Source organism: Sceloporus occidentalis, unplaced genomic scaffold (assembly GCF_023333645.1).
Source record: "Sceloporus occidentalis isolate IW3139 unplaced genomic scaffold, rSceOcc1.0.p SCAF_1, whole genome shotgun sequence".
Lineage (NCBI taxonomy): Eukaryota > Metazoa > Chordata > Lepidosauria > Squamata > Phrynosomatidae > Sceloporus > Sceloporus occidentalis.
In genome coordinates, this window is record NW_028316981.1 from 250,967,373 (window position 1) to 251,039,461 (window position 72,089).

Genomic DNA, 72,089 nt, shown 5'->3' on the forward strand with positions numbered 1-72,089 from the left:
CTCCTCAATGTTCTCAAGGAACAAACCCGTGTTCTGAGGGAACTCACAAGCTTTGTAATGACTTCCAATGCAACAGGCAGGACAGGGGCCAGAGTGGTAAAGAGGAAAAGACTAACTAGTCAGCCTGCCATAAATGGGCATCCACTAGTGAGCTTCAAAGCAGCAATGCTGGACCGCCTGTTAATGCAGGGGTTGGCCCTCTAATCCTAGCTCAGTGACTGCTTATAAAAGTTCAACTCCAGGGGCTTATCCTCGGAGAACTCAAGATCATGTTTCAGCTGAACCATAGCAGCAGTCATTCAGCCCCTTGGAGGTTTCCCAGAGCAGACCTGCAAGAAAGATGAAAAAGCCTGTATCTTTGTTCCCTAACATATCAAACTTTGGTTGGAAAGGGTGATGCCAAAAAACAAAAAACAAAAAAAAGACAACATGACAGTTTAACAATACAATAAAAGGTTTATTCTGTACAACAGTGGCGTGGTTCATAAATAAATTGCAATATGAAAACATTGTGCAGATATTAAAAACAACAAAGTTGGCAATGTGCTCCTGCTCAAACAACAACATTGCTAATTAAACAAAAATTAATGTTTCTACTGTTCCACAGATTCCTTCCACCTTTCCAGCCTATCCAATCGCTCGACCACAGTGTTCCCTGAAATACATTACATAAATAGCATAACTATCAAGCATATGGGGGCATGTTGAGATATTCAGGAATTAACACTACCAATATGTAGGTTGCATGGGCTAATTAGCAAACTTACAAAATCCTGGTGGTGGAGCAGCTTCCCTGGCTGCTATAAGGCTCTGCTCCAAACGCTCTAGGCGATCACTGAGCTGGGTCCCTTCATCAAAACAATATATTAACTTAATTAAAAAATGTTTTAATATAATTACCAGAAGTAGTCAACATTACATTTAAACAACTACAGGTATGTGCACTGTGTGACATATGTATAATTTAAGGCATAACATCACCATTAAGTTGGTAGTGGAACGATAACCTACAAAAACCTGAAGGTGGAGCATCTGGATGTTGGGGGGGCAGGTTATCTGCCACAATGTTCTCCAGACGCTCGATTCTTTCACAAACTTCTGACCCTGAAACACAAAACAAAATATGAAAAAATTATATATTTTTCAATCTTTGCTATTACATCAGCAGATGTAATGCAAACCGTTACATGTGTGTATACACTTACAAGTCTCTGGAGGTGCAGCGTCCTGTGTAGGGGGTGCCTGGGTTACATGGACCTGCACCCCAGATGGCCCTGGTTGTTCCTCAGGGTTATCATCTGTGGGAGGAAAGCATAAAATATTAATATGATATTGGTATGTATTTGTATGGATCTAAGTAGGGATTCACAAATTTTTCTTTTAAACTATATATTAAACAGCTTTTAAATAGGGGTGTGTGTGTGTGTACGCACACACGCGCACATGCGCATATAAATACTATTAGATGTTTACTAGCTATACATACACATACATTTATATGTCACACACATATATCTATGGAAATCAAAAGATATAATTATTTGTTTATGTATGTATGTATAGGTGCATGTACTTCCACAAATCCAGAACTGGTGGATGTGTATCTTTTCATACATGAGTCTCTCTCTCTCTCTCTCTCTCTATATATATATATATATATATACACACACACACACACACACACACACACACACACACACACACATTGAAAGATGCATACACACACTCACATATATGTATAAAGTGATGTTTTGGTTTAGATAAATGTGTGTATAAATACAAAAACACACTCACATATGTAAGTACATACACACACACACACACACACCTAAATATATGCACATTGATCCATGTATGCACACACTAACATAAACATGAATCTATATTAGTATATGTGTGTGTATGTGTGCGTGTGTATACATAGATTCATGTATGTTTAGTTACAGATGTTTGTATACACACACACACACACACACACAAATTTCTTAATATTTCTAGTACATGATCTACATTCACTACTTACGTTAAAGGGATTGGTCCCTACCATGTCGAGGGGAAAGAGTGTGTCTTTTGAGAGAACCCTCAGTGGTTTCTTCGTCAGGAGAGCTTGAGGATGAGGAGTCCTCCTCTCTCCTCCTTCTGTCCCTGGTCCCCTGAACTGTAGAAGGAAGAAAAGAGCATTTTATTGCAATTGCTTGTACCTTTTAGAATGTTGCTAACAATAAAACAACAAAAATATGCAAACACACACACAGCCTGAAAATTGCACCCATACCCACACCCACCCACACACACACACACACACAGAGAGAGAGAGAGAGAGAGAGAGAGAGAGAGATTATGTATGCTTCATGTCTCTGTGTGTGTATTTCACACACACGGACGCACAAACATGCATATATATGGATTGAGGCGGGATTACAGCATGATACAAATACAGAAGACACAATAAATCAGTCACATTAATCCCAAAATCCTCCCACCCTTACAAAATTAAAATACAAAGCAATTAAAATAATTACATAATAATAATACAGTCTAAAAATAAGCAGGTGGTATGGACGATACCGGCAGACAGGGTAGCTTCCTTTCTTTGCTTTCTTTCTTTGGGAGGTCAGTCTGGGAAGGCCCGCCAGAAGAGATCCGTCTTGACAGTCTTTTTAAAGGCGTCTAAGGTGGTGATAAGACAGATTTCCTCCAGCAGGTCATTCCACAGTTTCAGAGCGGCAAATAGAAAGGACCTCTGGGAGGTTGCAGCCATATTTTGAACTAATTGAAGCTTCTGAACTTGGCACAAGGGTAGCCCCATGTAGAGCATGTTACAGAAATCAAGATGAGAGGTTACTTGGACATGTATCACTGCTTCTAGGTCTCCCTGATCCAGGTAAGGATGCAGCTGGTGTATCAACCGAAGTTGATAGCAAGCGCTCCTGGCTGTTACATCTATCTGAGATGACAATTGAAAGGAAGAGTCCAGGAGCACTCCTAAGCTGCGCACACTGTTTTTTTAGGGAAGTTTGACCCCATCCAGGACTGGATGGTAAATCTCCGTCCCTGGATTTGGGGTGCCTATAGCGAGTACCTCCATTTTACCTGGATTCAGCCTGAGTCTGGTTTTCCTCATCCAGTCCATTACCTACCTAAGGCAGTCATTCAGAGGATAGATGCCTTCCTTAGTCACTGCAGCAGTCCGAGACACAGAGAAACATATTTGGGTGTTATCAGCGTACTGATAACCCTGTGTCTCCAGATGATCTTATCCAACAGTTTCATGTAAATGTTGAATAGCATGGGAGAGAGAATGGTGCCTTGAAGGATGCCAGATTTTAACTCTCTTTTAGAAGAGCAACTGTGTCCTAGCACTACCATCTGGAATCTGCCTAAGAGAAGAACAGTGCCCCCGATTCCCAACTCCCTCAAGAATTCCAGAAGAATATCATGGCTGATGGTATTGAAGGCCACTGAAAGGTTCAAGAGTACCAACAGGGTCTCACTTCCCCTGTCAATACCCAGACAGAGATCATCAACTAAGGTGACCATGGCAATCTCAACTCTGCATCCCATCCTAAAGCTGGTTTGAAATGGACCTAGATCATCGGTTTCCTCCATGACTGCTTGGAGTTGAATGGCAACCACCCTCTTGATCACCTTATCCACAAATGGGAGCAAGGAAACTGATCTACAGTTATTTCTGTAATGGTTTACCAACAGCTTCTTTCCAGCTGGCTGGAAAATAACCCTCCCTGAGAGATGCATTAATTAAAGATTGAAGAAACTCCTTTGTTGCATCTCCTCCTGGGACGGCCAGCCATGTGGGACAAGATTCAAGTGGGCAGGTTGTCTTTTTCACACTTCCAAGGAGCTTGTCCACTTCATTGGTACTCATAGACTCAAACCGATCCATTTTAACACTGTCCACGAAGCTGCTGGACAGCTCTCTTGTCATTTCTGAAATAATGCCTGCGTCCAAGTCAGCTCTTACCTGAGAGATTTTATCTGCAAAAAAGTCATTAAATGCATCATAGCAGACTTTAGTTGGTTCCAATAAAAGGTTCAGGGTGGAAGGCATCTGAGTTAGATCCTTAACTACCCTGAACAACTCTGCTGGATGAGACTTCGCAGATGCAATACGTGCAGAGAAGAAAGACTGCTTTGTTGCATCTATTGCCATTCCACAGAAATCAAGGAAATCTCTATGGTGTTTCTTGTCAGATAAAAGTTGAGATTTTTGCCAGCAGCACTCTAGGTGTGCAGCCCGCTTCATTTTCCAAATGTATTCTGTGTACCAGGATGTATGATTTGAAGCGGGCTGAAAAGGACGCTTGGGAGTAATTGTGTCTGTGGCCTTGGTAAGATCAGTGTCATTACCAACCACAGAACCCTCTAAGGCTTTTTGGAACCTAGCAGGTTCCATCAGCTTTCAAGGGCAAACCATTCTAATAGGTCCTCCACCCCCAAAGGGTGGGACAGTGGCTTTCAGTCCAAGCTTGACCAGGAAATGATCCATCCATGACAATACAGAGATATTAACTAATTCACCCACAGATATGCTTGTTCCGAACAAAAGACTGCATCAAAGATATGACCTGCACAATGTGTAGGCCCAAGGACTATCTGGGATACGCCCATCTTTGTTATGGAAGCTATGAACTCCCAAGCTGCATGTGTTAGATTTGTTAAACCAGTCTCAAGGGAGATGTTGAGGTCACCCAGGTCTAAAAGCATGCATATATATATTGCGTGCACATGCACACACACACACACGAGAGTTTACCTTGTGGTGGAATAGAAAGGTGTCTGGCAGGGGAACCCCCAGGAATGCCTTCACCTTCCTCATATTCAAATGAGGATTCCTCCTTTCCCCTTCTTCTCGGTCTGGCACCTATAGACGAAGGAAAAAGAAGTACATCACCCTCAGGACAATGGGACCCTCCCCTTATCTGAAATCTAAAAAATCAAACAGGTTAAACTTGCCTGCTGGCCTCCTTTTTTGCCATGATGGTCTCCTGGCAAGCTCCCAAAGTGCCTTCATTCTCAAGAAGAAAGGAGGCTTCTTGGCGGACAGAGGGTTGCCATTGAAATTTTCCATGTGCCTTTCAGGTTTTTGAACTTGGAACGGCACTGCTCTGAGCATAACCTTTAAGGCCCAGGCTGCACAAGGCAACCTCGTAAATATTAATATTTCTCTTGTTGCTGGAATGCATCAGCTTCCTGGCAGCACTGAGCTGTTCGGCAATGTTGCCCACCAGGAGATGACTCTCATGGGTACACCTGTACTCAATTTGGGCAACCCTCTGTCAAGCCATGATGTCCTACTGCTCAAGTATGCATTAAAGTGTACTTTTCAACTGTTCCATTTTTCAAATGCAATAAAAAAATCATTTTGACCAATACACTGCTTCTGTGTGCTTAACAGGTGGGTATCTTGATACACTGTTTCACTTTTAAAGCATGGACACCATGCATTCTAAGGGGAACATCATTGGGCAGTAAGGAGGGAGACAGTGGCCGCATGGAGACAATACAGCGGATTTGCCATGTCTTCCTATCCCGTGGCGTTTTATCAATGGATCAGATTTGCGATATCTTTATATCATTCCTTTCCGCTTTGACAGGCACATTTTAAACAATTGTTATACCTATGATCCATGCAATTCCTATTGCAACACCAGGCACTGTTGTTATGGTTTGTGTCAATGACCCTGGCCTGAAATGCAGATGTATTCCTTAATGTTTCCACAGGGAAGGCCCGTTCTATTTTTTAATCATTTCTTTTAAAAACAATACATGTGGAACCATTCTTCATTTCTCAACTTACATGTGAACTACAAGCAGGCGTTTGCTACAAAAATATAGATTGGGTCTACTGTTTAATTGTTTAATTGTTAGTTAATTATGTAATTGTGTAACTGTTTCATTGTTAACTGTTCGCAAACTGTTAATTCTTTAACCTTAATAGTAGAGTGTCTCCCTAATGTAGAAGGGGAAAGATCAGGCAACCAAAATGCAATTGTGTAATCTGACCTTACTGTCGGGGGGGGGGGCATTTGCCACTGATAACCATTTTTAAACAGTTACATTGTGCACTGGAGCCCATGCAAAAGCATACCAAACAAACAAACAAAAACATTATATATATATATATATATATATATATATATATATATATATAGTACTTCATTACGTCCCGTAGGCTATTAGTGCATGTAAACATGCACATTTATGTACTGTTTTTGTTTGTGTGCGTAAATTTTTTTACTTTAGTTATGTCTGTCACAGCACTTAAAGGGGGATATATAAAATGAAATTTTATATATTAGACATTCACATAAGAGAAGGTAAGAGGAAGCAATGTACATGTGTCTGTTAAGAAATACATATCATAAGTATGTCACCATAGCTTGCAGCAAATCCACATGGAAAATAAATTCTCAGGACTCCAACATTTTTGAGTATGATGTTTATTATCTTCTAGAGAAAAGGGAAGCAGCAAAGGGAGCACTCACAAGTGGAGGCAATGTAGGAGTTTTCTCACTTACCACCACATTGTCCACATGGTGCATAACAATCTGTCTATTATGGTCAAGGGTAATGTAAGGAAACAATGAGATACCAACACATGGAGGCAAGGGTAGACTGTTCAAATTAATGACCTAATTGTATACTTTCAAAAGTTACCTTAGTGAATTTATCAAATTATACTAATATGCACATTTTTGCACAGTAAAGCAGCTAAAGTATCTTATTGTTGCTGCTGTTGGCAAAACTAATCAACAAAGGCTTCCCATATAGCTTTGCTATCCTTTGTTTTCTTAATCTCACTATATGGTGCTCTGTTTGCAGCATTCACTGTGTAGAGTGCTGGTTGAGCTGAGCAACATGTCCGTACCTCACCATCTGTCTCAACTATATTGTGTAATATTACACAAGGAGCTATTATAGAATTCACATTCTCCTCTGCAACTTCTAAGGGGGCTGTCAGGCATCTCCAACTTGCATTTAGCCGTCCAAGTGCCCTCTTAACCACAGTCGTCGTCCTGTTGTGATGCATGTTGCACACTGCCTGGCAAGGATGCAATGCACCTTTGAATGGTGTCATGACCCAAGGCTTTATGGGGTAGGCAGCATCAGCCAACAGCAATGGCCCAACTTGATGGTCAAAGGCTTCATAGACTGGTGAGTGATGGAAGACAAAACTGTCATGGTTGCTCCCTGCCCATCCTGTCACAGGGTCTATGAATCTTCCTGTGTGGTCACATGTGCCGTGAAGCAGCATGGAGTATCTATTTTTCCGGTTAATGAACTGACCACCTTGATGCATTGGAGCAATGATTTGACAGTGGCAGCCGTCCACAGCACTGATCACCTGTGGAAATCCCATTGCCTCAAATCCAGCCATAACCTGTGGGTACATCAGAAATGAAAAAATAGCTATCAGTATTGCACACAGCAAAGTAGACATGTTAAATACATATACAAACACCACAAGAAGCTAGAAATGCTCACCTTTTTGTGGTCCCCAAGATACACTGCCTCCTGCATCAGGACCATCTCCATAGCAATAACAACTTGGATAAATGCTTTACAGACAGTGGGCTTCCCAACACCAAAACATGTTAAGGAAAATGCAACATGGGATATACAGTAGAAGAAATAAAACATGTATGTGAGAGTCACTATGACTAAGCAAAAGCAATTAAGAAGCCACACAGGTGTAAAAGCTAATGTAATTTAGCAGTCCTAAATGCCAAGGACAGAAATGTAGAGTGTATAATTGGAAACACCTGAGAATCGTTAAGTGTACAAGGTGAAATGATGAAATCATTAAGTATGGGTTGAACTATGAAAACCAATCAAAATGAGTGTACACGCCCACTGGGTGGAAACTGACTAAGTGGGTGGTGTTTGACAATGGCTATAATAATTGCTATGTTTGCCAATGTATTTTGTGGGTAGTTGGAGTGTTTTGGGTAGTTGTGGAGTTTTGTGAGTAGTTTGGAGATTGTAGAGATTGTGATTTGTGAGGGCATTAGTATTTGTATATAGTAGAATAAAGTAGATCTTTTATATAAGACTACTGAGTTGTCTGGTGTCTTGAGTGAAGATACAAGAGCCAGCAGGATCCTGGAGAAGTGTGAAGACTTCTGTGGAAGAAGAGTGAGAAGGCTTGGAGAGTTTGTCAGGGTCTTCAGCCTATTCTCTGAAACTCTGCTGCTTTGGAGAAAAGCATTAACCACTGGCCAAAGCTGGTCAGCTCCGGTGCAAAACAAGGTGGTGAGTTAGAGCCAGAGGTGAAGAGCTACAACTCCCATCATCCCTGACAAAACATGTAGTGACGGTGGAATAGGTAGAAACCTTTGTGAGCAAGAATATAAACTACAGGAATTGCCTGACGTAAATGGATGTCCTGTCTTCTAAGATGTGGGTGCAGTTCTTCAACTATCAGATGGAAGACTCTGTTGGACATGTGGTACTCCTGCTTCCACATCTCATTGGACCACACAGTACAGGAAAAAAAAATTCCAAATCTCCATTGATTTTGGGTAAACCCACCATCTTCTTGGAATAGGTTCATAGAAGCGCTGCATAGCAATGGTAAAACTAGCGGCCTCACCAATATATCAGAAAACCATATTCAGCTCCACAATGTGATTGTTAAAGGTGTCTGTTATTGGTGCTGGATCAGATATCTGCATCTCCTCCCCATCATTCTCACCATCCTTATCCACATCCAAGGCTGATAACAAAGCCTCATGCTTACACAGGCGAACACTCCTCATCTAGAGGCACATGAGGACAGTGGATTGCAAGTATGTAAGCATTGCTAGCAAAATGGCAGCTAGGGAGACAGGATCCATGGCGCTCACCAACAGACCACAAGGATAGACAAAAGATGGCTGGAAATGTGACAAGGGATGAGCGGCAATACACCAAAGAATGTTTGTGTTACAGAAATGATGTGTCGCTATGTCATCAGTGATGCGATAATGCAATCATTTGATTTACTTTAAAAAATAACACAACAGATTTGATTACAGTCAATATTTGAATCAATCCTCTTCTAGCACAAACACCAGTGGGAACAACAATCGTGTTAAATAAAACATGAATGCATTGGAAAGAGAAATAATTCACTTGCATAGTGGGAACTACACATTTTGTGGAATCGATACATTGATTCGATGTCAATGAGATTTGTGGACTGATTTAAATCCAAGTGGGAATGAGCCCCAAGTCAATGGAAGCTAATGCTACAACTTCTTTTGCACTGTTAGTCTCAAAGGAGCTACAAGACCCTTTGCATACAGTTATTCCAGTCTAACATAGCTAAGCCTCTGAATTCCACCCTCCAGATAGTAAGAGCACACAAATCCTGGCTTTTGCTAGGAAAGTTTTCCTTTCTTAACAACTCTGATAATTAACAATGATTTCAGCAGATCAGCATTTGGTAATTTAAAATACAGTAGTCTCTCGATTATCTGACATAAATGGGGCTGACTGATAGTCGGATACCCAAAAATGTCGGATAATTCAGAGGGTCATTTTGTCCCCAATGACAGCACGCATGCACCCGTGCCACCATTGGGGACAAAAGTCACTCCCCTCCCTCCCTCCCTCCCTCCCTCCCTCCCTCCCTCCCATCTCCTTCTCTCCCATCTCCTTCCCTGCTTACCTCCTGCTTCCTCTGCGGCGGCTTCTGCGGGGGCAGATCTTCCCTTTCCCCCAAAGGGCTCTTTAGAGCCCTTTCAGGGAGAAGGAAGGGAAGAAGGGAAATCAAAGCCCTGCAAGGAGGAGGAGGAGTTGGCCCGCGACCCCTTCTCCTCTCTGAGGAGGTTGGCCAGACCTGAGGCATCCCTGGAAGGATGCCTCAGAACCAGCAAAGCTGGGTCTTTCTTCACCCCAAAAGGACTTTCAGGAGTCCTTTTGGGGTGAAGAAAGCAGTTTCACCCCACTCCCAACATCTCTTAAAGCATTTTAAAAAGATACAGATGAATGCCACAGCCTGTTTCTGCCAAAAGGTAACTTTGAAAAGTGGTGTCACCCCTCCCCCTTAGGGTGTCACCTGGTGCACTCCACACACCCCACATCCTCTAGTGATGCTACTGAGCTGTATATGTGAATTGTATCCATACATGGTTGCCCTTCTTCCCAGTTGAATCCCCATGCTGATCATGCCTTCTCGCCATGCTTTATCAGGGAGGAAGTCTAAACAGGGAGCCTCCTTGTAGGCTCCCTCTATGATTTAGAACCCTATGGAATTAGGAGCTAAGATTTGCAGGAAGTCTGCATACACAGAGCATGCCCTATACCCCTGATATTCCTGACAACTTGACAAAGGCAACAAAGGCAATCAAAATGTGACAAATGAAATGTGGTCCTGCTCTTCTCCTTCATGAACTATTGCCTTAACAAGAATGTCAAAGTAGGATTCTTCTGTCTGTGAAAATTAGATCTGTGACTCAGATGTCTTCTCTTCAAATGTGGCAAGAATACCTTGCATGGTGGCTTCAGGAACACTGGTATCTTTTGATTTCAATCACCCTTTGATCTCCTGTGGGCTCACAGCTGCCAGTGGAAGAAGAACATGGAACTACATGGGTGGAGCTACATGTACAAGTAGGATCTTGGACAATATTGGTAAAGTTCTTTGAAAACTTAAAATAATCACAAAATGATGTAATACATATAATTCAAATCTTGGAGAGAAAGCAGAGAGTTTCAGACTAAGAGAAATATTTTGACTGACGAGCAAACTGGAAGAGGGAAAGGCAAAGAACAGCCTTGGACTTCAATGTTCCTCAAACTGAAGGAGAACTGAAGGAACGCTTTGAAACAGTTCTCGGAAATCGTGCCCCCTGGAACAGATCGGGGACGTGATTGGAATGCCCGGCAGCAGCTGTGGCTTTCCTCTGTGCGGTAAGTTGTGTTCTGGGGCCCATCACGTTCCCAGAATGCTCCCTTTTTAGAACGTATTGGGCACGTTCCATGAAGGTAGTACAGTGGGCTTTGAGGTATTGAAGTACCATGAAGCAAACTCTTGACTTTAAGGAAATAAAAAGGAACTTTTGAACAATTTGGGAAGTAGGAAATGGGAAAACCCATTTTTCTTCTGGAGAAAGATAATGCAGTACCCAGATTCCCCAGATTCAGAAATGAGATTGATGACTAGATTAACTGTAAAACTAGAGCCTAAAGCTGGAAATTCAAGTCTGACAAATCGGTTAGCTGAGAATGTTGACTATTGCCTGAAGTCCTCCAGACCTTGGAAACAAGTGTGGTAACTAGGCTGGATATTTAAAATTCAGGGTTTGAAGGGGGAATGAAATTAGGTCATCCAAACACACAAAATGCCCACTTTTGAAGAAGATTACTGAAGGTTTTATTGTCTTTATTTTGAGCAGACAGATATTTTTTTAACAGAAACTTAATCAGTAAACATAAGCATTCTTACACATGATTTATTAACTCTGAGGTTTGAAAAGGCAGAGCCACTTCTTAGCAAAGATTGCTATATTAAGATGTTGATATTCATTATGCAGTTTGGAAGCCATTCTGAAGGCTCGTCTAGATGCTTGAACCTCTTTAAATCTTATGACCAATGTAGTCATGACCAATGTCACACAACGTCGCAGAAGCTACGTGCTCCATATTTCACTTACATTAGGAGTGTTCAGTTAATTTTAATAGGACACATTTGAAACCTGATTCTGTACAATGCAGAAACCTATCTAGGTGAGAAGAATTTTGCTCTTTAAAACTTTGGCTACAAAGGAGGAGCCTTTTATTTTGGTGTCTTTGGTTTACATGAACGCTGGTGGACGATCAGTCTGTCTGGCAAGAAGGTACGGCCACAAATATTACATGGAACTAACTGGCTCTGGGCACTTTGCCAAGCAGACTCATTTAAAGCATCAAGATCATAGTAACCTTTGGCTGGAAAATTAAAACAAAGAAAGAAAAGAAAAAATATATCAGTTTTCATTTTGGAGAGTTGTGTTCACTTTTTATGGAAAATATTTTCAGGAAATACCTGTTGACTGAGCCTTTCAGTTTTAACTAAATCATAGTCTTTAGGAGGGAGGAAAACCCCATCAAAACTCTGCTTATTGTCTCGGGGGTCAAATAAAGTTAACTACAAACTACAAATACATCATCTTGTATGTATGCAGAAAACATTTCAGCATGTGCTATGTTTCACATTCTTAGCTAATTATTAACATACTCAACTACACTTCAATATCAGCCAGTTTCACCACTTGGCTTTCTTACAAATCCTGCTTAATGAGCCAAGATTATCTGACCAAAGGGATGGAAGAAAAAGCACACCGCGTTCTGTATTTTGCTGTGTCCCCCTCCCTCCTGCCCTCTTGTTCTTGGGGTATAGGATCCAACTTTGTTCCAGTTTGGCTGTTGTTTTTTTAAATGACTTTGGTATGACTTCGAACAGGGTTAATTTGAGAACCCAATGGGCAAAATCAGCAGACTTCAGTTTATGCCCATTTTCATATTTCAGCTGGAACTGTCTGCAATTAAGTCTAGAGACTGAGGCAGCTGGAATGCATTTTAAATAGTATAATTATTTGCATCAAATCCTTGCTCTTTCTTTTGCCTTAAAATGGGCTTTAAAACATCTTTTCTTTCCACAAGGCTACCTTTAGTTGAGGTTGTTTAACAACTGAATGAGCTCCTACCAAGAGCATCTACACTTCACAATCCTCCTTGGCAGCCCATGGCAAGCAAACTATATAGCTTTATTTGAAACAGCAAGTGCTGTGCCTTTGCCAAAAGGTATGGTATTTTAGGCAGTAACTTTTAATGCATTACCTAGATTTTATGTTCAGATATTGAGCCCAAATTTAAAACCAATGGTGTGTTTTTTTAAAAAAGAAAAGTCAATTGTTTATATAGAAGGCAAAAATACAGACTTTTCCATAGAAACCCAGGCAGTTGTAATATGATTCATATTCAGTGCTCCATATGAGAATAAGCCTTAGATCTCTTAATGCGTCTGTTCCTAATATTCTTTTTCACTAGATGAGCAACCAACTGTGTTTCTTTTTGGCTGAAGCAAATAGTCTTCTCATTTGCAGGAAATGAATGTGTGTGTTGTATACTTTGGAATAGTCAGGGCCAAACTACACATTACCTTGCTGCTATGTTAGCTCCTTCACTATTGCAAAAAATACCCTTGGGGGAAGTGTGTTGCAGCAAAGCAGAGGGATGGGGAAGTAGATGCTTAACCCTTTCTTTGCCAGTCAGATTTCTTTTGAAATTTCATTTCAAAGTTCTAAAGAGAAGTTTGCAAAACAAATATAAGCCCAGAAGAGGAAAGCTTCAGGGGAAAGCAGATGGCAAGAGAAGAGTTATACCCATCTCCCATTTGTTGCTTCTGGTCTTCAAAGAACCTCCATGGTAGTTTGCTGCAGCAGAGAAACAGCCATCTGACGGATGTTATCCACAGGGTTGACCAGGGGAGTGGGGGATGATCATACAAATTACTGGGGCCCAGTGGTCCAGAAAGGGGCCAGAGCAGGATCCTAGGAGCTTTTGTCTTTGGGGCACAGCAGCCACAGATTCTATATTTTTGGATCTGGTAAGAGCAGAAAGGCAAGTGCCAAACTTACTCATAACAGATAGACCCCCTGAGCATCTGGTACACAGCAAAATGGCCTAATATCACTTAACAGATGCTGTGGAGATCTGTCTGTTGCAAGTGTGCCTGGCACACCATTCTCAGTTCTACAGACCAATTCTTCCTATTCTATAGGACCAGACAACTGAAGTATCACTGAGACCTCTCCTGAGATCCAGGTTTCTATGAGGCTTCTAGCCTGAAACTCTTGTGTGAGGCCCACCTCATGAGACTTGTGATTGGCTTTATACAGGCCTTTCTCATGTGTACTGGCCAGTCTGGAGTTTTGTATTGCTGTTAGGGCAACCCTAGTGAGAGGGGAGGCTCAAACATTATTTTCACCAGGGCTTGAATCTGCTCTCAGCAACCCTGGGGCCCTTTCACATTACAGAATTAAAAAACAATGATACCAGCTTAACCGTCACAGGAGTTTATCACACAGGGGGAAATTGGGGGTTTAAACAGGCATTTTCTGGGGATAATAATAATAATAATATAGTTTATTTGTAACCCGCTTTTCCAAAATTTTGATCAAAGTGGCGAACAATTATATATAAAAACAGCATTAAAAACAACACAGTAATACTAACAACAAAAGGGCCAGATAGAAGGGGAAGTCGATATATACATTCCAGGGTCATCAATGAAAAGGGGTAAGGGAAAAAATGATTTTTCACAGTGGGAAGGCTTGGGAAAAGAAATATGTCTTCAGGTTCTTTTTTTAAAAAAACAATATGGGGCAATACAAAATGTACATAAAAGTGATATTTCTTGTCTTCAGAAATATTCATTAATTTGTCAAATGAAAGTAGAAGGGGCTTAAGCAGTGTGGCATAATTTTAATTAGCTGAAGTAAAACTTACATTCAACATATTAATGGATACTTACTTTGCCTCCTCAGACTCATCCATCTGTGCACTGATCACTTTATACTGTTACTTACCTCCTATAGATCTGACAACTGGCTTCACGGGTTCAGGTCTTCTTAAATGTTTTGGCAGCTGATCATTCTCAATATGCCATTTTTTCAGACACTGTGGTTCATGGATGCTTATAGACTGAGTTCCGTACTCACGACCACAAATGTAACAGATAACAGTTGGGGGTCTCCTTATCACTGCAGGCTGAAAGCAAGAAAATGTAATTTAAAAGATGATTTTAGAAAATCAAAAAGCAGAACTATCTAGTGATCAAACAGGACTTGGGAGATCAAGGGTTCAGTCCCCACTGAGCCATGAAACTCACTGGGTGACCTCTGGCTAGTTACTCTCCCTCAACTTGACCTACCTCATAGAACTGTTATTCTGAGGATTGTGAAAGAGCATGCATACACATTAAGTTTACCCCCCCACCCTCAAAAAAAAAGTTGGATTATAACATAGTTTTTTGTGGGTTTTTAAGGCTATGGGGCCATGTTCTAGAAGAGTTTATTCCTGACGTTTCTCTAGCATCTGTGGCTGGCATCTTCAGAGAATGCTGGCATGGAAGTAAGTGGGGTATGTATATACTGTGTGACCCTCGGTTGGAAAAAGTGATTTCCATGTTAATCTGTGTATTCTGTTATTGTATGGCAAGGCCTCAGGATATGCAAAGAGATTCTCTGTTTTGATGGATGAAATAAAAAAGGTACAGTCAGCCCATTGTTTTTATTGAACATCTTATAGGCTGGGTGGAGGCTAGGGAGAGAATAAAAGAAGACAAAGGGAGAGAGTAGTCAGACTACTCTGCAGCCTGATATATGAGATGGCTATGTTGTAAACTCTAAGCTGCTGTTCTGAGTTGATAATTTGCTAATCAACCTAAATATATGTAAGAGAAAGAGCTCTGGTGGTGCAGTCGTTAAATGCTGGTACTTCAGCCACAATAGTGTAATTTCGATTCTAGAGGAAGGCTTCAAGGTCCACTCAGCCTTCCATGCTTTCTTAATAAATAATAATAATAAAATTTTTATTTATATCCCGCCCTTCCAAAAGATCAGGGCGGCTTACAGCATGCAACACGTGCATCAAAATACAAAGTTAAAAACACATACAGCAATCTTAAAATAACAATAAAAATCCCCATTAGCCCAGCCTCATGGCCACGGAAGAGGAGGGAGGCCCACAGGATATTTAATCGGGGAATGCCTGATTGAATAGGAAGGTTTTGAGGTCCTTCCTAAATTGGGCCAGGGTGGAAGATGAGCGGAGCTCCGTGGGCAGCGTATTCCAAAGGGCTGGGGCAGCTGTGGAAAAGGTCCTTCTTGAAGTAGAAGCTAACCTGGCCCCAGGCACCTTCAGCAGTTGCTGCCCAGATGTTCTGAGGGTGCGAGGCGGAATGTACGGAGAGAGGCGGTCCTTCAGGTAACCTGGGCCCAAGCCATTTAGGGCTTTATAGGTAATAACCAACGCCTTATATTGAGCTCGGAAGCGAATGGGCAGCCAGTGAAGATCTTTTAACACAGGTGTTATATGGCTGGTCCTGGAGACACCAGTGACCAGCCGGGCTGCCATGTTCTGTACCATTTGAAGCTTCCGAGTTTGGTATAAGGGTTGCCCCATGTAGAGTACATTGCAGAAGTCCAATCTCGAAGTTACCAGAGCGTGTACTACAGTTTCTAGGTCCCCCTGGGCCAGGTATGGGCGCAGCTGGCGAATCAGCCGAAGCTGATAACAGGTGCTCTTGACCGTCGCATTCACCTGAGCAGTCAGGTGAAGCGACGAGTCAAGGAGCACTCCCAAACTGCGCACGGAGTCCTTCACGGGGAGCGTGACCCCGTTCAGGACAGGTGGAACCACCGCCATTCCTGGACCAGGGGAACCTATCACTAGTACCTCCGTTTTCTCTGGATTCAGTTTGAGTCGGTTTTCCCTCATCCAGCCCATTACTGACTCCAGACAGGCCACGAGAGGAGAGACGCCATCCCCGGTCACTGCATCAGTCGGAGACATAGAGAAAATGATTTGGGTGTCATCAGCGTACTGATAACCCCGCGCCCCATGTCTCCGGATGACCTCTCCCAGCGGTTTCATGTAAATGTTAAATAGCATGGGAGACAGAATGGCTCCTTGAGGGACCCCAGTTTTAAGGGGCCTCTCGCCGGAGCACACGTCTCCCAGCTGCACCATCTGGGACCTCCCAGAGAGGTAGGAGCGGAACCACTGGAGCGCAGTGCCCCCAATTCCCACCTCTGCCAGGCGCCCCAGAAGGATACCATGGTCTATGGTATCGAAAGCCGCTGAGATGTCCAAGAGCACCAACAGGGACACGCTTCCCCTGTCAATGCCCAGACGGAGATCATCGACCAAGGCGACCATGGCCGTCTCAACCCCGTAACCCGCCCGGAAGCCAGTTTGAAATGGGTCCAGATAATCCGTTTCATCCAAGACCGCCTGAAGCTGGATCGCAACCGCCCTCTCGATCACCTTGCCCAAAAATGGTAGCAGCGAAACTGGCCGATAATTATTATGAACCAGGGGGTCGAGGGAGGGCTTTTTTAGGATCGGTTTTACGATGGCCAATTTAAGATCCGATGGAAATTGCCCATCCCTCAGAGATGTATTAATTATCCGGCGTAACAATGACGTTACCGCCGGCCCCCCCTGGGCCGCTAACCACGAGGGACAGGGATCAAGAGAGCAGGTCGTTTTCCGAACACTTCCGAGGATCTTGTCCACATCCTCGGTACTCACCAACTCAAACTGATCCAGTATAACATAGTCCGCGGAGGCTCTGGACACTTCTACCCTAGGCTCTGCTATAATGTCAGCGTCCAGACCTTCGCTTATACGAGAGGTTTTACCCGCGAAAAAGTTGTTAAACAAGTCACAGCAGGCCTTAGAAGGTTCAAGGATCTGGTTCAGGGCAGGAGGGAGCTGAGTTAGCTCCCTGACCACCCTGAACAACTCTGCCGGACGCGATTCAGCGGACGCAATACGAGCACCATAGAACGAGTTCTTTGTTGCTCGTATTGCCTCTCCGTAGTCCTTCAACAATTGGGCCAGGAGAGTCTTGTCGTCTAAGCAAAGGTGTTTCCGCCAACGGTACTCTAGCCGTCGCAGAACCCGCTTCCTCGCCCGGAGATCTTCCGTGTACCAGGGCTTACGTTTGGAAGCAGGCCTGAGAGGGCGCTTGGGAGCGATCCTGTGTATAGCCCCGGAAAGGCCGGTATTCCAGATACCGGTAAGGGCATCAACAGAGTCGCCGTCATTCCCAACCGTGAGCCCCTCTAAGGCTTCTTGGAACCTCTCAGGTTCCATCAGCCTTCGAGGGTGGACCATCCTAGTAGGTCCACCACCCCCGGGGGGGATCTGGGTAGAAGCCTTGATTTTCACCTCTACCAGGAAATGATCCGTCCATGACAGGGGGGAAACATTGACTATTTCCACCCACGGATTTTCCACATCCGAACAGAAAACCATATCAAGAGTATTACCTGCGCAATGCGTAGGACCCTGTATCAGCTGGGACAGGCCCATGGCCGTCATGGTATCCATGAATTCCCGAGCCGCACCGGATGGAACATAGCTGGCCGTGAGGGAAATGTTGAAATCGCCCAGGACAAGAAGCCTGGGCGTCTCCAACATCAGCTCAGCGACCAGCTGTGTCAGCTCGTTAAGGGAGTCCGCTAATGCACGGGGTGGCCGATACACCAGCAGAATCCCTAGACTGTCCCTAGCCTTTAGGGTCAGGTAAATACACTCGATATAGGAGGTCTGTCGGATGTGGTTCCTGGTGAGGGACACGGTGTTCCTATGTACCAAGGCCACACCCCCCCCCGCCCACCTAACCTGCGCTGGTCCTTCACCGAGTACCCAGCAGGCAGGGCCTGAGCCCACACAGCATCCCCTTCAGGCCCCAGCCAGGTCTCGGTAATGCAAGCCAGGTCACACTTCGAGTCCTCCAGGAGATCCTGGAGGATGTGGGTCTTGTTATTAATAGACCTGGCATTGCACAGGAGCAGCGACAGGGTTTGTGGCACGGTTGGAACGACCCTCAGGTCCTTCAGGATGGGAGGGGGACAGGAAGGCGAGATAGATATAGCGCATCGATCGCGCCTTCCCCTGGAACGCAGGTCCCTTCTCCCACCGCCATACCTCCCCCTGCCCCACACAACCTCAATTGGGGCTCCGCCCTCCAAGATGTCATCCCCGGCCCAGGCATCCCCCGCATCCCTAACCTCCCCCCGTCCCTCTATGGCAACTAGTGGAGCAGAGGGCAGCCACTATAGGCATCCTCGTGCTCCCTGGCTAACCCAAGCCTCCCACGCCCTGATGGAAAACTGCGCAGCTGCGCAGCTTCGCAACTGCGGTGTTGCCCAAGTCCGTGGGCGGCACTCCCGGGGCGGTGCACAGATGCGCACCTCGAAGAACCCGGGAGGAGGCCGCCCGGCGAAGGGTGCAGTCCCGGCGACAGCGGCGGCGGCAGCGGTGGTCCTGGCGTGGAGGCGGAAGGGGGCGTGTCGGGAGGGTCCGGTTCCCCGGCTTTATCCCCGCCGCTCTCACCTGGCGGGGCTCCTCCCAACTTCCCCCCAGATGGTCCTTAAAGGGCCCACACGTCCAAAACTGGCCGCCAAGCGCCAAGGCCAGACCAGTCCCGGTGTTGCCCAAGTCCGTGGGCGGCACTCCCGGGGCGGTGCGCAGATGCGCACCTCGAAAAACCCGGGAGGAGGCCGCCCGGCGAAGGGTGCAGTCCTGGCGACAGCGGCGGCGGCAGCGGCGGCTAGGGCTCGCAGGTCTTCCCAGGGGCCTTGGGAGTTGGAGTTCTTAAGTCCCTTCTCCCTTGCCACACCCCTTAAAGGCAGAGTCCAGGGCTGGGGCTCGCAGGTCTTCCCAGGGGCCTTGGGAGTTGGAGTTCTTAAGTCCCTTCTCCCTTGCCACACCCCTTGAAGGCAGAGTCCAGGGCTGGGGCTCGCAGGTCTTCCCAGGGGCCTTGGGAGTTGGAGTTCTTAAGTCCCTTCTCCCTTGCCACACCCCTTGAAGGCAGAGTCCAGGGCTGGGGCTCGCAGGTCTTCCCAGGGGCCTTGGGAGTTGGAGTTCTTAAGTCCCTTCTCCCTTGCCACACCCCTTAAAGGCAGAGTCCAGGGCTGGGGCTCGCAGGTCTTCCCAGGGGCCTTGGGAGTTGGAGTTCTTAAGTCCCTTCTCCCTTGCCACACCCCTTAAAGGCAGAGTCCAGGGCTGGGGCTCGCAGGTCTTCCCAGGGGCCTTGGGAGTTGGAGTTCTTAAGTCCCTTCTCCCTTGCCACACCCCTTAAAGGCAGAGTCCAGGGCTGGGGCTCGCAGGTCTTCCCAGGGGCCTTGGGAGTTGGAGTTCTTAAGTCCCTTCTCCCTTGCCACACCCCTTGAAGGCAGAGTCCAGGGCTGGGGCTCGCAGGTCTTCCCAGGGGCCTTGGGAGTTGGAGTTCTTAAGTCCCTTCTCCCTTGCCACACCCCTTAAAGGCAGAGTCCAGGGCTGGGGCTCGCAGGTCTTCCCAGGGGCCTTGGGAGTTGGAGTTCTTAAGTCCCTTCTCCCTTGCCACACCCCTTAAAGGCAGAGTCCAGGGCTGGGGCTCGCAGGTCTTCCCAGGGGCCTTGGGAGTTGGAGTTCTTAAGTCCCTTCTCCCTTGCCACACCCCTTAAAGGCAGAGTCCAGGGCTGGGGCTCGCAGGTCTTCCCAGGGGCCTTGGGAGTTGGAGTTCTTAAGTCCCTTCTCCCTTGCCACACCCCTTGAAGGCAGAGTCCAGGGCTGGGGCTCGCAGGTCTTCCTGGAGCTTTCTTAGGTTGGTAAAATGAGTATCCAGCTTGTTGGGGGCAATTGGCTTATATATTGTAAACTGGTGGCACAGTGGTTAAATGCCTGTACTGCAGCCATTCACTCGAAACCACAAGGTTGCGAGTTCAAGACCAGCAAAAGGGCCCAAGCTCGACTCAGGCTTGCATCCTTCCGAGGTCGCTAAAATGAGTACCCAGACTGTTGGGGGCAAATTAGCTTACTTGCTAATTAGCTTACTTGCTGTTCATCGCTATGATCTTTGGAATAGCGGTATATAAATAAAACAAATTATTATTAATTAACAAATTATAACAGGACCCCAGTCAAGGTTAGCTGGCAAATAGCAAAGACTGTGGCAAATCTACTGTGGGAACCATGCATGTTTCATGTCCCTTTTCCTTTAAAATAAAAGCAGTGGCAGTTGTGACTACATCAAAGATCACTTTTGTTTTCTGACAAAACTAAATTTCCTCAGTACCGAGGGGTATTGTCCAAGGGGAAGCACAAATTAAATTGAATGTTCCTGCAAAATATCTGTAGTGCCAGGGCTTTATTCACTTTACTCAACATTTGCTCTGCCTCCAAATGATTTATATTTTGACACAATGTTCTTTTATTGGAGATGATGGGAGCTAATGTATAGGGTAATGTGTTGGATAGCCTGAAGACAGTTTTTCATCTGAAGGAACCCAGACATTTGAGCAAGAGGCATAGAAACAGAGTACTGTACAAATATTTTGAAGTTCTTCTATTATCTTAATGTGTCAGGATCAAGTATGTGCTTTTACAGATGACATTGTACTGGTTTAATAAGTGTTTATACAGCTGGATTTCATTTTCCCCCCAAAATTGGGGATCAAACTTCTTTCTTCTTCAAGCATTCCTGGAAGTTATTCCAGGTGAAGCTTAAAACCTTACATCACCTGCTAAAACCTCAGCTGAATAGCTGCAGAGTCCTCTTCCCCCATTCTGTCCTAGAATATCATACAGACTCCATGACCTCAGCATCAACAGGATTTTCTTCATCCCATCTTCCACTAGCGTAGTATGCTCTTTCTAACTTCAGCCTAATGAACCTCCTGACAGTAAGGGCTGTTCGACAGTGAAACACACTCCCTCAGAGAGTAGTGGAGTCTCCTTCCTTAGAGGTCTTTAAATATAGGCTGGATGGACATCTGTCAGGGATGCTTTGATTGTGTTTTCCTGCATGGCAGGGGGTTGGACTGGATGGCCCTTGTGGTCTCTTCCAGCTCTACGATTCTATGATTCTAAACCTGAGCACCCATCTCAACCAGTTGTCAGTTGATTTGGTGCAAAGGTGTGTATGTTGAACTTGTCATGGACGAGAAAAGAATGGGGATGGAGCTTATGAGCACATGAACCTGGACCATCATTTCCTCTGGAGTAAGGCATGACTGTCATTTGGAGAATCAAGACTTAAGTCTACAAAAACTCATGCTGCCAACTTCTTTCTTTCGATTAGTCTGAAAGGTGCTACAAGATGTCTCTACAAGTAGTTATGTCTCTAGTAGTTACTCCTAATACAACCCTTTCAAACCTAAACATTATTTTCTGTTATTATATCTAATATACTGTTCTACTTCATGATGTATTGAGTTTTAGCTTAACTACAGAATACATATGCAAAAATCAGGCTTTTATTCCATTATTATGGGGCTCAACAGATCGCCCATAAGGGGTGGCCCCCAAACTCTGCTTTCTGTGGCGCGAAAAGGAGCCCCCAAAAGCAGCTCCTTTTTGCACCCTGGAAAGGGCACCATAGCTGTTGGCACATGGCTTTTCCATACTCTTTTGTTGCTGCAACATGTAGATGCAGTGCCAGAGGAGTGCTGTGACACCACGCGCCATGTGGTGCAGCCTGCGGCGTCATGCCGGCCTGGGGGCGGAATCGCATGCGTCATGTGGATGCCATGTCCCAACTCCACCCCCAGGCCAGCTTCCCGCCAGTCTGTACAGCCCCTATCTTTGACTACCCCTGCATATTTTGGGTGCAACCTATGTACAGGATCACTTTCTCCCATATAACTTACCCCATACACTCAGGTCCTCTAGGGGGCATCAGTCAGCCCAAACTAGACTGACTGCTTTTAGAGGACATTTTCTTTGGTTACACCCAGATTGTGAAGGAGGAGATTCTGGAGATGGAGATTTTGGCTGGAATCCAATTGGGCAGTTATGAATGAGTGACCTAGAGTTACACATTCATAACTGTTCCATATTCACAACCCCTATGTAGCACCTAGTTTAGGGGATGGACAGGAACTGTGGAAGTCCCCCAGTTCCCACTTACTGGGCTGCAGTAGCTATAATTGATGGGGATCTGTTCCCCTTTTGATTGTGAAGCAGCTGGCTGATGATCCACTGACCCACACTTATGCAAATGATCTCCATCGGTAGAATTCACAAGAGAATTGTAAAATGGCTCTTAATTCTATCTCTCACAGTGGAGATCACTCATGAGAAGGGGTGGGACTGTCAGCTGCTTCCACATCAATCACAGCTCTTTTAACCGATGTTATATGTCATGTTATTTGGTAGTATTCTCTGTCTTGATCCATAGGGAGAAGCAGATAAGAAATAGATATTGTTATTGTTATTAGTTCAGAGGAAAATAAAAACCACACTATTTTAGCCATGTGCTCGCTTAAAATTTTTTTGTTATTGCAGACCCATGGGAATGGAATTATTTGATGGAATAACTCCAAAACCATTTTGTAGTGACTGTAAAAAGTTTAAAAACAACAAGAACACAATAGTCCCAGGGTCCCTCGTCTAGCATTAGCTTTTCTAAGCTTGCAGGTTTGTTTGTTTTTTGGTTTGACTGAAAGTTTTTTTTTTAAAAGAATTAAAGCAAGCTGAATTTGAAAAAGAGCTTTCACAATATATGAAGCACAGGGGTTTCAAAAAGAAACTCTTGCCCCCAGATTTCCTAGTATGTGTGAATTCAATGCTTCAGTTTCTAATGAAACTGTAGAGCAAGGCAAGAATTTTGGTTTTAAACAGTAAAAGAAGGAAGACAGAAGGCATATGTATTTTGCAAGCACACATAGAACATGAAAAAGCAGCAGATGGCAGCAGCAGATAGTCAAGACTGAGCCCATGGAACTTCAGAATTAAAAATTCACCATATATTTCACTGGCCATTGAAAAATACAGTAAACACTTGTAAAAGTCACTTACACATGAAACAGAAAATATTTACTCTAGCAGAACAGCACCCTCTTTCTTCACATCATGGAACTGAATGTTTAAAATATGAGTCTACAGATCTTTCACTACAACAAATTCAAAGCAGGATTTGAGAAGAACGATATCATAGCTGCACAGCAGAGCCAAAGTAAGTTAGCCTTAGATTGTTTATTTGAGATATAATCAATCCTACTTAATCCAAATGGGCCTATAAATTCCATTACCAAATGAATTATAAAGCAACAACTTTGGCTTAAAAAACCCATCAAAACAAACATACTGCTTTGCTTTAAAACTCAGGAAACATTGAAGATTAAATTATGGATTATGTAAAAATTCATAGACCAGAATGCAGCACTGACATATAAGATTTTCAGACTAGTGCTGAAGTGCTGGTAAAATGCAGCTAAAACATTTAGGAAGCGTTGTGTGTGTGAAAGCCTGACACACTTCCTAAACCTTAAGGGATCGTCAGCTCCCCTCCAGTGTCCCTGAATAGTTCAGGGAGAGGAAAATTCCTATGAATGCAAAGTTTCCATTTATTATTATTATTATTATTATTATTATTATTATTATTATTATTATCCCCCTTCTCCCAAGGCTGGGATTCAGGGTGGCTTACAACATTAAAAAAAAAACAGACCCATACAGTTAAAAACATAGAAAAATAGTATATTAAAATAGAATTACATTACTACAATAATTAAAACAAATTCAATTGCAAAATCCAATTTAAAAGATTAAAATGCTTAAAATACATTAAAACAATATAGGAGCACCCTGTCACCTGCCTTAAAACCTTTCTGTTTTAAAAGTTTCTGTTTAAAATCGCACGAGGCTCAAAAAAGTGGAACAGAAATAGGATACAGTGCTACCTCGGGTTACGAAATTAATTCGTTCCGCGGCGCCGTTCGTAACCCGATACATTTCGCAACCCGAAAAGGCTTTCCGTTAGTGCTGGAAAGCCGCTAGCCGCGCTTCGCATTTGAATTTCGCGCCGAAACGCGCCGAAATGAATTTCGTAACCCGAAAAATCTTTCGTTACCCGGAACAGTTTTTTCCAATCTAACTTTTTCGTACCCCGGAAATTTCGTAACGCGATCAATTCGTATCCCGGGGTACCACTGTAGTAGTGTCTATGGTGGAATATCATCAGACATTGTGACAGACCTATAACTGGTCTCTAGGCCACCTGTGACTGTGGAACACCTTTTCATTGTCAGGCAAAGCCGGTGAATAGCTGTCAATCATGCTGCTGTTGCATTAACCCTCCCATATGATAAACAAAAACAGCTTCATTTATATACTGCTTCATACTGAACTAACAGTGTCTAAGCAGTTTACAACTGTAAGCTTATTGCCCCCAACTATCTGGGTACTCATTTTAGGCACCTCAGAAGGATGCAAGCCTGAGTCAAGCTTGAGTCCCCTTGGCTGGGATTGAACTCTCAACCTTATGGTTTTGAGTGAGAAGCTACAGTACAGGCATTTAACCACTGCACCACCAGCTTCAATTCCAGGATTGGGCAGTCACATGGTCGCAGTCTCCTTCTCTCTCCTTCTCTCCCTCACTAATCCTGAGAAGGCTAGTTTTCTTGTTTTTACACTTTCTTTTCTTTTCTTTTCTTTCCCCTTCCCCATTGCATTGCCATCATTGCTAAACTGTATTACAAATAGAAATTAAAAATTTAAAAATAAAAGACATGCTGAGTAAAACAATAGGGCAAGAAGTTGAGGTTAAAGAACAGTTTGGAAAAGAGACTGAGCCCATTTAACTTATGCCAAAAGATGGAAAGAACAGAAAACTGCAACCATAAAAGAATGGATCATGAAACTTATGGATATATCAATAATGGAAAAGATCACTAATCAACTAAACAATACATTTTTAGATGACTATGAGGAAGAATGGAAAGAAGCAACAAAGTTATGGGAAAGAACAAGTTGAAAGTAAAGATAGATGAAATAATTAAGACAAATATTTCGGCAGGAAGTAGAAATTGATTCCAACTCAAGGAATACAATTATAGAAAAATAGATTATTAAAGAAATACAAAATCTGATGGGATCCGCTTTTGTAAGGACAAAAGGACGGTACAAATTATATCATTTCTTTAAAATGTAAGCAAGACTCACAATGAAACAATAAAATATGCCACTTAGTAGGAATGATGTTAGGAAGTTTAGAATGTAGAATGAAAAGATAGTAATTTGGAAGGTAGAATAAACTGAATGAAGATAGAATGAACTGGAAAGAAAAAAAAATGAAATTTAGAATGGAAGAAGTATGACCTTGAATGTAAGTATATTAATTTGAAATGAATGTATGTATGTTACTTTGAAATGAATGTAATTGATATAATAAAATTTAAAAAAAGGAAAAAAAAGAAAGAAAAGAGACTGAGGTGCAGTCAATGACAGCAATAGCCCCAGTCCTGCGATTGAAGACACATGTGATAAGTACTACTGCCAAACCAGTATGTATTGTAAATGTAATCATGATCATGAATGTGATCATGGTAAGAACAGAGCTTGTGCAATCATCGCATTTGTCTGTAGTTCTGTAGCTTGGAAAATAGAGCAGTTATCATCCCCCCACCCCACACAATCTACAGCATACTCATTGGGGACCTGGGAAAGGGCTATCTGCTTTCTTCTCTTTGCTGCAAGAACCATCTGCCCTCCCCCAGCATGGTCATGGCAGTACAGGGGCAGGCACAGAAAATCTGGCTTCTGGGATAGAGGGAGAAGTCTATGTAAGTATGCTTGCAGAATCTTATGCCCACAAGTGCCATAGGATTGCCAATTTTTCCAGGCCCTGAGATTTTTGGACAAAACCTAAGACCCAGGGAGATGTCCTGGTGATAAAATTAAGCATTATGCATTAAGTACCTGTCACAATTGCTCTCAGATTGTCTTTCAAATATACGGGGAGATAGAGAATGAGAGAAAGAGAGAGAACATATTTTCGTGTTTAGAAATTGAGACAGAAATTTTGGCAAAAAGGGCTGTCCCAGATCAAGGTGAAATGAGGGGATTATTTCTTATCATCTGTTTAGGGAGACATATAAGGAACATTTAATCTTACCTATTTTAAACAGAAGGTGGATGCATAGGACAATGAAGGGTGGGCCCTGATGCAACAATAACTGAGAAGGAAGAGACAAAGGTCTGAAACAGAACTGCAGTAAGCACTGGCTTGGGGTGGTGTGGGGGCATGGTATTTAGATGACACATGCCCTGCCAACACCCTGAAGCCGGCGCCATGCCACCTGCTTAACCAGACAGTAGGCAGTGTTGTGGTACTCCGGTAGCATGACATTCAGACACTAGACATTGCACACTGCAGGAGCACAGAAGAGCCACCGCTGTGGTGGAAAGGGTGGCTTTTTTCCACCCCCAAAGAAGCGGCATTTTGCTGCTTCTTTTGGGGGCAGAAAAATGCAGGATCAGGGCCACAGCACACATTTGCTGTGGCCCCAACCTGGCACTCAAAGGGGTGGCGTCAAGCTGACCCTTTAGGGCCATCTGTACCAGCCCAAACTTAAATATATAAAAGTCTTGGAGAGTGTTTGCAAGTTTTTCAGCCACAATTAAATTTTGCAAATTGTAGCGAGCTGCTATTCTGCTTCCTGAACTGGAGATGGGTCCAATACAGACAGCCCCAAAGGGGTGGGTCTCTGCCACCCCTTTCCGCATTGGACTGGGGCCAGGGCAGCCTCACTGGCAGCCCCTGCGGCCCCAATCCTCCGCTTTTCCAGGCCACGGAGAAGTGGCAAAATGCCACTTCCCCATGGCCTGGAAAAGGGGTTTCCTTGGGGCTGGATGCCCCCGGACACCCCAACAGGTGCAGCCATAGGAGAAAGGGGTCGCTCCACCCCTTTCTCCCTGGCTTCATTCCCGCAGCAATCTAATTGCTGTGGGAATGAAGCGCGTGCCCAAAATGAGCTCCGTTTTGGAGCTCCTTTCTGCACTGCAGATAGAGCACTGCAAGTGCCCTCCAGCAGTGCAGTGACATCATGCACGCATCAGTCCATGTGGAGGTGGCGCGTGCATGATGCCATCATGCCGCACTGTGTATGGATGGCATGCCTTCAAAATGGTGCCATCCATATGAACTAGGGCTGAGGAGCATGCAGTTGCTATACACTCCCCTAATCCTAGTTTTGGCCCTAGGTTGGCGCTTTCGCACCATCTGTATCAGGCCATTTTCATGCATCCCTTTGATCTTCCCTGCAGTTTAGCCCCCCAAAATTGGAGAATTTGTGCTCTCATCTCCTGGAGATGACCCACAAGAAAATGGAGACTTAAGGACAAGCCCTGGGATCTGGCAGGCCTATGTTGGATCACAGCCATAGCATGCAGGGAAACCTTACTTTCTTTTTAACTGGAACTAATCAAATAGCCCTCTGGAATGGGCCTACTATGTACAAGTTGGAGTGGTTTGAACTCTTTGGCTCTCACTAAATCTACTACACTTGTGTGGCAGCTCAAAGAGAACATTCATTGGTACCAATTAAATCCCCCCCCCCCCATTTTAGTCTTGTGGGAGGAGATAGTGGGGGGCAATGGCTGGGAAAAGAGTTCATATTTCTCATACTCATCTGTACTGCCTCCTTTGTCATGCAATCAAAGGGCGAAACAGATGGGCCAAATAAGGCAGCCTCTGGCCACTTCAGGGGCATGGCAGTTAGATGCTTCACACCCCTGCAGTGGCCGGATGCTACTGTGAGACTGGCTAAGGTGGTCTGAAGCTGCCAGAAAAAGGAGCAGCAAAAAACAAAAATAAAACCCTACTCCTGCTGGTTTTCCATTCAGGACTGTGAAGGTGGCCCACTTCAGGAGTGGACTGTCCAGTTGCCGTGGTCCCAGAACAATCAGGCCCAGAGCTATCTCTGGCCGCTCCTTTTGGCCCATCTGCTTTGCCCCCAAAATAAAAAATGTAGTCTTGATTCATGCTGATTCATTTGTTTCCTCCAAAGGATCATGGGAACTTCATTTTTGTGAGGACAGATGAGATCTTTGCTAGAAATTGTACTACCTTTGCTAGATCTTTGCTAGCTTCATCATAGCATTCAAGCTCTGTAGATTCCCTAGTTTAGCTTGAAGCTGGTTTAAATTGCCTTCCCAAATTAAAATGCAAATTTTGACTGGCTGACTTTAAGGGAGATATTGATCTGGGGGAAGGGTCAAAGAAAAGCAATGAAGACATGTAAAGTCTTGTTGTCATAGCTCAGAAGTGTGCAGACCCTGAAATGTTTCAGTAAGTTTTCTGTTTAAGACCACATGCTAAAAGTCCTCAGTGAGTTGGTTTTCCTCCAACTGCCTACCATAACTGCAAAATCCATTTCCTAATCAGTCATTGGCAGCTCAGAAACAATCAGCAGATATCAAAGCCAATCCTCCCCTTGCAAACTGCATTATTTTACACTTGCTTCCACTAATCCTCATTTGCCATTTTAATAGCTCAGTTTGGAGAGATCCTTAACTATCCCTTTCTGATTATTTTTACCACTTAAAAAAGGAAAGAAAAAGTCATCATCAGGATGATGCAGTGCTATTCCCAAGACAAATCTCTGGGTGAAGGGCATTATTTACATCTGCCTCCGGTTCTTTAACCATTTAGAATCCATGTTGGAACCTTTCCTCTGATTCCAAGACTCTAGCATTTACTTATGTGATCCTTTGGTGAAGTTATTGTCAAAAACCTTTTTAGTGCTCAAAAGATTGTTGACACTCTACAGGAACTATCAAAGTTTAGTGAGGCAGAATGTGTCTTTGCAGAAGCCTGATTAATTATTTTCTCTTTGCATTATAACATTTGTCTTAATTGACTGCCTGTCAATTCATATAGAACAGTTGTTAAGCTAACCAGCCTGGAATTCTCAGACCCCCTGAGGATCCCTTTATAAATTGGCATTGGGAGTTTTTCCAATCTTCTAGTACAAAGACTGGTCTTAAGGACAAGTTGTTCTTTTTGATTGGGAGACTAGCCATTTCACAGCTGATATTTAAAATAACTCTTGGATCTGGGGATTTCTTTGGTTTCAGTTTGTCAATGACAGACAGGCCAAAATAAAGCTGCTTCAGGTCACTTTGGAGGTATGCTGTTTTAATGATGCATGCGTCATAAGAGGCCAGAAGCCATGCCAAAGCCACGCTCCAGTCCTAAGGACTGGACCACAGCTTTGGCACAGCTTCTGGCCTCTTATGATGCATGCATCATTAAAACAGCATACCTCCAAAGTGACCTGAAGCAGCTTTATTTTGGCCTGTCTGTACGGGTCCAGAGTCAAAAAATTCTTAATCACTTTTCATCCCTATTTGTCTAGTCCTTAAATAGCTTTCTTCAAAATGTTGGTTCCGGCACAGGTATCCAGTGATGTAGACTTGACTGATTCAGACTCAATTACTTCAATGACTCGACTTATATTTGAGTTTACAATAAATGGTGCATTCACTTGACTCAACTTGCAACTTGTATATTTTTAGTGACCAACTTTCTGGCCTAACGTCATCCAGAAAGTTACAGAATGGAAAATGGTTTTCATCCTTTGAACAATGTTTCCATCTACTGCTTTTTGCCTACCAGCCATGTGACAGAAGTGGTACTTCACATTTGCTGTACAAGAAGCTCCTGTATCCTGTAGACCCCCTCTTCAAGCTCATTGCTTAATACAGTTGTTTTCCTCTGATAAATGTACTCCTCACTATGGGGGTGAGTCTTGTCTTCTGCTACTCCTAGGAAACGGTTTAGAAGGTTCCTCTGATGTGCAGCAGGGACATGCTGCTGAGTAGACCTCATTTATCTAAAATGTAATCTTGATAAACTGCCTATGGTTTTTTAACCTAACTTTGTGCACATCTTCTTGATTTTCTAGTTCCTGAAACTCCACCCCAGCCCCCCTCCTTTTTTGAAAAAAGTTGTCTCCCACATTTGAAATTTAACTTGAGACTCAGTTTGAAACTATCTTGCAAGGACCTGAGCCTTGAGTTGAGTCTTGCAGGTAGAGACTTCAGACCTGGAGTAAAAGACTTGAATACATCACTACAGGTATCTACCCTCTGCAATGAAGACCAACACAAAGAAACCAGTTTCTCCATAATCTATGGCGGGGTACAGACCGCCGATTTGCGGCGGTCTGCCGCCGCCGCCAGTAGGTCCGCGGGGGAGCCGGAGCCTTCAGACGGCCCGACTCCCGCGCGGACCGAAAAAAGAAGCTCCAAAATGGAGCTTCTTTTCAAGTCGCGTTTGCGACGTAGCGAGGCGCCAGGGTCGCGCTCGCTACGTCAGAAGCGGTGCGACACGTCTGGACGCTGTGCGTCCAGTACGTAAAGATGGCGGCGCCCATGTGGAAGGGGCGCCGCCATCTTGTACGTATTCTATACGTACTAGGGTTAGGGGGGTGCGGAAGCACCGCCCCTTCCTAACCCTAGTACGTATAGAAGACGTACTAAATGGCGGTGTGTATCCCGCCTATCTGTCCTTTTTAGTGCCTCAAGTGGATATAGATTGCTTTCTAAGTAAACAATGAAATGTAAGTAAGGAACACAAGACTATTAATGAATTATGTGTAAGGATTAGGAGCGGGGAGAGTATGGTCAACCTTGCTAGTGACAGTGGTGGGACTAAGAGAAATGCCTTCTCCTCAAGGTCTGGGCAGGTTCATACCAAGTCAAGATGATTAAACTAAGATTGCCTTACTTTGGCCATATCATGAGAAAATATGACTCACTAGAAAAAGCAATAAGGCTTGGCAAGGAGGAAGGCAGTATGAAAAGATGAAGACCCCAGTTAGATTGACTCAGTCAAGAAAGTCATGGCCTGACAGTGCTGATGACATGGAGGTGACTTGGACGTCTCTCATTCATAGGGCCACCATAAGTCAAAATTGGATGGCAGTAAACAACAACAAAAATAATATTTAAATCAGTTTAAAGGGGACACCATGCCCTTGGTAATGATAAGTTTGTAAGCTCTGGCCCTCTTTGCTTTATCACAAGAAAAAATACAAAAGAACAGGGCGGTGTGTTCTTACATTCAGTGAAAGGGGTATTTCATGTAAGCAAAAGGGAAAGAAACACTTCAAATAAGAACTCATTTTTTAAAAAAAAATGAAAGAAGCTAAATCAACATTCATAAATGAAGGAGAAAGGAATGTTGCATTAAAAGCATAGCAAATGTGCATAGAGCTTTTTAAAAATCAATGTAGGATGCTTGTTAAATATACCTTTTCCTTTAATTTTTCACACTTCACAATTTGGTGGGCAAGATGAGTAGAATCATAGAAGAGTTGGAAGAGACTACAAGGGCCATTCAATCCAGCTTCCTGCCATGCAGATGGCCATCTAATTTCTTTTTAAAAGCCTCCAAACATGGAGACGCCATTGCTCTCCATAGCAGTGAATTCCACTGTTGAAAAGCTGTTACCATTAGGACGTTTTTCCTAATGTGTCCTCTTTTCCTTGCTCCAGATCCTAGTCTCTGGAGCAGCATAAAATAAGCTTGCTGTATCCTCAGTATGATATCTCTTCAAATACTTAAACATGGCTATTATGTCACCCCCTAACCTTCTCTTTTCCAAGCTCCTCATAGGGCATGCTTTCCAGACCTTTCACCATTTTGGTCACTCTCCTTTGGACATGCTCCAGCTTCTCAACATCCTTCTTGAACAGTGGTGCCCAAAACTGGACACAATAGTCCCTCAAACTAGTCATTATACCCCTATTTATGCAGCCTAGAATTGCATTGGCTTTCTTAGCTGCTTCATCACATTGCTGACTCATGTCCAGCCTGTGGTCTACTAAGACTCCCAGATCTGTTCTGCATTACTGTCATCAAGCCAGGTGTCATCCAACCTATATCTGTGAATTTCATTGTTACTGTCAAAGGGTAGTATCCTACATTTCTCCTTGCTGAAATTCATTTTGTTAGTTTTGGCCCAGCTTTCGTATCTGTTAAGGTCATTTTGAATTCTGATCCTGTTCTCTGGGGTAATAAGTACCCTAGTGTCATCTGTAAATTTGATAAGCAGTAAAATGCCCATTTGACAGTACAATACCTTCTATTCCTTCATCCAAGTCATTGATAAAGATGTGGAATAGCACTGGGCCCAAGACAGAACTTTGTGGCACCCCCTGGTCACTTTTCTCCAGGATGAGGAGGGGCCAATCTTGAGTACTCTTTGGGTTTGGTTGGTCAACTGAAAGATCTCTTACAAATCCTATAGATCTATAATAATTTCTTCAGCTATATTTCCATAAAACTCAGATTCAGAATACATCAAAAATTGTTCCATTCTAAGTGGGGAATTATGTAGTGTCAGCAGAGTGATTTTGTTTGATTCTGGATCCCAAAAGTGGTAAATATTACTTTTTGAACCCCACCTCCCAAAATTAGTAGGCAACCTACTCTGGGTTTCTGGGAGCGCTAGTCCAAAAAGTAACTTTTCTAAGCTCGGTGTGTGTGTGTGTGTGTGTGTCTTACATGAGTTTCATGAAAACTCTGCTTCATCTGTTTGCTCATATTTGTAATGCATTTTGAGTTGGTGGTTTTAAACCTCCTTCCACAGTTAACTACATCAAATGAAAAACATTTTTTAAAAATATGTATTATATTATGATTGAGTTTGATACTGATTAAATCACCTCTATTACTACAAAAGGAAAATAATGAAGTTTGTCTTATAAAAACTGTATTGTATGGAATTTGCACTTCTACTGGCAATTCAGATCATGGGAAGTGGTCCAGTCAGCTGAAGTTTGTTTTAGACAACTCACTGATTTATATTTTCTGAAATAAAATCTTAGTTTGACTGAGGCCAATGGTGAAGGTTTTAACATGAATTTCAATAGCAGTAGAATTGTGAATTCCCATACAAAAACAACTGGGCCTCTTTCAAAGTATGATGTCTCCTAATTTACCTTGTCTGACATGGAACATGCTGGCCCATAACCAGTTGATTTGGGACAACTGTACTTTGAAGGCCCTGAATTGGTCTTTGGTTTACAACTCCTTTGGTGCACAGAGAGACGATCAGGAAGGAAAGTACGACCACAATTTTGACAAGGCAGGAGCTGAGCTTGGTCGCTTTGAGCAGCAGCTGCATTTACAGCCATCGGACTAGAAGATCCTCCACAAAGAGCCTGAGGCTTAAGAGGGGCTGGTCTTCTGAGATGTTTTGGTAACTGCTCATTTTCAATGTGCCACTTCTCCAGACATTGTGGCTCATGGATAGGAAGTGATCGTGATCCAAACTCTTTGCCACAGATATAGCACACCTTGAAGCCAGGTCTTCTGGTTGGAATGACTGGCCGATCCCACTGATCCTGGGACATGCCTCTTGTATTTGATCGTTTTGAGACTATCACAGTCCCGGGCCTCTTCTTCCCAGATTTTACTTTAATCACAGAATTTAAACCTACTACATCTGGTAAAACTGTGGGAATATCTGACACACTGGATGTCAAAACCTCTTTTGAAGGTGAAATGGTAGAAATATTAGCAAGGACTTTCCTAGCATTTGGCACAGTTTTATGATGCTTGTTTAAAGTCCTTTTCATTAGAGCAGTTTCCATGAAGTCTACAGTGTTCCATTAACAGTCTTTCTGGATTTATATAGTGGCACTTGGCTTGACCTTGTATTTCCTGTCCTTGTCTTTTGGTTGAACTTGCTCCTTTAAAAACAGCTACAGTCTCTAGGGCAAAGGTACTAGAAACTATAATCAGCAAGAGTAGCTGTGGGAGATAAGGGTACATTTGCAATCTTCTAACTGTAATGTTCCAGTAATGCTGTGGTTCACTGTGAAGGTTTGGGTTGGTGGGTTTTTTTTTTTTTTTTTTTTTGCCTTTTCTTTTTACTATTTTTGTTGTTGGTATTTTTGCCTTGAAAAAGAAAAGAGATACATCACATATATGAATAATGGTAACAATGCAGGGATTCTTACATTTTAAAAAATTGAACAATCAAAGTTCATCCAATGAATTACTGGGTGTCCTTCCCATTTTTTAAAAAAAATGTTTTTGCTGTTCTTCTAAGAAATTTTAAACTCATTATTCAGAGGAATAATAATTATGTATGTAACTACATTCTAGAACAACACATGTGACAGGATTTAGACATATAAGTTGATTCTGTGTGAGACAAAAGAAATCATACATTTGCAACAAAAAAGGTAAAGTACAGCGGGTCTCCCCTTATGTGGGGATCCTTTCCAGATCCCCCCACATAAGGGGAAATCCATGTATGCTTGGGCCCCATTAAACATGGGTGCACTTTAAATTCTTTCCTTGACAATCAGAATGTATCCTTAAAATTCTCTTACACCACTGGAAACTGTTTGGTTGAATAAAACATTAAAGAAAGAAGACCTTGTTCTAATGCCATATGCACTCTAAATCCATAAAACCATTTTTTAAAAAAGGAAGTGTTTGCCTGACAGATTTCCTGCTCCCATGGTTGTTTTTCCCAGCTGTTCAGGTTCAGCTGTTAAATATCAGGTGTAAAATCTTGCAAACTAATGAGCAGAGTTGCAAAGCTTCCATCTATTTGTGTAATAAAATCTTTATTAGTAGCTAGAAGAGGCTTTGGGTGCATCTTTCATTTGAAGACATTTTTTTCCTTCTAAAATAGAGCAGGGCATGCAAACTGTGGTCTGTGGCCTCCATGTAGTCTACTAAAGCACACAATATGCCTTCTGAAGTCCCCTGGTCTTCTTCCCAATCTATCTGCAAAGAAAATCAGCTGAAAAGGCAAAACCTAGAAGCTGTGGGGCCACAACTTGTCATTTAAAAGCTATTCTAGCCCTTCCACCTGTTTCAAGCACAAAGTAGCCTTTAAAAAAAAAAGCCCATTCTTTCACCAAACAAGAGAACGTTTTTGTTAGATGGTTTAGAGATCAGGGTCGTGCAGCTGGCCATACAGCTATGATGTTGCATCAAGCTAGTCATCAAAAGGTCCTTTGCAACCCACATCACTCTGCCATCTGTACAAATTCTGTAGGGTTGCTTTTCTGGGTTGTACTACAATGGGGATTGCTGTTAAGCTGTGTGTATTAATTTTTTATATTGGTTAAAGTAGTCACTGGAAGTTTTAGTGTGTATAACCTTTGTTGTTGGGGAATGATAGGAGGGATTGTGCTGGCTAGACACTTAGTAGTAGGGCAGAGGGAAGATTGTTACCTGGTACTGGAATGTGCAGATGTGTGGGGTAGGTTTCATTTGATGAGAACTTTCTCAGGGGAAAGGGAAAGCAGAGGCAAGACTGAAAGTTATGAGAGTTTGGGCTGACTGGGCAAGTATGGTTGAAGAGGGCAGGTATGTTTGAATCTGTAAACAAATTGAAGTAAATATTAGGGCAGAACATTGTTAATTTTAAGCCAAATAAAATTTAATGCTTGTGGATGATGACAGTTCTGTCTACAGACATCTGCCTGTTCTCACCTATCAGTTGTTGAAATTAGGTTCTTGCTGTTTGAGTACAGATTTACTGAACTCAAGGGAAAGGGCAGTTCTTGATAGATTGTTTGCTATATCCGCAAGTGTGAGCACTATCTAAGGGGCAAAACAGACTGGCACAATATGCCAGCTTTGGGGTTGTGTGGGGGCATGGCATTTAGATGGATGCCCCGATGCCACCCCCAAGACAGTGTCATGCCACCCGCCCAACCACATGGCGGGTAGCTTTGCAGCACTCTGGCGGCACAGCATTCATATGTCGCACACCGCAGGAGTGCAGAAAAGCCACCACTGCAGCAGAAAGGGCACCCATTTTGCTGCTTCTTGCGCTGGAAAAAAGCCAGATCAGGACCATGGCATGTGGTTGCCACAGTCCCAATCTGGTGCTCAAAGGAGCAGCATCAAGCTGCCCCTATACGGCCGTCTGTTTTGGCTCTAATTTTAACTATTTGTAGGACCCTCTCTCATTATGTGAAATATGGTTTGTACCTTTCTAGATATTTCTGGCTCCTCAGAATTCAGAGCAAATGAAAACTTTTCAGGTCATAGAGAAAGAAAAGACCAGATAAGGCCATAGAAAAAGAATAATGGGAGGAGTACCTTTGTTTCAGTCTGCTAAGATTTTAACCACCACTCCATTTTCTACTAATTGATGCATATCAGTGGTGATCAAGCTGTTGACGCTTTGCAGCAATTTCAAGCAGTAATGCAGATTCTGGAAGAGAGAATGTTGAATGAGTCAAGACATGTTGCTGAAAATGAATCAGCCAAGACGAGAAACCATAAACAACATGTTCACAATATAGCCAGTTGTTGAACTTACAAAATCTCAGTTGGAAAAGCTTCATATTAGATTTATTCTTTATTTGGGGGATTACACCATTTGGACTCATTTCTTTTCTGTTAAGTTGGAAATGGCCTGTAACTTCACAACCATAAATTTGACATCCCCTGTTATATTCATGAGCAACTATAAAACCTGTTAAGTTCTAAAAAGTAAATTACTATTTCTTAGTAAAAGACAAGATATACTGTATATACTGAACTATAAGTCAACCTCATGTATAAGTCGAGGGCAGGTTTTGTGGCCAAAATCATGGATTTTTATATGACCTGTGAATAAGTCAAAGGTAAAATTTAGGGGCATGTAACAAAGGGAAATGATGCCAAAGAACTTGAAAAATTCCAGCAGGCATAACTATTTCTATTCACACTAAAGGCTGGATGGATGAGAGAGTAGAATGGGGTCAGAGCTTCCAGAACAGACTACTGTATATACTCATGTACAAATTGAGAAATTTAGGTTGAAAAATTGACCCAAAAAACTGAGTTGACTTATCCATGGGTCAATGTAAGTACTGTACTTTAGTGTGTGTCTGTGTGTGTGTTCATCCCTTGGTGAAAGGCAAGAGTTTAATCTGCCCTGGAAGCATTGGCCCCCTTCCCCTCTCTCATCCATCCAGCCTTTAATAGGAGTACAAATAGTTATGCCTGCTGTAATTTTTAAAGTTCTTTGGCACTGTTTTCCTTTGCTTCATCCTTTACATATTTCATTACATGCCCCTAAGTTTTACTCTCAATTTATCCATGAGTCATATCAAAATCCATAATTTTGGCCCCAAAACCTTGCCTTGGCATATATAGGAAGTTGACTTATAGTTGAGTATATATGATATATTCTTGCCTTTCACCAGGGGATGGTTCAATTTTTAAATAAGAGTTAGAGTACAGTTCTTACATTGACCCATGGATAAGTCAGCTCAGGTTTTTGAGGTCAATTTTTTGACTAAAATTTTTAGACTTATACATGAGTATATACAGTAGTTTTGTTTCTCCCTGATTGTTTCAACAAATGTGAATCTTAATAAAATATGGGTCATCATCTTTCTTTCAGATAATAGTTGATCTATTCAGCACCCCTTAAAGATGGCTTTAATTCACTGACCATACACTTGTAATGAAAATAAATTTAGATGTAATAGACTATTTGGATCCAAATAAGACAATTTATAGAAATACAGAAGCTTATTCAAATGCTGCCAGAAGAGGCTACTTTATATGTAATATCTCACAATCAAACAGTAACTAGTCCAAATTTAGATCATTAACATTTTATTTTCTATGAAAAATGAGACCTACTATGGACTAAACATCCATTTATCTTTTTAAAGTCTGTAAGTGTAGGGATATGTCTAACAGTCAAGAGAGTTCTTTCCTCTAAGCATTCATCCTAATGGTTAGGTGAAATGCTATGCTTTTTTAAAAAATAAAGTTTCAGTAGGCTCAGATTTATAGATCCTTTAGGACAAGAACTCCACAGAGAACCCATTATTTTGTTAGCCTCATGGATGTCTTTGGAAATAAAGCTGGTACACATAAACATAAGACTCTATTTCCTCCATCCATTTTTCAAATTCTTTTCTTCAGCATAGGTTCTCTCTCTTCCCACATCTCTCTAGATTCCTCTGTGTAAACACTCCACAAAAATGCATATTGTAACCTTGGCGACTTTTAACACACGTTTGTTAAATGGAACATCAATGTATTGACTTGGGAATTAGACAAGTGATTGTGCTGAAATCCATCTTGATTTTTGTTTATTAAGAAGTCTACATGGGAAACTCTTTCTGAAAAAGAATATTTCTTTGCAGGAAGTGATGTTAAAGCATGAAAGAATAACCAAGTCCTTAAAGCATTTTAGGAGTCTAAAACACATTACCAAAAAACAAAGGCAATCTCTGGAGCAAAATCAACCTCCTTAGTTGTACTACCATAAAATTCTCAAATTTTGTAAGAACACAAACCTGCAGAATGTGGGACATTGCCTTTGTTTCTCTTTCCTTTATTGTTGAAAGCTGTTTAATGTCTTACTGCATGTTTACAGCTTCATCACAATGAGTCCACCAGCTTCAGATTTTCTACTCTCATGAACAATCAATCAAACACTAACAAAGCTTTCCCATGCCAGAATATACTGTGAAGCAAGTCCAGTGTAACTTCCTATTAAATACTCAGATCTTTCAAACTATAACTGACCTCTTAAGTGAGCCCCAAAGCCTCACACCCAGAGCCCTGTGATGATTTTATTTATTCCCTGAAGGTTGCTGAAGGAAGATGGAAATCCCCTGTATATTTATGCTCAAAACCCTTCTTGCTTTTAAAAACATGCTACTGTAAAAAACAAAATGCAGTCTGGACAATAAATGGGTTTATAGTATACAATTTTATTAGAAAAATATTATGTAGGAAGGGGATGATTAACTCCTCTTTCCCCAGAACCATTATTCCATTTAGATTTGGTGAGTTCTGTGTCTCAACTGGAAAATCCAACTGGAAGAACCAACCATAGATTCCTAAATCATAAGATTTGGTCCTCAAGTGCAGGTGGGATCCATATGTCCCATTGTGGCAGGACCAGGATCATGTCGAGAACTGTGGGGATCCTCTTACATTGTTAGTTCTTCTGTTGTAAGTAATCAGTTGTGGATGGATAGGAAATTGCCATTCTTCCCTCAGTTTCTTGGAGCACCTGATGCAGCATCACTCCAGAACATTTTGGGAAGTGTAAGGTGGCCACTAAAGTTAGGTTGTTGTTAGCTGCCCTCAAGATTACCTTGATTCATAGCAACACTGTTTATGATACTTCACCAAGATTCCCTGTCCTCCACTGTTCTGCTCAGGTCCTGGAAATCCATGCCCGTAATCTCTGATTGAATCCATCCATCTAGCATGGGGCCTTCCTCTATTTCTCCTACCTCTACCTTTCCAAGTATTATTGTCTTTTATAGTGAGTAATGCCTTCTTATGATATGGCCAAAGTATGAAAGCCTCAGTTTGGTCACCTTGACTTCCAGGGATTGCTCAGGCTTGATTTGTTCTAGGACCCATTTGTTTGTCTTTTTGGCTGTCCACGGTATCCTCAGGACTCTTCTCCAGCACCACATCTCAAATGCATTAATTTTCTTCTTATTCACTTTCTTCACTGTCCAGCTCTTGCGTCGATACATGGTGATGGGGAATACAGTGGCCTGAATGATTCTAACTTTAGTGCTTATTTGTATACCTTTATTTCTTAGGATCTCTTCTAGCTGCCCTCCCCATACCTAGTTTTCTCCTGGTTTTTTGGCTGTAGTCTCCACTCTGATCAGTGTTTGAGCCAAGGTACAGGAAGTCAAAATGAAATGAGATAGGTATCAGACAATTAAAAATGGTAAGCATCAATAAAGGCACTGACAATGTCAGCCTAGAATCAGGGTAAGAGTGGAAAATACATTGGGTTTTTTCCTCCTGAATGAGCACAGCCTGGCATTTGTTTATTGTTTTTATGTGCCAAGAACTATATTGGGAAACATTTATTACTTCATGCAAAGGGATCTTGTAGCACCTTTGAGACCAACTGGAAAAAAGAAGTTGGCAGTATGAGCTTTCATAGACTTAAAGCTATATGCCTCTGAGGAAGTAGACTCAAATTTATGAAAGCTCATGCTCCCAACTTCCTTCTTTCACTTATGGGCACCCTTTGCGCTGCCATCCAAGCAGCTTCACAGCACAGTGTTTTGATGCTGCACACTCTAAAGCCACCTGGAAGCCAGCTTCATGTCACCCACACATGGGCCGGCTTCCAGGCACTCCAGCAGCATGGTGTTTAGACACTACATGCTGCAGGATCACCATAAAGCCACAGTGGGGTGGGCAAAGCTACCTTTTTTCTGGCGCAAAAAGGCCTGCGATTGCCATGGCTCCAATCTGGCTTTCTCTGGGGCAGCTTCAAATTGGCCCTTTGGGGGCAATCTGTTTCACCCCTTAGTCTCAAAGATGCTACCAGATCCCTTTGATTTTCCAGACTATCATGGCTATATCATTGCAGTACTACTATAGGTGTCTTTTTCTAGAGTATCAGTTTTCCTCAAGAAAGCCAATTCTGTTCAACTTAGTATAAATGGAAAATTTGCTTATACTTCCACAATAGCATCAGAATCAATGCATATTGCCACAATATGCTAGGCCACTATTCAGCTTGGAGACATATAAATACCAAGGAGACCATAAGTTCCTTCTCAGTTAGACCTGACAAAATAGGTATTTTTTTTATACTGCCTTAAATGATCTCTCTCTCTGTATATGACTTCCCGGTTGAAGTGGTATAAAATCAAGCCCGGCAAGGCAAGGCACTGGGCACAGCATTTGCCCAGGAGAAGTCTTGACCTGCAGAAAGGTTACCCCTTAGTATAGAGGAACCAGAAGATCAATTACAAAGGTCTGTTTCACCCCTGATCCTGGTGACTCAGCTGCTACAGTACCATGCAAGTGAGCACAAACTGAAAGGAGAAGCCTGAGATTGTAACCTTGCCCCACTGTGTCATTAACACAAGCGCCACAAAATCAACTTTATTAAAATAATTAAGTAGATACTCTGGAGTTTTTCTTAAGAAAACTTTCTGGTTCTGATGGGGAGATTTAACTTCTTCCAACTTTGATTCTATGTACAAATAAGAGACTGTGAGTAATTTGACCCAATAAATTATTTTAAATAACAATACAACTAAAGTGTTAAAATTAAGCAGAAAACTACAAACTGAAAGAAATCAAAAGAAAAATGACCTCAAGTATTAACAATATTAAGAACTGAAAATACTGAGAGTACTAAGAACTGAGAGAAACATGAAGATGGCATTGTGTGTCTGTGACTGCAATAAGAACAAGGTCAATTCATTATTGTGCTGAGGCAAAGGAAAACTCCTATCCAAATGATGGTGGCATAATAGTTGTGAACAGGCTGATTTTTAAAGATGACAACTGTTAAAGAAATGAAAGAGGCATCTTTGAGAGAATCTACAGAAAATCTGGAAGACCAGACATTTTGGTTGAAGGTATATGATTTTCTGAGAATGTGGAAAGAAGAGTTATCTATGTACACACACTGCCATTGGGGACAATGGGGGCTGTTCCTAATGGCAAAGTGGTCATGTGCAAGTGCTGCCATTGGGGACAACAGGACTTAAGGTCCCACAGTTTTCAGTATCCACAGGGGGGTCTGTACAGATCTTCTGCGGTTACTGAGGTCCCACTGTATATTGTTATGGGACTGTCTGAACTCATCAAGCTTAAACATTAGGTATAAAAGAAATTGGCCTTGTTTTGGTATGATTGTCCCCATTGGGCAAAGAGTTTTTAATAATCTCTCTGCTTCTGTTCCAACTTGTTTCCAGTTTTGGAACAATAATGTACCCTTGTGTAGCAACAACCATACTGAACTAACATGGGGCTAGTAGTCTCAACCTAACTTAGGTGATAGATGGTTAATGATTTGCTTACTAGTGATTTCATACGGCTTTATTTTTTTTGTCAGCCGTATTACAACTCTTCCTGGCCTTGCCTATTTTTTGCACTTATATCTGAGCACATCTCTTCCTATCACCTTTACATGTCCAGCCTGATCACATTCCACCATTCAAAAGTCTTCTCCCTAAAACGACTCCCTCCATTTCTCCTTCCTGGCTCTTATTCCTGGAACAGCCTACTAGAACACCTCCATGTGATCACTTCCCTTAATTCCTTTAAATCTCTTTTCAAACCTCACTTTTTCTGAGAAACCTTTGGATTGCCCTCTCACACTACAGTCCTTTATACTAACTAAGCCAAAGTACATACTGTTGGAATGATCACATATTCATCACTGATGTATCCATGTGTCATTCCCTGTGCTTTCTCTCTCGATTTTTTTGTCACATGGAGCTGTCACATGTAAAGTATCATGTCCACAGGTGCCCTCGTGTGTGTGTGTGTGTGTGTGTGTGTGTGTGTGTGTGTGTGTGAGAGAGAGAGAGAGAGAGAGAGAATAAGGAAAAAGAAATGGCTATTATAAGAACATTACTTCTTGGCCAGTGTTCTAGCCAGAAGGAGATGCCAAAGATCCAATCTATTGGATCAACTCTGTAGCCGTTCTCACTGAGCCTTGATGATTTCATATTTGGCTAGCTCCATCCATATACTTTGCTTTTCCTAATTCTCTTCTTTGAATGGCTGTTTTCATTTATTTGCTTGCCTTTTCTTGCTTCTTGTCCTAAAGCCCTTCATATAACAGCTCCTCATTATTCTAAGCACTTACAAAGAAACTATATAGGACAATAGTATGAAATCATTCTATCTAATATGAATTCATTAAGGAAATACTGGCAGCCAATAGCTCATGTCTTCAGGTGTGTGTGTGATTCTAACCTAAGTCTTTCCCTAAAAAGAAGCTTTCCAAGGTGCTGAAGCTAAAGTTTGGATTGAAATCCAATGCTGATTCACTGACCAATGACATGGAAAGCACCATCCACCACTGGAAAAAATATTACCAACATGCATACATACTTTGAATGACTGGAGTTTGGTTCCAGGACAGACACACACACACACACCCCAGATACCAAAATCTGTGAGTGTTCTAGCCCCAGAATATACAATGACATAGCAAAACAGTGTTATATGAAATGGCAAAATCAAGGTTTGTTTTTAGGATTATTATTTTTTCAAGCTCTGGATGGTTAAATCTGTGCATACAGAATGCATGGATATGGTGGGCCAACTGTACTACTAAAAATGAACTCATCAGACAAAAATGCAAACATATTTCTCTTATGAGTAAAAATACTGTGTTGTTTGGTATTCACAGAGGTGAAAGGCGGTTATTAAAAATAATTTCAGCAGGCACTAAATATTTCAGAATATGTCTGGTGATGTTTGTGCCTGTACATAGTGAAACAAATAACAAGTGAAATGTAGCATTTGATGTCTTAATACAAACGATCTGGCTTTTTTAGCTATATGTCATTCTGGCTAATCATCATGTTACATTTCAAGCCAGAATCTTCACTGTATGAGTTCACTTTATAAGAAGTGTCTTTTCTAATTATCTGGCCAATTGCAGGCATTCTTAACCTAATGAAATAGTCATTTCTAAGCTTGTATTTCCATGCCATTATAACATAATTTGATTCTAACTTTCCTACCACTTGGAAAAACAGCTATTTTTTCTTGGTGGGGGGGGGGGGAGTGACATCATGGTTAAGAAAGAAAGAAAGAAAGTTTGTATCTGGCACAAACTTAATCCCTGTTATACTGATAACTAAATATAATTAGCATTTGGCAGCTTTCTCACCAGTGTGGCACAATAATTGTGGTGGTGATTATAGTTGCAGTTATTATTATTGGTGTTGTTGTTGCTATATCTGCTCCTGAAAACATAAAATCTCACACTTTTTTATATTCACAAACTCAGTGATAACAGTCTCATAAAGCATGATGCATGATGAACTATCTAACACAGCAAAGACAATATTGTATACTCTGAGCATGCTATTTCCATTAAAAGGGGTTCATTTGGTCCTGTAATTCAATACTGTAAGAAAGGGATATTTTTTATTGAGCTCACTGCCTACTAGAAGTTCAATTTTTCCAGGCTTGATCTTACCTTGAAATCTCAGTACTTAAGCCCCTGCATAATGATCCCTCCATGCTCACTGAGGAATTAGCAGAAGCAAAGCTTAGGTCTTAGTATCTCTTTTCATGCTTAATTTAGTAGGTTAGCATCTTGGGTTGCTGTGGCAATGGCTGTTCCTTTCTTTTGTCTCTGTCATGTTCCCTAGCAACTTATCAACAAAAGTGAAGTCACAGAGTCCCCGTTAAGCTGATTGGCCAACAGAATTGCTTAGGAAGGTGGTAGTGGGGAGCCTTATACATGTAGTACCAATGTTTACATGCGAACATAGGCATGTTTCCAAGTTCAATTCTAGGAAATTTCATGGGAGGGGAAACTAAAACTTCCTCACTTTGATCCCAATGGCTACACAGTTAACTGAAATGGTTCATGTATCAAAGAGACGGAGGAAAGGGATTACAGGAAGAACTTTATCAAATAATTATTACTTAGCTATTTGCTAGGGAGGTTTGACATTGAATAATAGTCCAAGCTGTAATTTCCTGCACTTCTGTTTGATACTATACTGAATGTTGCTGTTATGTGCCTTCAAGTCATTGCCAATTTATGACAAGCCTAAACTAAATTTGTCATGAAGGTACCTTCCTTTGAGGCTGAGAGAGTGTGATTTACCCACTCAGTGGCTAGCTACCCATAGCCAACCAGGTATCCAAACCCTGGTCTCCTGGAGTCCTAGTCCAACAGTCAAACCACCACACCAGAGTAGCTCCCCACTGTATTAAATGCTTGTAATGAATAACTAGTAATGTGGAAGGAAAGCTATTTTCTACTGACTCTAGTAAGCATTAGGGATGGACAGAATATCCAAATGTATTTGAAAAATGGTTGAAAAAACATATTTTTCAAATGTCAAGAAATTCTGAGGGGAAGAATCCTGGACTGAGGAGAAGCTTCACAATTTGGCACTTATTTTGTGCGAAATTTGCAGATGGCGTTTTTGTGCTGAAAATGATATTCCAATGCAGGAAAATTATTTCCTGCACAGAAAATAATATTTCTATATGGGAATATTATTTTCTGTACAAAACAGCCTTGTGCTAATTTTGTGTAGAATAAGTCCTGACTTTAAAATAGGCTTTGAAATCTGTGTTTTTCAAATACTTTCTTGCATAGGTAAAAATGAAATACCGCTAACACTACTCATTGCTTTCTTCAAGAAGAAATTCAGTGAAGCATAGTAAGCACAATATATTTGCCATACTTAAAGTATGCTTTTAGAAATATTGGCTATGATACTGTATCAGCTTATACTTAATTAAGTAATTTCACCTAGCCCTTCAAACCTGATAAAAACATCATTTAGCTGTGTTCTGATCATGAGCAGAATCGTCCCTCTCCTCCCCATGTATCTGTTGTCCCATAAAGTAGGTTGGGAAACGGGTTACGGCTGTGGGAATAGTGTCAAAATCACATCTAAATAGTGGTTGTGAATATAAATGATTTACCTGACAATAATTGCTTTGTATTTGATTTTGACTAGATGATTCCTGATGGTCCCTTCCACCTCTATGAATTAATAGTTTCCCAAAAATACGACCTACTGAAAAATAGCACATCATAGTTTGCACCTTCAAATACATACAATGCTTCTATACTGTTCTACCCAGTGCATGGTTTCACAGCGATTGCACACTTCCTAGTTTTTCAAAAGGTAAGATTTTGTCTCCTCATCTTCCCATTAAAAGAGCTCTGGTTTGCTAACAGCATTGGTAAGAACAATATTTTGTTTTCTGCTGCTCAGCAACCGAGTTCTATTGTAATCAGAGCCCTTCATTATGACTGTTTGCAACGAGGCAAACACATAAACCAAATATAGAAGAGAGCGTTTGGACAATAAGTCCCTCTCTCACCCTGTATTAACTGAAATCATAAACATTTTCCTAGTTGCGTAAAAATAATGCTTTGGACTAACACTTTGGATGCCCTGCTTGTGGTAATCTGCCACTGCCTTGGTGAGGTGACTTGAGACCTGAAAGCTGTCTGTTGCTAATTTTCTTTCCTTCTAGCACTCAGTAGCTACTCTTTTAATTTCTTCATCTGTTGGTATTGAGCTTCAGTTGTTTTGTTACTCATTAATTGGAATTGATGACATTCATGTTATTATTGATTTAGACTATTCTATTTGTGTTTGCAGTAGTTTTCAGTTGTTGACCCAGTGGCTCTTTTGACTGCTGTCATTTCTTTGTTTTTCATCCTATCAGGATAATATTTTAAAGATGCTCTACTGCTCCTGCAAATGCCCTCATCTACAAGATTTGAGGTTGAGATAGATAGAACAGATAGCTCCAATCTACAAGGTCTGAGGCTGAGATAGTTAAGGGTCATGATTTGCTGGCTGTTATAAACTGTTTTCCCTCTTTTCTCCTGATCTGTCAGGTTTCTGTGACTTGTGCAGGTTGTTTCATCAAGGCTTCAACTGAAAGGAACTAGACAAATAGGAAATGAATAGATTATCATTCAAAACTCTCTTATTTGATTTTTTTTTTATCTCCAAGTAAAATGTATTGCACTCATTCTGTTTCCCATTTAGCTTTAAACTGGCTGCACACTCTGATCTCTGTTTTCTTGAAGGGTTGTGTACTATATATCCCAGAATGCTCTTTAATAAAGACTGCTTGATAATTCTATGAACAGTGTCCAGGAGAAATAGAACATGTTTAGATATGTTCTTTGCATCTGTTTTTATGGATAGCCATATGCAACCAATACTCCAAGCTACATGAAGGATACAATTGATTTCCTGAGGAAAATATAGTCTACCTACAACCTTCAAGAGAATACTGTCCTAGCCATTATGGATGTGGAATACACCAACATCCCACACCAGGAAGGACTACAGTCAAGAATATCATATATATATATATATATATTTTCAAAAAGTAAATCTTGATTCTGACATTTTATGTAAGGGACATTTACTACACCATTGTACATATTTGGATCTATAGATTTTGGAATAAACAGGGGATCCTGGAACCAAACTTCAGTTGATACTACTTTGGGGAATAATATTTACTTCCAAGTCAGTGGCATTGCCATGGGCACCTGCATGTCACCACAGTATGCAAACATCTTCATGTCTGACCTGAAACAAGTCTTCTCCAGCACGTGAACCCAAACAGCTTCCGCTACCTATAGTTTCTTGATAATGTTTTTGTATCTTGGACACATGGAAAGCAATCTCCTGATAAATTCCACCAGGATTTCAACAACTTCCACCCTACCATCAAACAATTCACTCAACAAAATGGACTTAAAAACTGTTCTGTCAAAAATTCACTGATCAATACACATACTTACATGCCTCCAGTTTCCACCCAGAACACACTATCTATTGTTCATTGTGAAGTCCTCCAATGCAAACGAATCTGCTCAGACCCACAACACAGACTCAGAACTCTTGGATTTACAACAGGCAATTCTCAATCTACAATACCTACCTAAGAAGGTGGACAAACAAATTGGCAATGCAAGAGTAATACCCAGGAACCATTTACTATAAGGCAGACCAAAACTACAAAATGAGAAAACATCCTTAGTGGTCACCTACAGTCCCCAGCTGTGACCACTAAAACAAATAATCAGCAAGCTGCATCCAGTCCTGGAGAATAACATAGCCCTCTCACAAACAGGCCTTTATTGACCTACAGACAGCCTCCAAATCTTAAACAACTATTCACTCACAAAAATATACATACGTTGGATAGTAACATAGGGACAAGTGCCTGTCACAAACCCAGATGTCAACTCTGTCCCTGCCTCTACTCTGGGAGCAATATAACATGGGCCAATAATATCATCCACAACATCAGAGGTGAATATACTTGCTCTTCGTCCAAAGTGATTTACAATTATCATCTCAAGTGGAAGCAACAGCCAGGAGTGCTTGATACCAACTTTGGTTGATAACGCCAACTGCATCCCTACCTGGATCAAAAGGACCCTGAAGCAGTGGTACATGCATTGGTAATCTCCTGTCTTGATTTTTGTAATGCGCTCTACATGGGGCTACCCTTGTACCAAGTTTGGAAGCTTCAATTGGTTCAAAATGCGGCAGCCAGATTGGTCACCGGTTTATCCAGGTTTGACCACATAACACCTGTCCTAAAATCTCTTCACTGGCTGCCAATTAGCTTCCAGGCGCAATTAAAGGTGTTGGTCATTACCTTTAAAGTCCTACATGGCTTGGGTCCGAGTTACTTGCAGGAACACTTCTCTCTACATAATCTGCCCTGCACTCTCAGAACAAATGGGAAGAATCTATTAGAACATCAACCAACCAGATTTGTAATGACTTCCCAAAGAGCTTTCACTGTGGCTGCTCTGAAATTATGGAATAGTCTCCCGGAAGAGATCTGTCTTATTGCCTCCTTGGAAGCCTTCCAGTGAGCTTACCCCCCCCCCCCGACCTTGTGTAAGAAATACTGTTCCATTTTCTGATCACTGTGGAATTGTATTGTATTGCTGTATGACGATGAGCTAGTTTTAATGTAATTATTTTTATTGTATTTTATTGAAGTGTTCTTGTATGAATTTTATGGGTTGTAATCCCGCTTCAATCCATTTGAGAGAGGCGGAAAAATATAAATAATAATAATAATAATAATAATAATTATTATTATTATTATTATTATTATTATTATTATTATATCTATACCATCCTATACCAGCAATGCTCTTCTACACTGGACAAACAAGACAGTCTCTATGCAAGAAGATTAATGGAAACAAATCTGACATTAGAAATGGCAACATCCAAAAACAAGTTGCAGAACATTTCAACCTTCCTGGACACACAGTAAGTGATTTACAGGTTGCAATCCTTGAACAAGGAAATTACAAAGTGAACTAGAAAAAAAAACTGCTGAATTGTATTATATTCACAAATTTCAGTCCATTAGTAGAGGTATAAAGAAGAACAATGGTTTTGTGGTACACTACTTAATACAATGTATTAAGATACTTAACACAATGTATTAATATACTTAATACAATTGTATTAAGATACAAGAGTCATCACTACTGCACAAATAACAAAAGGAAAATTCTCAGAGTTTTCAACCCTGGGATACTGAATTCTGATGAGCAGATTTATTGCTTTCATACATCAACACAGGCTACTGAGGATGGTGTTTGAGAACTAAGTCCTGACAGTACCACTTGCATTGCACTGGATGTAGCCTTATGTTTGCTGTTCTGTCAGTGAATAATGTCCTGTAAGGGATCTTTCACACTCCACAGTTACAGCACTTTGATGCCACTTTAACTTCCATGGCAACATGTGGAGTCCTGGGATGTCTAGTTTGGTGACGTATTTAGAATTTTTTAGCAGACAACACTAGTGTCACCCAAACTACAGATACCAGGATTATGTAGGAGTATCCATGGCAGTTAAAGTGGTATCACAATGCTATAATGGTGTCATGTGAAAGAGACCTTAGAGTTCCAATATTTTGATAAGCTACGGGGGAAACAATCTGTAGATAGCCAAGGCCTATGCCTGGCAAAGGCCATCCATGTAAAATAATCACCTTGAGTAGCCGTTCCAGGGAATGAGGGGAAGGGGACATTCTTAACACTGGAAAACTGAGAAACAGAATGAAACTAAAATTCCATTCTTCTATGAAGACTTCCTACTTTTATTTTTATTTTTTAAAATGTTGTCTCCCTTATGCCTGACCTGAGAGTGCCTTTGTACTGTGGCGGCAGTGGGTCGGAGCTGGGGAGGGGAGGAGGAAATTGAGTGGAATGCTACACAGGTCCAGGGCTCAGTGCCTACATCCTCTGCCAGCCAGACACTGAAGAGACACACACAACAAATGAAAATGTTCCTTTTTTTCAGATACTGCAGTCCTCATATTATCCTCTCCCTGGACTCAGGACAGCCGTGTTTGCCAGCAAGACAGCATGTCTTTGTCTCTTCTTTTTTTCTTGTTGGAAAAAAAATATTTTTTTTCATGGGAACTGCCAAGAGCTGTAGGAGAGATTGGTACAAATGGCAAGCATAACAAAAAATAAAAGCGTTCAAAACAATCTTTTATTTGACTTTGCTGGGGGCTCTCTTATTGCTCTTGGCTCCAGGCTTCATTTCCCTGTAGGCTGATCAACATCTGGTAACTGCAGCATTGTCTGCACACTCTGGGCAGGAGTTGATATTTTTCATTTTGAGACCTTCTCCTAGACTTCCGTTGCATGTCTATTTGTTCTTTTTTGGTACTGTCTCTTTCTGCCATTGACAGTCAAAGTGAATGATGCTAATGGAAAAATACACAAGCCTACCTCCCTCCTGATTGTGTCTGAACAATTTTTGGCAGTGTCAGGTTATCAGTCCTACAGTATCTGCATAATAATAGTAGAAAATCTGAAGGAAGATATATGAGCAAAATAAATATTATAATTCATTAAGGTGTACAGGCCAACACAATAGTCGGGGGTGACACTGGCAGATGATTTCTCAGAAACAATGGCAATGGCACCATAGGTAATACTTGTCAGTACTGTGAAGAAGGAAGCACATTAAATCCCTTTTGAATGTCTATTCCCACAAAAAAATCTATGATGAGATAATCCAAAACGAAACAAGAGATAGTGCCAGAAGATGGCACTTCCAGGTTGGAAGGCACTTGATGAACTACTAGGGTACAGCAAAGGACAACTACCAGTAGCTCTGCAGCTAATGATGAAACTGGACTCAAGCCAAAAGGACAATCAGCTTTGGATATGCTAGGGGTGTAGAGAGGAAGCACCAAAGCTGCATTACACATATTATAGGAACGTGAAATGTGAGAAGCACGAATCAGGAAAAGCTAGACATAGTAAATCAAGAAATGGAGTATGTAAACAATGCAATACTTGGGGTGAGCAAGCTAAAGAGGACAAGAAAGGGACATTTCCAGTAAGATAATACACAGTGTTTTACTCAGGAAATTAAAATCTAAGAAAAATTGGGATGACATTAATAGTGAGGAAAGATACAGCACTAGCAATCAAAGGATATAATGCAATGTCTGACTGGAATAATATCAGTAAGATTTCAGGGAAAACCCATCACTATAACTCTAAGACAGGTTTATGCTCTAATTACAGAGGCAGAAGAAGAAGAATTTGAAATAATCTCTGCTGGAGTCCAAAACTGGCCACACACCAAAATAGGACTTTATGTTAATATTTGGGAACTGGAATGCAAAACTAAGAAACAGAGTAGGATCACAGATTGTAAGAAAATTTGGCCTAGAACCTAGAAATGAAGCACGAGAATGACTGATTGAATTTTATGAGGCCAACAGTTTGTTCATCACAAACACATCCTTAAACCAGCCAAAGAGGTGACTGCATACATGGACATCACTTGCTAGCCAATATAGAAATGAAATAGACTACATAATTGGAAGCAGAAGATGGAGAAGCTTGCTCACTCTCTGTAAAAACAAGAGTAAGAACAAATTGTGTCACAGACCATGAACTGCTAATATCAAAACTTAGAATAAAGCAAAAGAAGGACACTAAATCAACCAGGGATAAAGAAAACTACTATAATAATCAAAGCAGAGGAATAGTAGATAACAATAGAAAAGAAGAACAAGAGACCTCTTGCACAAGATCTGAGAAATCCAATTTCCCTTTGATTTCTCAGATCTTGTGCAAGAGATCTCTTGTTACCAGCAGGGGAACACATTACCTAATCCTGTAGAAATATTTTGTTAAAAAATATAAATTTAAAAAAGTGATGGAAACAATACATAGAAGAGCTATATAAAATAGATAAAAGGATGACAGATTCATTCAAGGAAGAATCATTTGAAGATTAACCCACAGTTTTAGAAAGTGAAGTGGAAGCTGCACTGAGGACACTTTGCAGAAACAAATTACAAGGAACAGGTGGTGAACCAAAAGAGCTGCTTGAAGCTACAGAGACAGAATCCACTCAAAAATATGGGAAACAAAAGAATGAACCATAGATTGGAAACACCTGGGCCAGTGGAGGCTTCTTAGCCTGCCCCAATCCCCCTTCTGAGGCAAGCGGTGGTGGCGGAGGAGAACACCTGGGCCGGATATAAAGAAAGAGATACAAGATTTGAAAAAAGAAGTAAAGACAAACATCCATATATTCTCTAAGGAAATGGCTGATGGGAACAAAAGGATATCTAAAATACATGAAAACACTGAAGAATTGGAATATAGGACAGTACTATTAGAAAAATCACAAAAAAGAGAAAAGGATAATAATTCCTTGATAGAAATAAAAATCAAAGAAAAAGCGTTGAGACTTAGAGGTCTCCAGGAAAAATATGGTGAAAACTTGGGTGAGAGAATAATACCAGCTCTAGCCCAATTTATAGACTTGGGTGGGATACAAACCGCCATATAGTACGTATTCTATACGTACTAGGGTTAGGAAGGGGCGGTGCTTCCACACACCCCTAACCCTAGTACGTATAGAATACGTACAACATGGCGGTGCCCCTTCCACATGGGGGCCGCCATGTTTACGTACTGGACACATAGCGTCCAGACGTGTCGCGGCGCCTATGATGTCGCGAATGCGCCAGCAGCGCCTCGCGACGTCATAAAGGCGCCGCAAAAAGAAGCTCCGAAATGGAGCTTCTTTTTTGCTCTGCGCGGGAGCCACGCGGTTTGGCTGCTGCAGCTCCCGCGCGGAGCAAATGGCGCCGGCGGGAGACCGCTGCAAAGCAGCGGTCTGTATCCCACCTAAGAAGTGGATAATTTATATAGTGTGAACTCTTGAGTAGCAACCAATAGGAAACTTCCAAGAGATGTAATAATTTATTTCGTGAGAGAGAGAGAGTGAAAAATCTGATCTATGAAACAAGTTGCAGGAAACAACTCTTTATAGAAAATCAAGAAATAAAGATCTTCAAAGAAATTCCTTCGTCCATACTCCAGAAAAGGAAAGATTATGACCCTCTAGTTCAATACTTCAGAAAGGAAGAAATAAAATACAAATGGGGTAAATTAGAAGGTCTTATATTCACTATGAAAGGGGGAAAACATATGATTCACAAGAAAAAATGCAAGAATTTTTGGAATATAACAATGAAGAAAAGGAAGACGTTTACCAAGAAGAACCATTAGCTACTAGACAACAAAGATGAGAAACGAGGGTTAAAATGAAAACAAGAGCAGAAGATTGTAACGTTTTCCCCACCACCTCACAATTCTTTCCTTCTTTGTGACCCAACACACCTGTGGGTTTTTAAAGGTCAGTAGTGTGAATGGATGTTAAATCACATGTCAAGTGGATAGTTAACCAAGAATAAAAGTTTAACACAGAATAGGCAAAGATAATTTTGACATGAAGTTGTTACTATGTCTTCTTTTGTTACATATATACAAGTCTGGTTTTAACTTTCTCTCTAACAATATCTAAGCCACACAGGCTATACTATCATTCAAGAAATTAGGTAACCCAAACCCCTCTTTCTGAGTCTGGTTACACTGAGTCTCTCCTCTCTAGACTCTCTAGAACTAATACTGTCTCTCTCTGGACCTAACACTAACTATCTTTCCCACGGAACTCCAGCTTCATCCCTCAGGATTCCAAACCCTAACTGACTCAACCCAACTGCCAAGTGGAATCTTCAAACTCCTCAGCCAGCACCTGGTTGGCTTAGGGTCTCTGGCTTCTGATTGGCTAGTTTGTAAGTCAGTTCATCACAATGATAAAAAAAAAAGGAAAGAAAAACAAAAAATAATGACTTTAGAAATAAGAGGGAAAGTCTAATATACAAGAAAACAAAGATTCAGAAGAAGTTATAGAATCAGAGACAGATGGAAATAAAAGATCAGGTGACGAATCATCTAATGTAATGGATGAAGAGTCAGAACAAGAAACACTAGAAGAACAAGCAAAAGGAAATAAAACAACTAGAGGGAAAACTACGAGAAACAAGCCAAGAGAATCTACAAGGAAAAAAAAGGAAAGAAACAAAAGTCAAAAGTCAAAAAAAGAATTTAATATTGGAATAATTAAATAAAAAGGACCAGCCCATAAATTTAAGATGACACAATTAATATTTTCATGGAACGTTAATGGGCTAAATTCTAAAAGTAAAAGAAAAAATATACTTCACTATTTAGTCAAATAAGAAGCCCAAATATGTTTGCAAGAAACACATATTCAAGTAAATAACTTGATAGTGCTAGAAAACAAGAAACTAGGTAAACTATTTTCAGCCTCAAGCCCCAATGAAAAGAAAAGAGGAGTAGCAATTTATATAAGCAATAACTTGGAGGCAAAAGAGATTTTTAAAGACAAGCAAGGTCAATTTGTGGCTATAGAAACAATAATCCAAAGTAAATTAATTTTGATTATAAACCTCTATGCGCCACAAGAAAATAAAGCAAATTTCTTTTAAAAAACTACATACCTAAATAAAAGAATATTGCTATGAAAATATAATTATTATAGGTGATTGGAATGGGGTCATGAACCCCAAAGAAGATAGATCAGGCCATAACAAAATAAATCAGGGTAAACTACCCTTATCTGCTTTGGAATTAATAGACAATTTAATAGATATTTAGAGATAGACACATGCTAAAGAAAGAGACTGTACACCCACTCTGCACAATAGCAGACACAATAATTTCCTGGCTAGCTCAGTGTCTGGTCACACTGGTATATCCAGCAATTGATTTCAACTGTGGATATTTTTGTATTTATCAGAAAACATTAGGGTTGCCACAATGTGTAGAAGCAGGAGTTTCAGCAGGTGTTAAATCTTATTTTACCTGGCAGCCCTGGAACATATTCTGATTCAGGATGAATCCTACGTAGGAACAAGTGCCAAATTGAGAGTTTTGCTTCCTTTGGGTGCAGGACAAAATGGTGTCCTCTCAGTCCATTCCATACAGAAGCAGACTGAGCAGGTAGTTAGCCTTATGGAAAAATGATGAAAATTGTGGCCATGCAATGTCAGTGTTAGTGTGATCAAGATGGCAAAAGCTATTAATGAGATTAATGAGGTTAATAAAAGTTATTTCAAACCAATGAAAGATTAATACACAAGCTAAGAGAGTCTGCTGCAGATTGCTATTGCCTGATCTTAATGGGAATGACAAGCTTCTACCCCCTCCTTTCCTCCTCCCCCCCAATTGAGTTAATTGAATGAAAAGTACTTTTGCATTTTGAACTCAATTTGCACCAAAGGAAGTTAAGCTGAGGACAAAGGGAGAATGAGCAAGGAGAAAAGAAACTGGGATGTTTAAGAGGCAGCTGAAAAGGTGGGACAACAGAAGATTTATCAGGATTATCAGAACATTTGAAGAGTATAGCATTTAGAGCAGATGGATGTTAGCAACATCTGGAGGCTAGCAGATTTCCCAGCCATGCCCTATATTAATGTGGGCCTCTATGCACGTAGGACATCTGTGTGTAAATAAAAGCAGCCCCAGAACTCCATATCTGGACATATTTCAGGAGGATTTCAATGAATACTTTCACTGGCAGAGTCTTCTTGTGTCACTCAAGTGAAAGTGATAAATGAATGAGCACCAGGCAGTGCTCCATCATTTAATGAAAGCCATGTTTTCTGTCCCTTGGGGAGTTAGCATGTTTAAAAGCTTGAGGGGGAGGAGGGAAAACTACCACTTTTTTGAATTCATATGTGAAAAATTAGGCACCCAGTGTCTAAAAAATAAGTTATTTAAAACCAATGAAAGAGAGCACTTATCGTAGATTTTCTGTCATTAGTGAGAAAGACATAAACTATGACTCAGGAAATTTCCACCGATTCTAATTGTCTACAAATAATGCTTCAAAGAGAAAATATTATAGATGCAATATGCCCATTATAATTTGTACGGAAGTAGAATCAATATGCTTCATGTTGATATAGATTGCCACTTAAAAGCAGCTAGGATGAACAGTCAAGTAAGCCTGTTTTAAAAATTGACTCCTTTCAAAAATAGGAAAATTTTCTCTGAATTATTATGTTTCTGAACATTCATCACATATCACTGACTCCTGTATATTGAGCATTTTATTTCCCTATTGAGATATAATGACATCTCTATTGAATATTTTTATTGGGATGAGTAAGGACTAAATCAGAAATAGCGTTGTTATTTTAAACAAAGGTTCATGTTGGAGCACTTAAAGTTAGGTTCTGTTTTGCTAGAAAATCCCTCTAAGGAGCTCTGACAATCAAATAAGGATTACTTTTTTTAATTGTTACTCTGTGTGTAAATACATTTGAATTGTAGAACACAGAAATCCAATTTCCATGGAATGTAGTGGCAGAATTCTTATTCATTTCAATAGTATATTATATATATGAGAAATCAGCCAGAGGGAGTCTGTGCCTATAAAAGTTCCATAAAATTTGGTTTTAGACTAACAACATTATGTTACTGTTGTTCCAGCAGTACTTCTCTTCCTTTGATCTTAGTCCCATCTTCTCTTCTCTTTACTTCTTCTTTTTCCAGACGTTCTCTCACAGGCCTCTTCTTCCTCTTCCTAGTATTGTGTGCATGTGTGTGTCCCCATGTCCATTCACATACCACATATATATGCAAAATGAGCCTTCTATATTTTCTTGCACTGCACCTGCATTCTCTTCTACTTAGTTCTTGACAATCTCCATTTCTTTATATTGTTTTAATTGTATGCTGCCCTGAGATCTCATGATAAAAGTCAGCAAAGGAATATTTTAATAAATAAAATAAAATAAATTACCTACATAATATGTTATATTCAGATAAATATGTGACAGATACTCCTTCACTTCTGTGCAGAAAAAAAGCTTATTCTTCACTGTTTTAAGTCTTAATTATGTTATGGTACAGTGGCTTGACTATGACTCTGAAGACCAGGGTTCAAATCCCTGCTTGGCCATGGAAACCCACTAGGTGACCTTAGACATGTCACACTGCCTCAGCCTCAGAAGGAGGCAAAGGCCAATCTGCTTCTGAATTTTGCAAAGAAAACCCCATGATAGGTTCACCTTAGTGTTGCCATCAGTCAGGAATGGCTTCAAGGCACACAACAACAACAGCACAGCTTTCATCTGTTCTATTTGCCAATGTGGCAACTGCATTCTATTAAGAAAAAGGACAGAGAGTTTTGTGAGGAAGGCTAAGGCAGGTAGTGGTGATAGATGTTTGGTTTTTGGATAGTACAAACAGTCTACTGATCAGCAGGCATAGCCCCTCTTCTTCACATGGCAGTATGGACAGCTTCAAATTTCTTTGTGTAATAGCTTATTGATATAATTTTCTCTAATTTTTCTGAGAACTGATTGTCCTTCCTACTAGGCAAAGAGTTACATGCAGGCTTAGGCTGACCAGTATTGTGAGAAAGCTTCTACTATGAAAAAAGGAAAAATCCAGGGTTATTTGGATTCCATGTCGTATTCTTCAGCATCTCTAGCTGGTGTTGTCTGCAGGTCCCAGGTTTGTTCTGGAGTTCATGAGAGTTGCAGTTCAACAACCTTTGGAGTGCTAAAGTGCTCGCTCCAGGAGCAGGTGGCCAGAACAGGAACTTTAGCAACAAACTGTAATGTCCTCCTGGCTGGGCTTCCTCTTTCTCACCTCCGTCCTTTAATCTCTGTCCAGCATTCAGCTGCACACATTATCACTTCCACCCACCGCTCTGATCACATCTCTCCTGTGTTGGCATCCCTTCACTGGCTCCCTCTCCCTTTCCGCATTCAGTATAAGCTCCTGCTGTCGACATTCAAAGCCCTCCATGGACTGGCCCCTCCTTACTTATCAGACCTTCTTTCTCCTCACCTTCCCACCAGGGCCCTCCGTTCTGGTAGTCAAGGGTTCCTGTTGCAGCCCAGGATTTCCTCTGCCCCATCCCGGATTCGCCCCTTTTCACTTGCTGCCCCTCACTCCTGGAACCTTCTTCCTCCACAAGCAAGAGTCATCACTTCTTTAACCAGCTTCAAAACGGAGTTGAAAACCATCCTGTTCAGAGAAGCCTTCCCAGGCATCGCATAATTGTCGCTTACTATCTGATGTTCTGTTGTTGACTGTTTATCGATCCATTTCCTGTATTGCTATGTACTGTATATGTATTATCCTACTTGTGAGTATGTATTTTCCCTGGATAATGATTAACCTTCCATTTTGAAGCCAAGCCCTCCCTCCTGTCCATCTGCCTTGGTCCAGGCCTTGGAGGTTGAGAGGAACTGCTGGACCTCTTACCCTTTCCCGTCACCACTCCCTTCTCCTTCTGTGTCATGTCTTTTTAGATTGTAAGCCTGAGGGCAGGGAATCGTCTAACTAAAAAGATTGCATGTACAGCGCTGTGTAAATTTACAGTGCTTCATAAATAAAGGTTAATAATAATAATAATAATAATAATAATAATAATAATAAAAGGCACAACATATGTGGTAACATTAAAGTGTACATAGTGAAAATCATCTGAGATAGTAGAGACATTACAAGGGAAAGATATATCTGTGTGATGTTTCCAGCAATCAGTTCAGCAGAGTTCCTGTGCCTTAGAGTTCTTCAACAGAAGGCTGAGAGCTTGCAAATCAAACAGAAGTCTGCGTCAAATGGATAAATCAGAATTTATATCACACAGAACACAACTCAGATCATCCTGATGACTGCTGGCATCTTTCAGTTTTTAAAAAAAATAATTGCTTGGAGATGTGATTTATGTGATTTATTTCAGTGTGTATAACTAGCTTTTTAAAAGCATAAATCCATCACAAAGCAGCTTAGGGTACATTTTTTTGACATCCTGTGGGCCACATGATACTCGTATTTAAGATGCTGGTTTTGACGTACAAAGTTCTGAATGGGTTGGGGCCAGGATACCTGAAACACTACCTATTCTCATCTAAGCCTGTCCAAAATTTGGCATCTTCAATGGAAGCCTGGTTGTATATCCTAACACTTCACAAGGCTAGATCAGTGTGGGGTTTCACTGTAGCAGCAGCCTGACTGTGGAACTCGTTGCCAAGGGAAGTTAGCTAAAACACTGCTGTTCTGTATGGCCTTTGGTCCATAAAGCTGATGTGGCTATTGTAACTGTTTGGTTTCAAATTAGTGTTAAGGAATATTTTTCCATTGTTTTTCAATATATTTTTTAAATCCATGTATTCAGTGGCTCACAGACTGGAAAAGTTCAATCTACATTCCTATACACAAAAAAGGAACTGCAAAAGACTGCAGCAAGTACATGACCATTGCACTAATTTCTCATGCAAGTAAAGTCATGCTCAAAATTCTGAAACAAAGACTCCTACCATATAATGAATGAAAAATCCCAGAAATGCAAGTGGGTTTCAGAAAAAGAAAGTGCACTAGTGATCATACTGTAAGCATACAATGGATCCTCCTGACCACCATCTTGCTTGTCTTATTGCATGTTGTTTTTATGATGTGTTAATTTTTATTGATTCTGTGAACCGCTTTGATCACCTCGGAAAAGCGGTATAAAAATAAAACATATTATTATTATTATTATTATTATTATTATTAATGGAATTCATTCATGTGCTACATTGACTACAGTAAAGTTTTTACTGCATAAACCATAAGAAACTATGGAATGTTCTCAAAAAATGGGAGTACCACTACATTTGATTGTCCTAATGCATAACCTATACCTAGGACAAGAGGTTACCATCAGAAGAGAATATGGAGAAATCGAATGATTGCCAATCAGAAAAGGGTATCATCCTATTTATTCAACTTGCATGCAGAAAATATTGTACGCAGAGCAGAATTAGACACAGAGACAGGAGGAGTGATGATTAGAGATAACAGCATTAACAACCTAAGATATGCAGATGACAAAATACTACTAGCAGAAAGCACCAAAAACCTGGAATAATTACTGAAGAAGTTTTGGGAGGAAAGTGCTAAGGTAAGCTTCATTTGAACATCACGGGGGGGGAGGGGGGGAGAGAGCCCATAATGACCAAACAGAACACATATTCAACCTAGACAATGAGGAAATTGAAATAGTTAAAGAGTTCCCATAAAGAGTTCAAACATTAATCAGAATGGAGACTGCAGGCTAAGAAATTAGAAAAAGGCTAGGATTGGGAAGGATAGCTATGAAAAAACTAGATAAAATCCTAAAGAGCAAAGATATAACTCTGCACACTAAAGTGAGGATTGTCCAATCCATCGTATTACCCATCACCATGTATGAATGTGAGAAATATATAGTTTTGGAGCTGAGGATTCCAGGATGGCCAAGAAGACAAACAAATGGGTTCTAGAACAGATCAAGCCTGAACTCCCCCTGGAAGCCAGAATGACTACACTGACATTATCATACTTTGGCCACATCATGAGAAAGCATGAACAATTAGAAAAGACAGTGATGCTAGGAAAGGTAGAAGGCAACAGAAAGAGAGGAAGACCACGTCAGATGGATGGACAAAATCAGAGAAGCCACATGCCTGAATCTGCAGGACCTGAGCAGAGCAGTAGAGGACAGAGGGTCTTGGAAAAGTCTCATTCAAAAGTCACCATGAGACGAGGTCGACTCAAGGGCAGTTAACAACAAAATTGTTTTTTATCAGATGGAATATGGATTCTTTTTATCCATAAGTTTTTATCCATTGATTCTTTATAACTATCACCTCAGTGACCTTGACATGCTGGGAGCAAAGTCCAGTTGCAAAAATCCTTTCTGGATGGCAGCAGTGTGTTCCACTACTACAGCAGCCACACAGGCTGAATTTGTAGATTAGGCTAAGGGGAGATTTGTGGTTCTGATTAATGCAAAGGGGTTTCCCCCCCGCCCCCTACCACAGTCCTGGAGCTGGCTTTGTTACTTTCCCTCTGACAGTAACCTTGGGAAGGACAATAAACAGTAAAGTACCAATAATAGTTGGAAAGAGAGATGGAATTTTAATAGGATAAAAGCATTTTGGATGGTACTTATGTCATGTCCATCCTGCTACTGCCGTGCATTCCATTTTCCTTTTTTTACTGTAGTGCACCTTTTCATTGATGGGAAAAACTTGTCATAAGCTCTCAAGCTCATTGCTATTCCATTATTGCCTTCATGCAATAGGACCCTTCTGCTATGGTTCCACTTCTCAAGCCATCACATGGTGTGAGTGGGTGTGATTCTGCTCCACTCCCCCTCTCCTTCACAGTGATTGTGGCCACCAACAGCTTCCTGAAGCTTACTGCTGTGGGCACATTCATGCAACAGCCAACTTTGGGAGTTGGATGGCAGCTGCAATCATGCGTGGCTACTGTGTGAATGTGCATGCAGCAGCCCTGCACTTCAAGAGAGGGTTTGAATAGTGAACATAGCTGCTAACATCTTTCCAAAGCCACCTGTTATGTACACATTCACATAGCAGCTGGCTTTGGGAGGTGGTTGGCAGCTGTGATCTTCCCAGAATATGGCACAAAGCAGTGTGCAACACAAATCACATGGCCATAGATTGCCAAAGCACTGTCATGGGAAAAAGTGTGATAAGAAATGATGGGCAAACTGGTATGTTTCCATTCTTAAACTAGTGCAATTATGGTGGGACTATAGGCTGGTGTGATAAAGTCCTTAGAAAGTAGTGTTTTTCTTTCACCACAGGTTCCCCCCTTGAAAGCATTTTTCTGCCCAATTATTATGCTGATATAATTTGGCAGAATAGAAATGCAACAATGATAAGAAAAACATTAAATGCAGTTTTTAGTCAATTTCTAACTAAACAATCCCACTTACTACTATTTAAGGACTGTTACATGTCTGCCTAAATATGTTGTTCAAAATACCCAGTCCAACCCACTACTGGCTGTTTTAGAAAATTACTTCTGTCAGATAATTTATGCTGGCCCCATGGGCAATTGCTTAAGATAATAATTTCTTCCTTCCTACTATTGACTTATTTAAAAAAGGCAGTTTTATCCTGATTAATTCATTCCCTATATTCACGTCTGCCATGGTGTTCTCTAGAAATGAATAATTTGAATGTTTTCATCCAGCTGAGTAAACAATACTTTTTATCTCTTAGGGGAGGGGATATTTCATTATGTTTACTTTTAAAATATGTATTAGTGACTTTGGCAATATCTTTCATAAAAGTCCTTTATCATTAAAATGAAATATTGATTTATGTAAAATGTACCCTCTCTAAAATAAGGAAAACACTGCTTCAAGGAGTTCACAGTCTTTCTGAAGACCACAGATAGGAAAATTAGTGGCAGAACAGGCTTTCTGTACCTAATATTTACCTACAATTAATGGAGATACTTTTTAAGCCTGATGGATGAGATTCTGAACTGCAAAGGATGTGTTCCCAAAGCATAGTGTGACAGCAAATAAAAGATGAAGAACAGTAATGTCATGTCAAGACAACAGCAAAAGCATGAAGGGGCTTCACATGATAATCCACCCCCCTCTCACAGACAGTATGTACTAGGTAGAATTGGTGAAGTCATGGAAGTCCTGCTACTATCCCACACTCAAGGGTCACACTGTATAGTGGGACCTTGGTAGACACTGGCTCCAGCAATGGATACTAAAATTCATGGATTCTCAAATCCCATTATATACAATGGTGTAGTGAAATTGTGTCCCTTATATAAAATGACAAAATCTAGGTTTGCTTTTGGGGGTTGAATACAGGGCTGTACAAGGTATGCATTTGGCAGATATGTAAAGGAATCTTGCAGATCTATAGATGCATATACAGTTGGCCCTCCTTATATACGGATTTTTTTATACACGGATTCAAGCATACACAGTTTGAAAATGTTTTTTAAAAGGTATAAATTTCAAATATCAAACCTTGTTTTTCCATTTTTATAAGGGACACCATTTTGCTATGTCATTATATTTAATGGGACTTGAGCATCCACGGATTTTGTTATCCACGGAGGATCTTGGAACCAAACCCCCAGCGTATAACAAGGGTCCACTGTACATCAAATCAAGATAGCATGTCTTTCAGGGACAGTTCCTGCTCACAAGTGCTTTCAGGATAAAAACAAAATCCCATGTGAACCTTCCCATGCTAAGATCAGTTGTTTTCAGAGAAAATAGTTATTCTACATTTCATTTGAAATAGGGATCATTATCTATAGTTCTGCTATGAATTCCTGTGCCTTCTTAATGTTGCCTAATGGAACCTCTATGCAGAAAAAATTATGCAAGCACTGATTGTGCCATACTCAATGCAACTTATGCCCACTTAGTCTGGTGGGACAGAGGACAAGAAACATTTACTACTGGTAGATGTTTTCCCTACACTCCTACCCCCCTTCACCTGTATCCCATTTTAAATGAAAAAACAAAGGCAAATATAAATGTCTCAGAAACAGCCTGTTGTTTGCCAGCTTTGTGGATGAAATTGTATTAGCACACTTGGGGAAGTCTAACATCTATTTAAAGGCAGAGAAAACAGGCTGAGGAGAAAATGAATATTTGTAAATATAACTTGAAAAGAGTCAGTACAAGATCAGTTATCTTATTTTTTCCAGTTCATCCTGGCACAAATCAACAAAATCTCTCCATCAAGTTTTAAACTCACTGACTTCTGTTCATAAGATGGCTGCTTAGATAATTAGTTCAAAGTGGTTGTTTGTTGATTTGTTTGTTTTAAATCACTTTAGGGAGAAACCTGAATATAAATACAACACTGGCATAGTAAGCCAACATGTAATAATGAGAAAAGAAGACAGTGGAAAATCCTCCCTTGATGGGGCAGCTTTGAAAAGAGTGAATGCAGCACCTGTACAGATTTAATTTAAAGTAGATAACCAGTGTGATAGAGATAAATTCAGCTTTACAGAGCAAAAACTATTCCTTTAGTTTGTCAGATGCCTAAGAAAGAGAATACAATGATTCCAAAACCAAATACAACTGCCCTGAGATCTTCCTTTCCTATCCCCCTGGACTTCAGCTTCTTTTAAAGGGGCAATGTGAACATACTAACATCAATAAAAGCAATGTTTTTAATTAACAGAAATGTAAAACAAACCACAACAGTTTTCACATGTGTACCTGTTTTGAAGAGTGCTAGACTGGGAGGGAAAGATTTGAAACCTTTGCAAACCCGCTAGGTGACTTTGGGCAAATCACTCTTTCAGCCTCAGAGGAAGACTACGGCAAGCCTCCTCTGACTAAAGCCTACTGAGAATAAAAAACCTTCAACTTTTTATTCCCACTTTCCAGGTCAATTTAAATTAACCCAATACTTTCTGAAATGAATTGTATCAGTACCTTCCTTTTTGTCTGTGTTTCTACTGTCTGCCATTCAATAAAGATGGCCAAAAGTAAACACACCTATTATTACCAGGACATAGATTGAAAAGAGACCAAGCAAGGGAAAGAGGGGTGTTAATATTAAAACAAAATTATCCTAATGCTTAACTGGTATGTTATTACTTAAGCACTTTAGCACTTTTGACTATACCTCTTGAATTTTTTTAAAAGGGTCAGCAGAAATTGAGAAACATAAATTTCCAAAATGTTGCATGAGACTAGATGTGACATGGGATCAATGGGAAAGGGAACGAGAACCTGGCATATTTCAAGAGACTGTTTGATGCAAATTGTGAATATGCAGGTACAATCAAAGCAAAACAAAATGAATTGGAAACTTTTGATATTTTGATATAGCCTGGCAGAGCCCATTGTTAATAAAGTATGGCTAAATTGCTTAATTAAACCACTAAATCAGAATATATTTGCATATGAATAAAATCATTCTGAAGGAGAAAGTATATAGTAATTTGTGTTACATGTATGTTTACCTGTGTCACTATGGCCCTGATCATAAGATTGCCTATGATTTGACTACTACTAAAAACTGAAGTGGAAATAAATAGAACCATTTCTTCTTGATATGAGAGAGAGAGAGAGAGAGAGAGAGAGAGAGAGAGAGAGAGAGAGAGAGAGAGATTTGGTGCATGGATAACTTTGGTAAAATGGAATAATTTGGGTAATGGGTAGTGAAGAACATACATTGCTAAAAATAATTTTCAAGACGTTTTGTTAGTCTCCTATCCAATTAATTGTGGCACCTTTGCAATTAATCACAAAATGTAATTGGTTAACCTAATAGGTTAATGAATTTAAAAGTATTATTGCCAGTGTTGATTTCACTATACCCCTGTATAGTTTTATATAGACATGAACAACTCACTAGAAAAGACAATACTTCTTGGTAAGATTGAAAGCTGTGGGAAAAGAAGAAGACTATGGCGTGCTACAGACTGTCCTTAAAGGACAGTCTGGCGGCGGTGCCGTTTGTGCCATTGGCAAGCCGCAGTGGCTATACTGTGTGGCTTGGTGGTGGCAAGAAAAAGAAACCACAAAAAGCGGCTTCTTTTTCTGGAGTGCCAGTGACGCCGCAGTGCACCATTGCCACACTCAGGACGTCACCTGAGCGCTGCGACATGCTGACGCTAGCCGTCCGTCATGTCAAAATTGTGGCACCCATGTGTATAGGGCACCGCCATTTTTACGCCCCCATAACGTGTGAGGGGCGAGGGGCGTTTGAAAGCACCACCCCTCACACGTGACAGGGGGCGCCTCATAGCGCCCATTTAAATCGGGCCAGAATTCCAGATGGATGGACTCAATCAAGGAAGCCATAACCCTGAGTTTGCAAGACCTGAGCAGGGCTGTTGATGCTAGAATGACCAGCTCTTATTTGTAGGGTTGCTGTACAAGTCAAATTCATGTTGATGGCAGTTAACAACAAATGGTCCTGAAAGCCTATCAATTTCCACAAGATCAGTCACCCCATCCCAAAGCAGAGATTTTTAGCTGCTTTGGGGGAGGTTGCATTATACTTTAGAAAGTTTTGAGGAGACTGTATCAGATGCCATCCTTGCCACAGGCACTCTGGACCTGGAAATACTCAGGGGGCATACAAAGACATTCACCACAAGGCTATGAAAAAAGAGCATAGCTCCAACTTAGCCATCTCATCTAAACACAACTGCCTCTCTCTAAATTTCACAAAGCACAATTATAGCACCAAGATCCTACTTTAACTCCCATAGCCGCATCCTATGGAATCTTACAATATGTATCTTTGTTGATGCACTAAAGCTCTGTCTGAAAATTCTAAAAACCCTTCCCTAAATTGCAGATCCCAGGATTTCATATAGTGGAACCACGACAGTTAGTGGAATCATAATGATATAATTGTGTGGTGGGAAAGGGCCCTAGGAGTGCTCATCAGTGGTTTTTCTCTCTCTCTCTGCCATGTTGCCTCATGTGTAACCTATCTAAGGGAGGCACATGTTGGTAGTGGATGGAATCACAATAATAATAATAATAATAATAATAATAATAATATATTTATATTTTCCCACCTCTCCCTGGGGACTGAAGCAGGATTACAGCAGAGATAAAATACAGTAAAACAATAATAACGAAATTAAATCCCCTAACCCTCCCCATCTTTAAATTAATAAAATTTATAGTTAAAATTCTGATCAATTACAATCAATGGAATGGACCATCTAAGGCGGATGGGAAATCCATCATAGGGATCAAGGTGGGAAGGCCCGCCGGAAGATATCTGTCTTGAGTGCCTACTTAAAGCCATCGAAAACAGTAATAAGATGGATCTCTTCCAGAAGGCCGTTCCATAGTTTAGGGGCGGCAGAGAAGAAAGACCTCTGGGAGGTTGTTACCAATCCGGCCTTTTGTGATTTTAGTAGATTTGACCCAGAAGTTCTGAGAGTGCAGGGCAGATTATGTAGGGAGAGGTGTTCCCGCAAGTATCCTGGGCTCAAGCCATGTAGGGCTTTAAAGGTAATAACCAACACCTTGTACTGTACCCAGAAGCTGATTGGCAGCCAGTGAAGAGTTTCTAAAACAGGTGTTATATGGTCAAACCTGGATTTACCGTTGACCAGTCTGGCTGCCATGTTTTGAACTAATTGGAGCTTCCGAACTTGGCACAAGGGTAGTCCCATGTAGAGCATGTTGCAGAAATCAAGATGAGAGGCTACCAGCACATGTTCCACAACTTCAAGGTCCCCCAGGTTCAGATAGGGTCGCAGTTGGCATATCAACCGAAGTTGATAACAAGGGCTCCTGGTTGTTGTATCTATTTAATATGACAGCTGAAGGGATGAATCCAGGAGCACTGCCAAATTGCAAACGCAGTACTTTAGGGGAAGTGTGACCCTGTCCAGAACCAGTTGGCAAATCCCCATCCCCGGACTTGGGGTTCCTATCATGAGTACATCCATTTTCTCTGGATTCAATTGAGTTTGTTTTTCCTCATCCAGTTCATTACCAACCCAAGATAGTCATTCAGAGGAGATTCAAAGTCATTCAAAGCCAGTAGTGTGTAGGTCACACTCTTTGTTTCTCTCTTCTTCTCTCCTTCACAGCAAAATTTTGAAGGGTTGGTGCTGAATATTCACTGGTCTTAGTAAGAAATAATAGATTCAGTTTCAAATCCACTGGTTGTATGGTCAATTAGGCCCTTGTGACATCCCTGGTTTAGATAATACCCAAACCTGTAGATAAAAGTTCAACATCATGAATGGACATGAGAAAATATACACCCCAGGTGTACTATGCATCATAAGAATTGTTGTATGTCTTAAATCAGTGCATATTAACATTGTTTCTGTTGAGAGGGTTGCATTTCCTGTAGGTAATCTCTTGAGGCTATATGTTGACTGTAGTTAGGGTCACAGCTGAATTTTTCTCCCTCTTTTTCTGCTACCCTTTTTTCCCCTCTCCATCTTCCTTCCCATCCAAAAGGTTGGTGGGAAAGGAGAGATCACTGTTGTCAGATACCTGATTTCATCATTTGCAGACAGCCTTTGAAATTAGGCTGAAACTACATGAAAATAGACAGGTGACCACATGTTTAGTCCTAGGGCTGCAAATTGCCAACCACTACACATGAATGTAAATATTTCATCTGAACAAAGCCATCTCTTAAAAGTAAAGTGAGTCTTAAACCTCTCACTGAACACCAAATTTTCAAGGGCATTTTATTCCCTGCACATGAAAAGTGTTAAAAGCTGGCTATAGGATTTGGTCCCTTGCTAGCTTTTTTCTTTCTTTCTTTCTTTCTTTCTTTTTTTTTTTTTTTGCAGAAAAAGAATTTGGCAGAAGGTAGAACTAGAGGCCACAAATGACATGATACTTGAGTGCAAAGAACAGAGTAGACAGGAAATTTCACAGAAATGAAAATTAAGGGATCAGATGGCTCAGAAGAAGCAGTCATTTGTTACCGTGCATTACAGTGGTGAAAAAGTTATTATATTTGCATTCATGTTTTTTTAAGGTTTGTATACTCTCCAACTGTCTTGGTTTGGCAATAGCAGTCTTAATTAATCCTGTCATCCCACTTTTTCAGATGCTTTAAAACTGTTTCAGTTTTTCTCTCCTACTTCCATTCCCCCCCTTTTGTTCCCAGCTAATTTTACTTACTGGAAACTGATTCCAGAGTGCAAAAGTAATTTCTACTCAATTAATTCAGAAGAGGTGGAAAGGAAGAGGCAGAATCTTATCTTTTCCATTAGGCTCAGGCAAAAGCAAACTTCTGCAGCCTCTCCTAGCTTGTCTGTTTTTTCTCATTAGTAACTGTGAAATGTTGGAGAATATGTATTTGTTGTGTAGAAAAACAAAGGCAGAATTTTTTCAATCACTTTCTCATTAGCAGTGTTGAAGGATGCTTACAACATCAGTAACAGTATTCATATAAACATGATAGGTCACGAAGTAAAATCAAAACAAGATAAATCACGGGAAAAAATCTGTTATTAATAATGGATTTTTTCTGTGATTGATACTGTTTTGATTTTACTTTATGACTTTTCAAAACTGTAAACTTGTGGTGCCTTGAAATCTTTAGTTTACTCTCTTTTTCATAACATATCACACATCAAGGAAGTGGTAACTGAATGGAGGACAATATAGTTACACAAGGGAGGTTATCACATTACACATATTACCATGTGTGCACAGGTATGCTACTATTTTTTCCATTTCACAAATGTAGCATATGAAGTTGATAAGCTGAAGTTGAAAGTTACCCAGGCAGTCCAGTTATGATTACTTGAATAGGCCCTTGTGACATGGAGATTGAGAAACTGGAGCGTGTTCAAAGGAGGGCGACTAAAATAGTGAAAGGTCTGGAAACCATGTCTTATGAGGAATGACTTAGGGAGCTGGGGGTGTTTAGCCTGGAGAAAAGAAGGTTAAGAGGCAATATGATAGCCCTGTTTAAATATTTGAAGGGATGTCATATTGAGGAGGGAGCAAGCTTGTTTTCTGCTGCTCCAGAGACTAGGACCTGGAATAATGGATGCAAGCTACAGCAAAAGAGATTCCATCTCAACATTAGGAGGAACTTCCTGACAGTAAGGGCTGTTCAACAGTGGAACAAACTCCCTCAGAGTGTAGTGGAGTCTCCTTCCTTAGAGGTCTTTAAACAAAGGCTGGATGGCCATCTGTCAGGGATGCTTTGATTGAGATTTCCTGCATGGCAGGGGGTTGGACTGGATGGCCCTTGTGGTCTCTTCCAACTTTACGATTCTGTGAATAAAGAAATAGCATTTGATTGTGGTTTAACTGATTTCCCCCCCAAAATTGTTACATATAAATAGCTTTTTATTATTTGCGATCTTGAGTACTATTTCTAAGTGCAGGGATGCCTTATAGTGCTTGGACTATAGTGGGGTGAAGATGAACTGGTACTCAGTCCATGGCAACAGATTTATTTATTTACTGACCTGAATCCTGTATGACATTTAGAAATAAGTAACTTGAAGCCACATACTTGTGTCAGTTTCATATTCACATTGCAAAAACCACATTATTTTGACTGTGGCTCACACCACAGTAAAGCCTCCATCTGGTTAAGGTTACCTTTAAAATAAATAATTTCAGGAAGGACATTTTGAAAGCAAAAGCTAAGACTAAACTCTGGAGACTTGTAACTCTCTACTAATTGTCCCTTGGTGTTTAATAGGCTGGTTTTTACCAGAAGATAAATAATAAATTTCAATCTGCTATAATATTGAGGATGAAATGTTAGACTCTGTTTTTAGGAAGCTGGCAGCATCCACTCAAGATGTAAGTACAGGGAAACCTACATGTACTATAACATGAGTATCACATTTAAATGTAAGGCTAGATGCACACTGTGGTTTCTATAAAAATAGAAATATGCTTCAGATACGAATGATGTGTTGAGTTATATTAAAGAGATTCCATTTTGTAAACAGAAAGAAAACTGAAAATTGTTAAAAGACTCTCCCCACTAAGGGAGATATCCACTGAGGTCTTGGGGTAAGAGTTTATGGATAGTTGAAAAGTACATAGACTAGGTTCTCCAGAGGTCCTGCAGGTGATCATTTGCATCTAGTATCTCTCTATTCATGACTTTTGAGATCAAATGACTACAGAGGATATTCAATCCTTCAAGTTGTAAGGAGCCACCTGGACACATTCAGAAAGAAAGAAAGAAAAATACTGAAGTGCAGCCCTTTTATGATGTCAGTGGCATGCCATAGCAGTGGAAGCTAAAACTGGGAAGAAGAAACTGGAGACCAGTTTATATATGATGTCAAGGCCTTTTTCAGGGGCTATATAAAATCTGGAACTCCCTTCCTCTGGAAGCTAGGCTGGCCCCCTCTCTGCTGTCCTTTTGTCAGCAAGTAAAAAAAAGTTTTTATGCGGACAGGTATTTATTATTATTATTATTATTATTATTATTATTATTATTAACCTTTATTTATGAAGCGCTGTAGATTTACACAGCACTGTACAAACAATCTTTTTAATTAGGCGGTTCCCTGCCCTCGGGCTTACAATCCAAAAAAAACATGACACAAAAGGAGTAGGGAGTGGTGGAGGGAAAGGGTAAGAGGTCCAGCAGTTCCTCTCAACCTCCGAGGCCTGGACCAAGGCAGATGGACTGGAGGGAGGGCTTGGCTTCATAATGGATGGTTAATCATTTTCCAGGGAAAATACATACTCTCAAGTAGGATAATGCATATACAGTACATAGCAATACAGGAAATGGTTTGATAAACAGGCACCAAAAGAACATCAAATAGTAAGCGACAATTATGCAATGCCTGGGAAGGCTTCTCTGAACAGGATGGTTTTCAACTCTGTTTTGAAGCTGGTTAAAGAAGTGGTGGCTCTTGCTTGTGGGGGAAGAAGGTTCCAGGAGTGAGGGGCAGGGTAGTTTTTATGGAGCAGTTGGGTTTTTAGTTATGTTTTTAACTTTTGTATATTTTATGTGATTTTATATTTTGTGTAGATGTTTTTAATCATTTTTAATTTTACTGAGATTTTAAATGTTTTGTCTGTGATCCACCTTGGCTCCCTCTGAGGAGAAAGGTGGCATATGAATGAAATAAATACAAATAAAATGAATATAAAAAGAAACTATTCATACATGCATAATGGAATGATATGCCATATTACATTACTGTAATATTGTAATTATTACATTTGTACACTGCCTGTGGTCTGTACATACTTGCAACTTCAAAAATCTCTGGAGCAGAAATTCTCACATCATTTAATCTCTCTCACCAGTTTCTGCTTCCATGCTATAAGCAGTAACCTTGGGCCCATTCACATTACACAATTATAGCAGTATTATTGCACTCTAATGGCCATGA

The 72,089-nt window shown here is 41.0% G+C and overlaps 1 protein-coding gene across 4 annotated transcripts; it reads right to left on the bottom strand.

The window, feature by feature from the left end:
• Positions 1-561: 561 nt before the first annotated feature.
• LOC149323744 (zinc finger protein 474-like) lies at positions 562-44,616 on the bottom strand. 4 transcript variants are annotated; one of them, XM_089491697.1, is made up of 11 exons: positions 44,484-44,616; positions 36,629-36,743; positions 35,753-35,899; positions 33,496-34,456; positions 14,577-14,757; positions 4,775-4,882; positions 2,045-2,158; positions 1,206-1,298; positions 1,012-1,104; positions 768-848; positions 562-655 (listed from the first exon to the last, which is right to left on the bottom strand). In XM_089491697.1, exons 4-11 carry the CDS (start codon positions 34,147-34,149, stop codon positions 594-596), a joined length of 1,386 nt encoding a protein of 461 aa, XP_089347823.1. In that variant the 5' UTR covers positions 34,150-34,456; positions 35,753-35,899; positions 36,629-36,743; positions 44,484-44,616; the 3' UTR covers positions 562-593. The 4 variants fall into 4 exon arrangements, with proteins under 4 accessions (XP_089347823.1, XP_089347829.1, XP_089347845.1 ...); XM_089491703.1 differs by lacking the exons at positions 562-655; positions 768-848; positions 1,012-1,104; positions 35,753-35,899 and having other exon boundaries at positions 1,211-1,298; positions 2,024-2,158; XM_089491719.1 differs by lacking the exons at positions 562-655; positions 768-848; positions 1,012-1,104; ... (2 more) ...; positions 4,775-4,882; positions 35,753-35,899 and adding an exon at positions 7,261-7,402.
• Positions 44,617-72,089: the final 27,473 nt, after the last annotated feature.

What these genes read in the sequence shown, in the direction of transcription:
- LOC149323744 (XM_089491697.1), bottom strand. Translation starts at nt 34,149, where the DNA reads ATGGAAACTGCTCTAATGAAAAGGACTTTAAACAAGCATCATAAAACT. An exon ending in CCTTTCTATTCCACCACAAG is followed by an intron (nt 2,159 to 4,774) that starts GTAAACTCTCGT and finishes TTCCTTCTACAG; the next exon opens with TTCAGGGGACCAGGGACAGA. An exon ending in CACTCTTTCCCCTCGACATG is followed by an intron (nt 1,299 to 2,044) that starts GTAGGGACCAAT and finishes TTCCTCCCACAG; the next exon opens with ATGATAACCCTGAGGAACAA.